The sequence below is a fragment of the Zingiber officinale genome, chromosome 1A (genome assembly GCF_018446385.1).
Source record: "Zingiber officinale cultivar Zhangliang chromosome 1A, Zo_v1.1, whole genome shotgun sequence".
Classification (NCBI taxonomy): Eukaryota; Viridiplantae; Streptophyta; class Magnoliopsida; order Zingiberales; family Zingiberaceae; genus Zingiber; species Zingiber officinale.
In genome coordinates this window covers 127,404,919-127,469,418 of record NC_055987.1, presented here as the reverse complement: position 1 = coordinate 127,469,418, position 64,500 = coordinate 127,404,919, and the positions used below count along the sequence as shown (strand labels likewise).

The following is a 64,500-nucleotide window of genomic DNA, read 5'->3' as shown; positions in this document are numbered from 1 at the left end:
CTCCATTTCAATACTAGCCAAAGTGGAGAAACTGAACGATATGAGAGAATGATCACGGTTCGATTCGTATCTAGCGGGTGAACCAATCCGACGATACAGATCGAGGTGAACGACAACAATTATTGTTGCCGTTGGGAGGCTACAACCTCGTTGTTTTGAACATAAGTGACTATTGTTGTCGTTTGGAGGCTACAACCTCGTTGTTTTGAACATAAGTTACTCACTCAGGAGTTGATGTTCATGTTCACGTTCCAACATGCTTGATCAGCAAGGTGAGCAACTTGTTGTTCAGTCTAGGGACGTAGCCAAGATTTAAAATTAATTAAGGTTGATCGTCGGCATTGGTGTTCCGACGATGATCGTTGAGGTAGAGTCGTGATGATAGGACGGAATCGATGTCGCTTGTGGCAGGGAGAACAGTGATGACAAAACTATCAATTGGGATAGTAATGAATATGATGCCGTGGTGTTCAGGGAGAAAGGTAGCGACAACAGTGTCACGGCTGCGGCTGCAGCAATGTCCCACATATATAGCGTGCTAATAAGGAGAAAGTTTGTCGTGACTATGCTAGTCAAGTCACGATTAGATGCATGAGAGGAGGGACAAGGAAAGCAACGACATGGGCTGCTCGTGTGATAGATATAGTAATACAAGTAGGGAGGTGAAGTAATAAATAAGGGCAAATTTAGATTAAATTAAAATTTTTAACAATTCAATACTAAAAAAAAAATAAGGATTGAAATAAAATTACTATAAATCATATGAGTTAAAATAAAATGAAGATAAGATTTACTTATAAATTTTTAAAAATAGATGGTGGCGTGGAAGTCCATCCTATCCAAGTGTGGCTCCGCCCTTGCTCTTCCCGTTCCAGTTGCTGTACACGTTTTTGATCAAAGCAACGTGATTGACCAAAAGCAATTCAACAATTGAATTGGTTTGGTGACCAGTAACGTGAGTTGCTTTGACCGTGACACTCTTCACATTCCAATTGGTTATCAACAACAAGCAACGTGACTTGCTTTGCTGTTCAACACGTTGGCGTTGGAGCACAGCAACATGAGGCATGGTTCGTTGCATCAACGAGCACAGCAACACGTTGGGGCACAGCAACACGTTGGCGCAACCTGGCCGGAGGAGCAGCAGGGACTGGCGTCATCTGGGCGGCAACGCTGGATCTCCTTCGGCGGCAAAGAAAGAAATAAGAGGGAGCCAAAACTTAATTTTTCTCTCAAATTAAACCCATATCAATCTATAAATCTCTTATAGAGGAACAAGTCTAAAACTCAATCTGTTAATCCACTCTCTATAAATCTCTTATTAGCCTTAAGTACGGTTCAAAACCAAACCCCTTGGTTTATTAACCAAACTCTTTTAATTAAAATCAAATTAATTTGGTTTATAATTAAACCAAAGAGAATCCAACTCATCTTCAAAAGACGTGACTCATCCGCACTTCTATTGCGTCAAACTCTTTCCATATTTATCCTTTGTCGGGTCCAACCAAACTAAATTTCTCTCGATCTGAGAATCTAATTCTCAAACTTGTTTTATGTCTTTCAGATAAACTCGTAGTGTGTGTGACCTTATATTTTCTCAGTTTATGTTGGTCATCCATAATTAACTATTAATTATGGATCGATCATGAGTGACACCTAATAGTACATTATGATCCTCAATTAACTGAAAATTTATAGTTAATTTCAAAACTACTTCTCAACCCTTCAGCAGCTATAGTGAGTTGCATCTCGTTCTTTTCACTCATCTTATACCCACTTGGTTCAGGACAAGGTCTATGTGTTAGTCCGCACGTCACACTTAGCCTAAGTAATACTTCCTCATCTTACGAATTCAAATTACTTCGACATATATCCAAGAATATACTCTTGACATGTATTGCTTTGACAAAAGACTTTGAGTAACAATCCTGATAATTAGTCATACAATAAACATCTTTTTTTACAAGGAGTGGTGAATTCTTTGATGGCTATTTAAATACCTTTGGGTACTTTGACTTATACTCAATCATTCTGGATTCACACTTCCACGGAGATCTTACTTAAAATGTCAAAGTATAAATATTCATGAAAAAGGTAACTTGAATACCTCAAGTCAAAGGAAACTTACACTCGAGCTGTAATGAGATCTTCATTGACATATCTATATATGTAGAGAACCATATGAAATCTCATAATAGGTCACTCCAATAAACTAATTATCATAATTCGTATCCACATTTAACTCTCAAAATCGCAATGTCTCTAACTAGTGAGTAATAGCTGCTTGGATAAATCAAGAAGTATAACACATGCTAGTTTCACAGAATTGATGATGTCCAAACTCATCAATTCAACGGCTAGTGATTATTTCAATAATTCATAATTCTACATATAGAGATGTTCACTAGCTGTGATCTAATCACAAATTCTTTCACGCTATGAATCGTATTACGGATATTCAATAAATAAGTTTAAGATTCAATCATACAAATAGAGATGTGCACTCAAATAGTGAATTTCTATTTATACAATAAATGGTACTGCCATAAGATGATTGTCTTACGACATTTCTCAAATATAACATTGACAACTGTAGCCACCATATCTTATGATCCATAACAAGTCATGACGGGGCAGTTTGTACCAGATGTGATATCTAGCTAATGGGCAGGACAAGCGTATGACTCCACCAGTATCTCCCTTGGCAGCTGACCCTTTTTCGTTGACTTAGTCGTCTCCTGACTCAAGTGGTAGCCCGCTGGACCTCCATCCCTTTCAACTATATAAGGGCGGGTGAAGGTAAATATGTTGAGTTTTGAGTTTAATTCAAATTATTTCATTGCTTTTTATAATGCATAGATGTATGCATTTAGTCCCACATTGCTAAGCAAGGACAGGTTGGAAGGCCTTATATATGGAGCCCTTCCATCCTTGCTTAGCAAAGTTAAGGGGACCTACCTACACACATGCGCGGGCTGAGCCCAAATCAGGTGGTTTCGAGGGGTTCGAGCCGGAAATCTATAAATCGGGTGCGACGCACGCGATCATCGCGCGCAGGGGGGTGCAAATCCCCAGCTCTTGGGCCTCGCGCTTGCAGGCAGACTGGTTTGAGGGAAGCGGCGCATCTACCTGCACGAAAAGAAGCAGCGCCCGCGCGTGAGGAAGCGACGCACCAGCGTGTCAGGAAGCGGAAGTGACACACGCTTTGCTTCGTGCACTGTTTCAGAGTGTATAAATACACTCCCTCTGTTCTTGGTTCAAACACACCAAAGCAATCTGCTTTATTTCCTTCCCTCTCTCTGTACTCTTCCTTTACCTAAAGTTTGTCCTGAGGCTTGACTTATAGCGATTTGAGGTTGAGTCCGAGTGCGCCGTTCGTCTTGGAGTGCACTTACGAACGACGCGAGTGGTTGTCGGATCTTGGGAGAATTTTGCCGGAGAGCCTCTGCATTGTGGGCGGCAATAAATTCTCTAAAGACAGTCGGCACGCCGACGCTTCAACCAGAGATACATTTTCTCGACCTCTCTTTTATTTACCTGTTTACTGTATGCTTGCTGTTTTGGTACAATTTTACTACTGTTAGTGCTCTCATTATAAACAACAATATAAAGGTATAATTTTCTCTCCTATTTGGAGGTCTTCTTCTCCCTCACACAGCCACACTAGCTCTCTCAGTGTTTTGTCTTTTCCTCACATATTCTGCGAGTTCCATTTTCAGCTCAATGTTGACTTGACCATCAAAGGGGTCAGGCCATGCCAATATCCGCCAACAAGTGAACATGTGCAAGATCACGAGATCGACCAAGAGGAGATAGAGCAACAAGAAGTAGAATCGTCGATTTGAGTTGGGCTCATTGGATTGACCTGTCTTGCCAAATAATTTAAGTGGGTTGACTTGAAATTTTATCAACTTATTTAAAGGCGGATGTAGGTGGGCCAACCTACCTGGGCCCACAACCCACTTGGGTCGGTCCGCGATGAGCTTGGATTGACTTGCGAGTTGAGAATTTTTTTTCTTTTCTAAAACTTAAAATTAAAGTGAAAAATTCAATAGACTCATGGATTTGACGTCTAGTAGGTTCGAAGGCAACTTCACCAGCTTATGGTATGACATCTAATATCAAGAATACTATATAATTCATTTAAGAAAACAACCAATATATATATATATATATATATATATATATATTATCCTAAAATGCTGCGTAACTTCCCCTACACGCTCATCCCCGACTGCCATAGTGGCAACAACGAGAGAGTTGGGTAGTGACGACGACGTGGGAAAAACCTAGTATGCTGGTTGCTCCCGATGAAGGACGGTGACAACAACGACGTTTGAGAGGAAAACCTAGTTTGTAACGAGGAGCGTTGGTTGGCTATGGCAGTCCTAGTCACGGTGAGAGTCGGTGTCTGGCGTCGGGTCTCACCCGACAACAGTGACCAATGATGATGATAGCAACGACGGAGGACGGTGGTAGCGGTAACGAAGGGCAGCGACAGCAACGACAGCAAGAGGTGTCTAGTGGCCAAAGCAGTCCTGTCTCGCTCGGCAGCAGCGATAGAGGGTTGGCGGCAAAGGCGAAGATGGAGGCGACAGAGGCGATGAAGGAAAGAAAACCAAAAGAAAATTGAAAAAAAAAACACGATAGGAAAGGAAAGGTGAAGAAAATAAATAAATAAATAAAGTAAAGTAATGAGAAAAAAATTGCTGATTGGGATTGCCACTGTGGCAGTCGGGGATGGGCGTCTCATCTAGGGGTGTAAACGAATTGAATCAAGCCGAATATGTAAAAAAATCTAAAGCTTGAAATAGGTATATTCGAGTTCGAGCTCGATTTGAAGCTCAAAAAATTTATAATTTTTTGTTCGAGTTCAGTTCGAATTAGGGCTCAGGTTCAAGTTCGGCTCGAAAGATTCGAACATGCTCACAAACTATTCGATTATTGCTCGAAAATAGCTACTCGAAAGGCTCAAAATTTATTTATTTAATATATATTTAACTTATATTAATAAAATATTAAGGCTCGCGAGCGGCACGCGAACTATCGAATAATATAATTTAGACTTAAGTTTGGCTCGAAAAAAGTTCGAACATGTTCGAGTTCGGCTCGAATTTGATAAATTTAAATATAAATTAAATATTTTTTGAGCCGACTTGAAAAGCTCACGAGCCGGCTCAATTCGTTTGCACCACGAGCCGGCTCATCCCCGACTGCCCCAACCAACAAACACCCCTCGTCGCAAGCTAGGTTTTCCTCTCAAACACCATCGTTCATCGCTGTTACCACCATCCTTCATTGGGAGCAACCAGAATACTAGGTTTTCCCCACGCCGTCATCGCTGCCCAACTCTTCATCCCTGTGAGATCCGGCAAATTAACTTCCCATACCAATTTCAATTTCTATATGAAATATTTTCTCAAAAGTTCTAGATTTAATTTTAATAGTCCATAGTTTGAATTTTTATAAAATAAGTTTCCAAGTTATTTCAATCGCTTAATCCAATGTTTCACAGAAGACCCGACAATCAACTTCCCATGATTGATAGATATCATTTAGTTATAAACATTTTGCCATTGTTAGCATATTTGATTTGTTTCTCTTATGCTAATGTATACATACACTAGAATCTTTAACAATTCATAGTTATTTTTTCTTCAACTTTTCCTATGTGTTTTTTATTTTCTTTTGGTTTTCTTTCCTCACCATGTTGTTACCGTGCACTGCTGTCGGTCCTTTACAAGGAGCTGCTAGGTTCCATTAGGTGAGACTCGGCGCTAGACGCCAACCCTCGCCGCGACTGGGACTGCCCTCGCTACCAGGTGCCCTTCACCGCCAGACTGTGGGCACTTCCACGACGACACCTGTTGCTTTGTTCAATTTTACTTCTATTTATTCAAAAATATACTTGAAACAACTTGAATACTTGGTGCTGACTATTGTTTTTTTGTTGCAGGTACTTGTATGATGTGATCTACATAACTAGTTTTGTGCAGATAATCTCCATATTATCTGATAAATTTTAATGCACTCACTTAGTCGTAAGATTTGGAGAGACTCATTTTGTTATACAATTTGACATGTTGTTGGAGAAATTGCAATGTGATCTACATAACTACAATATCTGTTTATGACATCTTTGTCCGATTAGTTCAACCCAATCACAATCTTTTCTTTATATTAATTTTTTCACCTTGCCAAAATGCATTAAATTTAGCTTGAATAATTATTACCAACGTATTATTCTTTCTGTATCAATGCACAATACATGGAAAAATCAAACAAAAATCTTTAGTCCTATAATTATCATCAATGTATTATCATAATCTTTGGTCCTATAATTTACAGGAACTTACATAACAATATTTCTAACAACAGAAATATCAAACACCTGCGAGGCTTTGCCAACTATTCCACACTTTACATACATAGCAATAAGTGATGCCTCAGCCTTTAGATGTTTGTCAAAATCTAACTTGTCAACAAAACCATGCAATTGAAGGCCTAATCGGTGACACCGAAGCACGCCACATGATTTCCTGATATATTTGACAAGGAAGGCAAATCTGAGCCTCCAATGAAAATGTTCTTTATGCAAAAAAAAAAAAAAAAAAAAATATCAAGCATATGTTCATATAAAATTATATCAATGAATCATTCAAACGACTTCTTTTATTGTTGTTTGCTCTATAATAAATTTGATTTAAATATGCAAATATTATTTATATTTATCTTATGAATAAATTCGAATCACACACTCACCAAACTCTAAAACAATACTTTAATTTTTAAACTATGCAAATATAATTGAGATGCATGACAAGCCATCTAAAACTTCAAAAGATACATGAAAGAGCATGATGCATCATTCATGGAAGAAAATATTTAATCTAAAAATGTAAACATGAGCATTCATAAATCACTTTTGAGTATGTTTGAGTGATAAATCTAGGCACTAAACATGTTCGCAAAGGAATTCCATATTACAACTGAAAGTGAAGTTGGTGCTTAATCCAAAGAGGGAAAAAATCAAGGATTTCACGTGTAAATCCTTAACCTAAATGCAAATCCTGATTCCTGTGAAATGAAAAAAAAAAGAAGGTAGTTAGGAAGGAACATAAAACACTAGTTTTATAAAAGAAATCGTATTATATAAGCAAGTACAAGGGTTGGGATACTTGGGAACTTCACATGATAGGGTAGAAAAGCATTAGGTGAAGTAATTTTGAAAAACGTAATAATCCAAGCACTTTCTTAGTACAAAATAAAAGCACCTCAAATGTTAAGCATAAGCTACTAGACCGGTTAACAAGCATAAGGTATGGCTTGTAGGATAAATTGCTTACAATGTGATTTGTTGTATACTAATCTTGGTTGTTTTTTAAACATTTATTCATCCTAGCGCATACTATTAGAACTTGCAATAATAAAGGGAATTATTAACTTCAATTTCTCAATCAATCAACTACTATAATTTAATAAAACTTTGATAGTACCATCTATATCTGCCAATTCTTCTTCATATGTGTCATCATCGCTGTTATGATGATTATTTATAGTTGATCTGGAAAGACACATGATTATATATAAATTGCATTAGGGAACTGTTTTGCAAATAAAATTATCATACAAATGTAAAATTAATCGACACATACCCTTGTTGTAAAATTGGATAGTTTCGCTTGTCATGTGACATACCTCGATATCCGCATTCATGACATAGTCAGGAATTTGAGGTTGACTTCTCCTTTGATGTTTTCAATCTCTTCCCACATCCTTTTGTTCTTACTAAAGATGGATCAATAATAACAGGAGCCTCATCCATGGATCTCTTCCTTTGACTTCCATTGACGCATCTTTTTTTACTAATGTTTATCTCTTTAATTCTACTGTAGACAAAATCAAATTGTTCATCCAAAAAGTTTGTCACCTCATCAGTTAAAGATGCATCATTAATTAATACTGAAGCTTTATTGGATAACCTCGAGTGTCTTGACATTAAAATCTTTTCCGAAGCATTGATGAAATTTTGTTTCCCCAAAGAATATCTTGCTCCAACCTTTGTATACTTATCAGGTAGATGAAACACTTAGTTAATACGAAAAAAGCTAACATATGTCTACATGGAATGTCATCGAACTCAAATTTTCTACAACTACAAGATATGCAGTCCCTTTGTTTATCATGTGTGAGGACCCTAGGTTTGGAGAAATAACAACTTTGAAAGTTCATCGCATGATAAACCACTAACTTAACTTCTATAGATTCTTGTTGCACATAGAAACCATGACTCTGGTTATTATAGGTTAATCATGATCGACTGGTTCTTATAGGCACTATTCAGTGATACCTAGGGAATCATGGGGTGGTGCTGCTAGACGCTCTTACCATGATTCATTGGATGTTAATCAGAATTAGTTTTGACGTTCTATAATTAAAGAGTTAATCAGAGAATAAAGCTATTAAGGATATGCCAAATAAAAGATAAGTATAATCTTGAATCGCAAAGAGTTGTGAACCCACTGCTAGCTATATCCCTGAACCATTGAGGGTTACACAAGTATTGATTTCCTTATTTCTCGTTGAGAAAATCAAATTCAAGGAGTTGAATTTGACGAATAAAGTTTGATGTGATCAAACAGTGTACTAATAAATAAAGTTTGATATGATCAAATGTTAGAATGATTTCCAATCAATAGAAATAAGGAGAGTGAAAGAGTTCCCCATAAACTCTATAAATTAGATTTATATTATTGTAATAGCGAGTAAATACGTTTGTCGTGTCAACGATATTAGATTGTTGATATGATTACAATGGACTTGGATTATTAGATTTTAGAAAAATTATAAAAGTCCAATAGAGAAAGATGGATTAGATAATGGACTTTGAAATTTAAAGCCCAAGAGAAAATGCAATTATAATTATATTGCATCATGAGAAGAAAATTTATAAAATAAAAAAAAAAAACAAAAGGAAACTTGGTTTAACGTGTAATGAAAAGGAAAACAAATTCTTTTGTTGTTTTTTATTTCTTTTTCCCTCCACTACGTTATCCATTTTCCCCACTCAACTCTCTACTCACTCCACGTTTTTTTATTTATTTGGCTTGCTCTTTGAGAAATTAAAATTTAAAAAACAAATGGAGCTCTCTTATTCTCTTTTTGGAAAGTTACGTGAGCTACGTTTTTCTTGCTTGAAGAGTTTAGTGCAAGTTTTCTTCCTCTTTTTGTAAAACTTCGGTAGCCGCATTTTTTTCTTCCTCTCTACTTGGAGTTTGAGCAGCCACTTACCTCTCAAGTTCTTTGAAGAAATGATTCGATAGCAAGTTTTTGACAGCCACTTCTAAAAGAAAGAAGATAGAGATATTCTCTCTAGATCTCTTCCATAGAAAAGTCCCATCTTCTTGTTGCTTCTCCTCTTTGAGAAGTATTGTTGCCACTCGCCTTCTTGCAAAATTTTAGAAGGTGTAGTCCCTTGTTGAGGACTATTAGACAACCCCTTGTGAAGGGTATGGGCAGCCCCTTCCTCATCTTTGAGGAAATCGTTTTGACCGTCTCGATGAAAAACAACATTTGATTTCTAATGCAATCAAGTGTTGGAAAGAGAACTCCGGTCGTGGACCGGATTGGACGAAAGAAGTACGAGCTCGTGACAACAACGAAGAGTTATTTCTCTACAACTGGAATAGTTGGAGTCATCCCAAACACAAGCTGTTTGGAAAGTATGTTTATGCTTATACTATTATTCATATGTATGTTAATGTATGTTAATAGTTTTATTTATGTTATGCTTAATTGATCTAATATGTTTATTTTAGATAGTTTAGCATGTATAAATAAAATGATTAAATGAGCATTATATGAATCAATCACATGATAGTTTATCTTTGTTATGCTTTTAGGATCTTACATATACAATTAGATTGTATTGCATGCTTAGATAAAGATCATTCTTATGTTTGTTTTAAAAATCATACGAATACTCCTTTGATTTAATTGTTAAATCATAAATAAAATTTTAAATTTTCACTGTGCATAGGAGTATAGAAACACGATCATTGAATTTCGAATTCAGTCCCAACAGTTGTTATGATCTACCTGCATATGGAAATAAAAAGATTGTAGCTTGGAATGTGTCTTTCATGATAAAGAGGCATGCTAATTATTTTTTTGCATATTTGTTTGATTTTTTTTTTTTTACATTTTTACTATTATTTATTTACACTGTCTACATTTTGGTAGGGTAAACATATACATGAAACAATAAAACATCCAATTATGGAGAGAGTGAAACCCATTCTTAAAGAAAGTCATGTATTTTTATAAAAAATATCATTGTTGTAGAGAATTGAATGAAGTATAAGATAACAACAAACAAATGCAAGATAAATTTTATTGTAAAAAATCACGTATGCGGAATTTTTGATGATACATTCCCATCTATGATGTATGAGTTCACGTCCTTCAGTGAATTGAAGAACATAGATATTGATGAGACCATACTTTTTGTTATATTAATTTTTTTTTTGTGTTTCATGATTAATTGATTATATGAGATGTCATTGGTAAGATGTCATTGGTAAAATGGTTACATGAGACTCACCACAAAGTAGATAATTTGGTTGTCGTCTTACACAGCTTCTTGATTTTGTCTTAGAATATTCAGAATAAGTGTGTTTAACTTTGATTTTGGTTTTTTGATTTGTTGTATTTTAATAATCTTGTATTTTACTATTTTTAGGAACAATAGGTTATCATGTACTTTGTGGGGAGACTTTGTCAATGACATCACGATATACTTGGAAAAAGTGGTTGAAGAACCGGTTGTTATCATTCTTCAAATGTGTCAAGTAAAACGTTTTATGGGTGGAGTACGTCTTTCAAATATTTTCCATGTTACTAAGATTAAAGTAAATTGGAATTTGGATAAAATCATGGAATTTTGTAATAGGTAATTTTAATTATTTGCAAGACCCCAAATTTAATTAACACTATTTCAATGTCATCTGTTCAAACAATCTTGGAAGAACTTTCGATTGCAATTTTTTTAGTTAGCAATCATAGTCAATTATATGTCATTGTTTCTAGAGTTACGAATCCCAGGGGTCTAAAAATTTTGATATGTTATAGTGATAGCAACTAGAAAAATTCAACAACAATGTTGTTTTAAGGAAGTTTTTCAAAATTTGTAAATTTTATTTTATTTTCTAATTGTACATCTATAATCAATTTAGTTTATTTGTATTTTAATTATTTGTTCAAATGCTCATACTTACTAATTTTAATAGTTAATTATATAAAAAAAACGTCTGTCACAATATAATAAACAAGTTGAAAATTTGATAACATGCACATACAAAGTCTGTCACAAACATTGAGCGTACTATGATGCAAATGATGCATCTAAACATGCCTATGGAATGCAATCAAATTGACTAAGATACAAGGAAAGTATTTTTTTTTTTTCTAAGTATGATCAACCCAGCTAATCCGTATTTTTAAACTTAAAAATTTTAATTTTTTCTATATATTTTTAAATTTTTTGATGGGCTCATATTGGTCTGTTTAACCCACAATCTATTTTAGGTTGGAATGAAAAATTTTCAATCTGTCAAAATGATGAATCATCGTGCTCTATTCCGCCTTGCTAAATGACCAACCCACCCATCACAAGTCAATCCCCCTGCCACGTATATATATATATATACACACACACTCACGCGAAAGTGTTCTGTTGCGGATCTTTTGTCATGCATCTATGCACGACACTGGTCCAGATGCTTGGATTCATTCAGTATTTTTTTATATATGTATTTAGGGTTTAATATTTTAAAATTTAGGAGTTGGATTACAATGTGTTTAAGCTAATAAAATTTTTCCTCTAGGGTTCAGGCTTCTCTCTTGAGTTATAGTGTTCAAAATTAAAAATGTTATATACTCATGGGGTATTACAACAACAACCAAGTATTTTCTCACTAAGTAGGGCCGACTATATGAATCCTTTTACACCATTGAACTTGATATCCTATTATATCATTATCTATATTTAAATAAATTTTATCTTATTTTATTGTTGAGAACCAAGTCTTTTTTTGTCTTCCTCTTCCTCGTTTGATATGTATGTTTATCATAGTTTCACATCGCCTAACTGGCGTATTTCTTGGCCATTTAAGTACATGTCCGTACTATCTTAAACGTGTCTCTTGGAGTTTTTCCTCAATAGATGCAACTTTGACTTTCTCTCTAATGCTCTCATTTCTTATTTTGTCCATCCTCGTATGTCCACACATCCACTTTAACATCCTCATCTCTACAACTATCATCTTCTGCTCATGTGCTCGAGTCATAGTCTAACATTCAGCTCCATATAACATAACAGGTCTAACTGCGATTTTATAGAATTTACCTTTAAGTTTAAGAGGTATTTTACGGTCACATAAAACACTTGACGCTCCCCTCCATTTCACCCATCCTACTTGTATTCTATGTAAGACATCTCTCTCAATTCCTCCATCATTTTACAAAAATGATTCTAAATATTTAAATCTCTCGGTTGCGGGCAACTCGTCCTCTCCTATCTTAACAATTGTTTCATTATTTCTAATATTACTAAACTTAAATTCCATATATTCTGTCTTTAATCTACTAATCTTAAAACCTTTCCCTTCTAGTGTTTTCCTCCAAGATTCTAGTTTAGAATTTACTCCTTCATGTGTCTCATCTACCAAAATAATATCATCTACAAACAATATGCACCACGGTACTGTGTCTTGAATATGCGCAGTGAGTTTGTCCATAATTAATGTAAAAAGATAGGGGCATAGAGCTAATCCTTGATGTAACCCTATCTTTATTAAAAATGCTTCAGTTACTCCGTTTGAAGTCTTTACTCTGGTCGTTACATCCTCATACATATCCTTAATTAGTTCAATATATGTTATGCTAACACCTCTCTTTTCTAAAATTCTCCATATAATTTCTCTTGTGACTCTATCATAAGCTTTTTCTAAATCAATGAATATCATGTGTAGATCTTGTTTTTGCTCCCGATATTTTTCAATTAATTGTCTAAGAAGATATATAGCTTCTATTGTCGACCTTCCAGGCATAAACCCAAATTGATTTTCTGTCATTGTGGTCTCCTTTCTTAATCTTTTTTCTATTATTTTTTTCCAAAGTTTCATAGTATGACTCATTAGTTTAATACCCCTATAGTTTGCACAATTTTGTATGTCTCCCTTGTTCTTATATAAGGGAACTAAAGTACTTATCCTACATTGATCAAATATTGTTTTCGTTTTCAATATCATGTTAAATAATTTTGTAAGTCATTCAATATCTTGTTTCCCTAAGCACTTCCATACTTCTATCAGAATATCATCTGGTCCAACGAGTTTTCCATTGTGCATCTCATTTAAAGTTTATTTTACTTCTGAAGTTTGAATTCTACGATAAAAATTAAAATTTTTATGCTCATTTGACCTACTTAAATTACCTAAGTTAAGTTGGTCACCTAAACCTTCATTAAAAAGTTGATGAAAATACCTCTTCCACCGCTCTTTTATTTCTCAATCGTTTACTAATACCCTATTACATTCATCTTTAATACATTTTATTTGACTAAGATCTCTTATTTTCCTTTCTCTCACTTTAGCTATTCTATAAATGTCTCTTTCCCCTTCTTTTGTATCCAATTTTTGATATAACCGTTCAAAAGTTTCATTTGTTGCTTCACTCACTACTTTCTTAGCTTCTTTCTTGGCTATTGTATTTTTTTTTAAGTTTTCCTCATTTTTACAAATATATAATTCCTTATATATGGTAGATGAGACACGTGAAGGAGTAAATGCTAAGCTAGAATCTTGGAGGGAAACACTAGAAGGGAAATGTTTTAACCTTAGTAGATTAAAGACGGAATATATGGAATTTAAGTTTAGCAATATTAGAAGTAATGAAACAATTGTTAAGATAGGAGAGGACGAGTTGCCTGGAACCGAGAGATTTAAATATTTAGGATCATTTTTACAAAATGATGGAGGGATTGAGAGAGATGTCTTATATAGAATACAAGCAGGATGGGTGAAATGGAGGGGAGCGTCGAGTGTTTTATGTGACCGTAAAGTACCTCTTAAATTTAAAGATAAGTTCTATAAAACCACAGTTAGACCTGCTATGTTATATGGAGCTGAATGTTGGGCTATGACTCGAGCACATGAGCAGAAGATGAGAGTTGCAGAGATGAGGATGTTAAGGTGGATGTGTGGACATACGAGGATAGACGAAATAAGAAATGAGAGCATTAGAGAGAAAGTAGGAGTTGCATCTATTGAGGAAAAACTCAGAGAGACACGTTTAAGATGGTATGGACATGTACTTAGACGACCAATAAATGCTCCAGTTAGACGATGTGAAACTATGATAAACATGCATATAAAACGAGGAAGAGGAAGACCAAAAAAGACTTGGTTAGCAACAATAAAACAAGATAAAATTTATTTAAATATAGATGATGATATAATAGGAGATAGAGCTCAATGGCGTAAAAGGATTCACACAGCCGACCCCACCTAGTGGGAAAAGGCTTGGTTGTTGTTGTTGTTGTTGTTGTTGTATAATTCCTTATAAGCTATTCATTTTTTCCTTCACTTTCTCTTGTACTTTCTCATTCCACTACCAAGATTCTTTACTTAGTGGTGCATGTCCCTTTGACTCACCGAGTACACTCTTAGCTACTATTTTTAACTTTGATATCATCTTATCCCATGTTGTATTAGAGTCATTGTATATTTCACCTAATGCTTGTACTTCTACTTTCTCCTTAAATATATTTTGCTTCTCATCCTTTAACTTCCACCACTTAATTTTAGAAATTGTATATATTTTCTTTCTATTGATACTATGTTTGAGGCGTATATCCAACACTACTACCCTATGTTGAGTAATTAAGCTTTTTTCAGGGATGACTTTGCAATCTTTATAAATCTTTCTATCCTTCTTCCTAACCATAAGAAAGTCAATTTACGATTTATTATTCTCACTTTTGAATGTGACTAAGTGTTCTTCTCTTGTCTTGAAAAACGTATTAGCTAATATAAGGGCATATGCTATCGCAAAATCTAATATAGTTTTCCCTTCCTCATTCCTCGTTCCAAACCCATAACTCCCATGTACTCTCTCATATTTCTCATTTTTTCACTCCGACATGCCCATTTAGATCACCTCCTATTAAAATTATTTCATTTGGTGGAATATTTTGTAATATTTCATCTAAGTCCTCCCAAAATCTTGATTTGATAGCTTCATCTAATCCTACTTGTGGTGCATATACGCTAATTATGTTCATAGTTTCTTTCGCCACTATTATCTTAAGGGCTATAATTCTATCCCCTTTTCTAAATACTCCTACAACTTCATCCTTTAACAAACTATCGACAATAATACCCACTCCATTTCTTGTTTTACTCTTTCCAGTGTACCATAACTTAAAACCCGAGTTCTCTATCATCTTTGTCTTCTCGCCTGTCCATTTTGTCTCTTGTACACACAAAATACTAATTCTTCTCTTAATCATCATATCTACTACCTCCATTGATTTACCAGTAAGAGTTCCTATGTTCCATGTTCCAAATCTTAGATTATTAGTTTTCTTATCATATTTGTTCTTATCCAACCTATGGTGTGAGAACTCTTGCCTATTTAACACTACACCCAAGTTTTCATGGAGATGTAGTGGTCCTTGCTTAGATGTTACAGTCGGACCCTGTAACGTAAACTCTTGCATATTTAGCACTACACCCGAGTTCTGGAGATGTAGCGGTCCTTGCCAAGATGTTACAATCGGACCCTGCAACACGTTTCTTCTGGGGATTATACTCACGGGGTATATTATATGTATTTAGAGTTTAACATTTTAGGATTTAGAGATTGTGTTATAATGAGTTTAAGCTAATAAGATTTTTCTCTAGGGTTTAGACTTCCCTCTTGGGTTATAGTGTTCAAGATAAAAAATTATAGATGCTCACGGGATATATAGAGTTCATCTTTAAGGAAATGTTGATTTAAAAAATAAAAAAATTGAATCCAAGTGCATGAATTGAATCCATGCGCTTGGATCACTATGGTGTGCACAGGCGCAAAGTGTTTTGTACGCAATAGAGCATAACTATATATATACACACACATACACACACTGCGACCTTCTGTTGTAGATTCATGCGTGCCCTGACTCAAGGCGACTCCAATGCATTGGAGCCGCATAAGCGCCTCAAGTCAATTTTTTTTATATAGTGTTGAGGCGTTTAGATCAAATGTAAACGCCTCAATTCAATCTCGTATGTTTTTTTTAGATACATTTATTTTATTTATTTTTTTAAGCTCTGGAATTAAGCTAATTAGATTTTGTCTTTAGGGTTTAGGGGTTAGGTTATAGTATTAAAGATAAAAAAATTTAAACTAAAAAAATTTTAGGTGCTATCGGGATATAATATATGTATTTAGGGTTTAAGATTTAGGAAATTTTAATTAAAAAATTTGAATTGAGACGCCTGGATTTGATGCAGGCGCCTCAACTCTATAAAAATATTTGACGAAGGTGCCTCTAATTCATTGGAGATGCCTCGAGTCAGGGCGCACACAAGTCCGTAGCAGGTGGTCTGCAACATATATATATATATATATATATATATATATATATATATATATATATATATATATATATGTTAGCTTGTACACCCGTTCGGTGCACACTCCTGGGTGACCTTCACAACTCTGAGTGCCCCGATTCTCAAAATTGAATCGGGCTGCTTGGGGCACACCTGGGCACCCAGAGTTGTAAGAGTCACCCAGTACTGTGCACCGAATGAGTGTGTATGTTTCAGGGTAGGTCCTAGATTTTAAAGGACCCGTTGAAAAAAAAAACTCCTTTAGTTCAAGTAAGAAATTTTCATTTAAATTGAAGGGTTTATGCACTCAGGGACGGATCCAGGAATTAGAGATGGACTGAGCTAATTCTAAATTGATTAAGTCTACCAAGGATGTCATACAAGAAGTATGAGTTCATTTCGTGCAATCACATTAACATTCATTATTTCCTATATTTCACCAAATTTTATTTTTTTAAAAAATATTTTTTTTATTATTTGTTAAATCGTTAAGTTAATTTATCAGTATTAATATCCAACTCGTAGATATTGAAAATTTGGAGATGATAGTGGTTCAGAGCAATCATGTTGATAATTGTACCTCGGGGGTGAGGGTCTGGCCACAAGCAGTGACAGGGAAAAGACATGAGGACGAGTAAGCGAGACTGAGAAGGCAGACGATGTAGTCAAGAGAGGACGAGTAGAAGATGATGACGAGAGGAGCGGAGCGAGTGACAACTAAAGTTAAAGGAGAATTGGAGCATTGTCTCAAAGTCAAAGACGAAGAGGATAGAAGCAATAGTTACCGTCCACGGCCAGACTTAGCTGATAGCTAAGGAAACAACAAACAAACATATTACAAGTTGGATCGGAAAAATGAGATTCGTATTATAATTATAATAAAAATAATAATTAAATAAATATATAATTGAATTAAAAATAAAATTATAGGGTGCCAAAATTTTTTATAAAAATACAAAGGACTCACAATCGTCATATCTCCAATTTACAAGTAAATTAAAAGATTTTGAATTAATAAAAAAAATAATTGAAAATAAAGTAGCTTATGTTTTTTTTTTCATTGACTTGGTATTTATGATTGAGACTTGAGAATTATGGTGTTTGTTTCTCTCTTACTTGGTGTCATGGATGATGGAGCCACTCAATGGCTGGGCTATAACCCAGGACCACCCTTGAGTGGCTTCGTCCTAGTATGCATTACTATGTAGTATCGGTGGATGAGAGCAGCGATGCGACAACGATGATGCTAGACGATGGCTATCAGTGTCGGCGAAGAGTTTGAGAGTGAACAAAAGTGGATTCCAAAAGCTTAAGGTTTAGGGAAATAGAAATAAGAAAAGATTGATTTACTCTCGTGCAAATTTTTCTCTTTTTTAGGGGGGACATCTTTATAAAAACATTCATAATATTTTAAACTTTATAATTACTTCTTTTAATTTTTTTTTAATGAATATATTTATTAGTTTTTACTTTAAAAAATATACAATTTTTTTTTTTTACAAAAGGGGATTCGTCTGAGGTGAGGCCTTAGGAGGTTCCCTGATCGGTCACCAGACCGATCAGGAAGGCAACCGCACCAAAACCGCAAGAAATACACCGCAGGCTAACATTCCTCATATACAGAAATATATATATATATATATAGAGAGAGAGAGAGAGAGAGAATTCTTATGCTGCGGCTCGTTTGGTGCGGTGTCGTGCGGTGCAGTCCACGTCAGCCGAGCGCGTGAAACAAAAGAAACAAAGGCACGTGAAAAAAACAAAAAAAAATACAGGCAAAACCTAGCAAAAGTCATCTCCCTCGTCGAGCTCGGCGGCTGTCCCTCTTCGAAACCTGCCGCGACCCACTAGCCGCAACCCTTGCCGCCACGAGTTGAGCTCCCTCGCCGAGCTCTGCTCTCTCACTCGCCGATCTCTCTCCCTCGTCGAGCTCTGCTCTCTCCTCTCCGCGAGCCAGCCACCAGCCGCAACCCTCGCCGCCACAAGCAAAGCTCCCTTGCCGAACTAAGGATTACGAAGGGAGCTCTCATTTTCGAAGGTCGAAGGGCCACAACCAAGAGCACGGGGCGTGAGTTCAGGCAGGCATGCACATATATAAATACGACATACGATAGGTTGAGTATACAGTGCTATTACGTTCGTTGATGTCTTTGTTTCTTGCTCATTTCGATCTACTGTGAAGTGGATTTTTAAGGTGTTTTGAAGTAGTAAAACAAAAAAAAAAAAAAAAAAAAAGGAGGAGAACGTGCGATCGAGAGAGGCCATCAGCTTGCAAGAGTTGTTGATGGTTGCTTCTTTCATTTGATTTTTCATGCTTGTTGTCGTCTCTTTCATTCCTTGTACAAATCTAAGTTGAAGGAGCACAAAAGTGTGTTGTTGATCTGTTCGAGTACCTGCTCATTTGTTTGTTTGTTTTGTTTTCCAACAACACACAAGCAGAACAATCATTTTCTCAGTTCTATACACTTTGTTGTTTGAAAATTTAAGAAAGAGTCACTTCAGTCCTTAGTTTTGATGATCGTTATGTTGCCCCTTCGTAATCCTTAGTTCCTCTTCTTCCATTATTCCCTATGAGCTGTTGGCAGGGCGGTGCCATTTGTGAAGGAGCCGGTTGATTGCATAGTTGGTGGTGCTTGGGGTTTGTTCATGGTAATATGAAGTTAAATAGGAAGGGGTTTTCACAGAATGTATCGAAAGAAAAGGCAGCAGCTCCCAAATGCCATCTTATTCTACCCAACTCGCAAGCAAGCATTCAATCGAAACTAGTGTTTTCTAGCATTTTTTTTAGCCTGGCAAAAGAACGATAAAAATAACAGGATTCGACTAAAGAATACATCGACGATAGTAAGACAGAAATTTTAAAATTCACAAATAAGTGGTTCAGTCGTTTCCTTACAATAGTCATGAGGAAATCAGAAGCTATCCCTTGTACAAAGCCATATATATGCTTTTCTTGCAACGATAAACTTCAAGGAGCTTCCTGAAGGCGGTACACACTGATCTCTTGCTGCTTGAAATATCGCCGATCCTCCTCATCCACAAGAACGAGATTCAAGAAATATTTAACGCTGAACTTGTTATTGATGTTGCTATATGTAGGTGTTAACTCATAGGGGCTCAGAAACAATCTTATAGGGATCGATTCTCCTGATGAAAAAAAAGAGTAAAGGTTACAGAAAGATAAATTAAAAACAAACATTTGTAGCAAATATACGTAGTAACACTTTTTTTCTTTAAAACTAGAAGAAAAAAAATCTTCCAGAATAATATATGATTAGTTGACAAAGAAGGTTAGTACAAAACATGCATCTTCGATTAAGTTTGGTGGCGAGGGTTGCGGCTCGGCGAGGGAGTTCTGCTCGTGGCAGCGAGGGTTGCGGTTGGTGGCTGGCTCGCGGAGAGAAGAGAGCAGAGGTCGGCGAGGGAGAGATCTCGCGAGGGAGAGAGCAGAGCTCGACGAGGGAGCTCTGCTTGTGGCGGCGAGGGTTGCGGATGGTGGGTCGAGGCAGGTTTCGAAGAGGGGCAGCCGCCGAGCTCGGCGAGGGAGATGACTTTTGCTAGGTTTTGCCTACGTTTTTTTTGTTTTATTCACACGCCTTTGTTTCTTTTGTTTCACACGCTCGGCTGATGTGGATTTAAATTTATCAAAAGGTGTACACTATTTTGGTATTTATCAAAGTACGCACTTTTTTAAGTGCATTTCCTATTTTACCCTCTTGACAATTTGACTTTTTCTATCATTTTCTTGTCTTCACTATATTTTTCTCTCTTCTCTTTTTTTATTAGCAGAACATATGGATAATATTAGTCAATTTTTTCATAACATTTTAATACATTTAAAGAAGCAAAAATAAACAACGAATAGCATATTTGAACTCCTTGCAATTTTAGAAATCCACTGGAACTAAAATGAGTGTAATCGGAGCTCTTTAGGTCGATCAGTGGGTTTCGGTCAAAATCCACTGATGGACCTAGAGAGCTCCGATTGTACCCATTTCAGTTTCTATGGATTTCTAAAATTGCAAGGAGTTCAAATATGGTGTCCATTATTTATTTTGGCTTTTTATAAATTTTAACATGCAAAATCAAATAATCGACAAAAACGCCTGATATCATTCCATATCAGGCCCAACGTGAGATTTTTTCGCCGATTTTTTGATTTTGCATGTTAACAGCTATGAAAATCCGAAATAAATAATGGACACCATATTTGAACTCCTTGTAATTTTAGAAATCCATAGAAACTGAAATGGGTGCAATCGGAGCTCTCTAGGTCCATCAGTGGTTTTTGACCGAAACCCACTAATCGACCTAGAGAGCTCTGATTGAACCCATTTCAGTTCCTATAGATTTCTAATGTTGCAAGGAGTTCAAATTTGGTGTCTCTTATTTATTTCGACTTTTCATAGCTGTTAACATACAAAATCAAAGAATTGGTAAAAAACTACACGTTGGGCCTGATATTGACTCATATCAGGCCCAACGTGGGCCTGATATGGAATCATATCAGGCCCAACGTGAACCTGATATGATTCCATATCAGGGCCCAATTTCCATGTTGCAAAAATTCAACAACCTTTTCTGATAGTCGTGGTTTACATGTGACCCGGTAATACTCAATGTACCTTTTACCGATTGAGTTTAGAGATTATACATGCTTTGTGTATATGAAAAACAATAAAAAGATTGATTATGAGAAAAGGTTGTCGTTGTGGTAATATCTCCGACTGTGACAGCTGCAAAACAGATAGCTAACTTTGGTTATGACTAGATGATTAATCGTTTAGGTGCAATTTAATCAGTTGTGCTTAATCCAACAAAACAAGAGGATAGTAAATTAGTTTAAACTTGCATGTTAGTCAGATCCTTACATCATTCAAGCAACCACCTTTCACAAATTTTCAAAGCTCTGTTTTATTTTCCCTCTCTTTTTTTGTTACCAAAATTGAAAGTATTTAGAATGGCCAACAAAGTGCATTTTTAAAGTTTAGGATGTAACAAATTTAGTTAATTCTTAACAAGAACTTACTAATTCATTCAGAATGAAACATATGAATCTTACATACCAATATTTTCTTGTGCGGAAGGAAACATACTAGAAACTGAAATCTACAACAATAAAAATATTAAATTTTTGTAACATAGAAGTTGGGCCTGATATGGAATCATATCAAGTCCACGTTGGGCCTGATATGAGTCCTTATCAGACGCAACGTGGGATTTTTTCGCTGATTCTTTGATTTTGCATGTTAATAACTATGAAAATCTGAAATAAATATTAGACACCATATTTGAACTCCTTGCAACATCAGAAATCCATAGGAACTGAAATGAGTTCAATCGGAGCTCTCTAGGTCCATCAGTGAGTTTTGGTCAAAGGAACCCTAGAGAGCTCCGATTGAACTCATTTCAGTTCCTATGGATTTCTGATGTTGCAAGGAGTTCAAATATGATGTCCAATATTTATTTTGGATTTTTATGGCTGTTAACATGTAAAATCCAAGAATCGGCGAAAAACCCCCATGTTGGGCCTGATATGCACTCATATCAGGCCCAACGTGAGCGTTTTTGCCGATTCTTTGATTTTACATGTTAACATATATAAAAAGCCGAAACAAATAATGAACATCATATTTGAACTCCTTGTAATTTTAGAAATCTATAGAAACTGAAATGGTTGTAATCGGAGCTCTCTAGGTCGATCGGTGGGTTTTGACCAAAATCCACTGATCGACCTAGAGAGTTCCGATTACACTCATTTTAGTTCCAGTGGATTTCTGAAATTACAAAAAGTTCAAATATATTATTCGTTATTTATTTTTATTTATGAAAAAATTGACTAATATTATCGATATATTCTTGATAAAAAAAAAAAAAGGGAGAAAAATATAATGAAGAAAAGAAAACGATAAAAAAAATCAAATTATCAAAAAGGATAAAATAGAAAAAACACTTAAAAAATAAGTTCTTCAGTAAATATCAAACTAAAAGTAAATTTAAATCTCAATCTGCGCTTTTTGTAAATTGCCGTTTATTATTTTGCTTTCGATTGTTTCTCAATGGCGAGCATCCAAATTGGCTTCCCATCTTGCCTCTCCCGCCCAACCCCCGCCTCCATGGGCGCGCTACGCTCCGCCCTCCGCTACGCCGCCGTCCACCGTCGAGGCCTCTGCGGCTCCGCCTTCGCTATCACCGGCGCCAACCAGTTATTTCCCAGCGGGAGGCGGAGCACCGTGCTCGCTCACTCCACTAGGGTTAGGACCGGGCCAACTGACGCCGCGCTGCTCAAGGAGGAGTGGCTGGATTCCCTCTCATTCCCGTTCTCGGAGAGGGTCCGGCAGGTCGTCCCTGCCGCCGAGGAGGAGGCTGAGAGCGGCGATCGCGTCGCGGGGTGGACCGTTGGGATCGACCCTGATGGTTCGGGGGCTGTGGCTTTGCTGAAACCCGATGCTTCTGGTTATTCTGCTCAGGTAGTTTCTTAGGGTTGCGGGAAAGTTTATTTTGCATGTTCGTGAAAACCCTTGTGGAAGCTGGGATTTTGGTAAAGTCATTCTTTTGACGTTAATTTCAAGCATGCGATGCAAAAGGGTGAGATGAATAGTCGTTTGTATTTTTCCATCTTGTAAGTTTATGTGGCAGACAATAGATTTGTCATGCCAAGTAATAGAAGATTGTAGGACATTTAACTTGTAGAAGCTGAATAGCTTTCCCTATTTTTCTTATCAGATTATATCTTCTCTTTTTATCTATACCTGTAGGAATACAAGAAGCTAGAAATTATGAAACATGGAGCATGTTGTTTCTCTTCTGCAGTTACTGAAAGCAAATTGTTGGTTGGATGTTCCCATTCAATCTTAAATTTTTAATTAGGTCCATGTGTCTCCAATTACTTTCAACATGTTGCTGGATAGCCTTTATCATGAACAAGGCGAAAAAGGTTACACTATTATCTCTGGTCTTTACCTGACTTAATATACAGCTTCAAGCTCTTTGAAAGAGGTCATCATGCAATGTTTATGGTTTATTGATTTGGCAAAGAACCACTCTTTTAGTCTATTTAGTTGGGACTACATCCACCATTCACTCAAATAGAAAAGCATATTTGGAAGTATTCATTTGAGGACACATCTATTGTGTTCAGATTGAACTTCTATAATCTAAATATGTTTGGGTCTTAGTGTATGATTTTTTGTTTTAAAATCTGCAAAGCTAAGAATTAGCTTGTGAATATGCATCTATGTGCCTGGAGGATAATTCTCAGTTAAACTTAGGCCTGGACAATTTCATATGGCATGACCTAGTAGGAGGAATTTGAAAGAATTTGAGTATTATAAATGCTTTTCTTGATCTATGTTGATACTATGGTTTCCTATAGTTTGCACAGTTCTTTACTGAACGTTGTGTGTTCAAGAACAGTTATATTTGCAATACTGCCATGCTTATGTCCTTCCTAATTGCTCAAACAACTGCTAGCATTTAGCAGGTGTTTGATACTCCAAACATGGAAGTATTGGTCGGAAAAAGAGTTCGAAAGCGCTTGGATGCAAGATCCATGATTCAGTTGCTGCAAACATTTGGCGCACCACTTGGTATGAAGCAGGAAAAAATATCTCTTTAGAAATTCATAATTTTATAAAAACTTTGAATAGCATGATGTCAACAATTTTCATGAAGTCCAATTACTATTTTCTGCTGAACTTCATACCATTCTTCGAGTTTGTTATAACAGTTCTTACCTTCATAAGTCTCAGATCCAAATTTCATAGCAACGAAGTCTGTATTTATAGTACAATTGGCGTCAGTGTGTTAGTCTATCCTAGTTCCTGTTTAGTCAGTTCTTTTGTAGCTACCTGTATAAACTGCATGCTTGTCAATGCAATTTCTGTGCACTCATGATATTGCAAATTAAATTATCTAGCACTAGCTTGATGCTTCTTGAGATTGCTTACTTCCACTTATTAATGTTTGGAATTTATGTTTAAATTGGTTTTTATAAATCATTAATTCACTCTTAAATTTTGATGATTGAACATATTCAGTGAGTTATAAAAACAGAAACTGGATACTGGAATTACTGAATATGTTTGTAGTTTTAATGCTTATGAGTTAATTTTCTTTGGGGTTCTTGCCATGTTAAATAGCATAGAAAATTAGAGTTTTTGTAGTAAAAAAGAAAAAAAAAATATGACCAAATAAATAATTCAGTAAAGATATAAATAGGCTTCATTACTAGTCACATATACTGAAAGGTGAACTGATAAAGCTACACTTTGTTTACATTATAAGTTCCACTTCGTAAACAGGTAGTGTAATTCTTTTCTTACAACAATGACAATATTAGATTATTCTAGTAAAATTTTCTATGGAGTTAATTTTATAAATTGATGTTGACTAATATAAAATTTCTATTTTAGGTACTAAAGCATTTATTGAGCAGTCTATGCCTTACCCGCAAGATGGAAAACAGGTATTCAATATCAATTGATTTGTTCACTTCATATTAGTGGTATCTATACCTTAACTTGCATAATTTCCTGAAGATTGTTGACTCTTTATGTGTTGCGAATGATATTGAAAAAGAAAATAATTCATGGAAAAGCATGCATCTGTATTTACATGGTGACATATGGTCGGTCAATCAACTTTACTATATGTTTCATGTGACTATAGGAGGGATAACTCCATATCAGAGAATGGAAGATAGTATGAGATCATGCTATAGAACTATGGATCTCTATTGTTATAGCAAATTCTATCCTCAATTATTTTACTTAGTTGCTTGCACTAGAGTTTACTTGCATTTTAATTCTTGGTTGAAGCTAGTGTTAAATATTTTTCTGATGCAATGGGGTCTCTAGGCAAATGCATAAAGTCACATTTATGTTCTATCAATAGAGTTAATAACTATATGGTTGCAGCATATATAGGTTTAGTCCACATGGGATACTTGCTAGTTAGTCAATAGTTGGAGTCGTATGCATGGAGTTTATGTTGTTTATAATAGTCCTATTTTAACACTCAATTCTGTATCAGAGCTGGTAAAACTAGTGGTTCTTCTTTTAGATCTCTAATTTGAGGGGATGTGGGTTTGATGTAGCTGCCCCTCTTCCTTCTCTGCTCTACATAATCACTCTTTGATTTCCTAGTGCAGTTTCTGTATCCCATAGTCATAGTTGTTGCAGTGACCTCGCTAAGATCAAAAGCAGACCACTCCATCTCCAATAGCTTCTTAGGGCTCAACTATTGACTATCTACCATCCCATTCCATGCCTTCCCCTTGCTTCCAACCTGCTAATTTATGTTAACATGCTAATTTTTTCATTGTTTATTGAGGGACAAAATTCATGGCCTTACTATTTGAGTTATTTGCTTATTGAGCTACTCCCAATTGAACTGGGCTCCACATTGAATTACTCTGTTTGTCATCGGCATTGGTAAGTTGTGCTACATTTTCATTGTTGTTCAAGATAGTACTAATATGACTAATTAATTTTCATATAACTTACTGACTAGCCCATTATTGTTCTATTCATTTTTTACACTACATTTCAGCTCGATAAAAACAAAACTTTCTTGCTAAAAAGGAAATGCAACATTATATCATACTGTATTCCATCATGTTGGAATTTTTGTTGCTAATACTTGTAGCTTTGATTCTCTTTCATTGCAACAAAGGGGTGGTGGAGTGGAGGGTTCACATATGGATTATGGATAGGGATTTTAGTCGCATCAGGGTTTTCAGTTGTGCCTGTGGTATCTCGCATTTGGAAGGACCATTTTGGTATCCAGCGGAGTTCCTCAACCAAGGTTAGTGTGATACACACTGAATAGCTGCACTACAATGCAGTCAGATGTAGGATTACAAATCTTTCAATCGAAAGTACTTTAGCGAATCTAGAGATAATTAATAGCAAAAATCCTGTTCGAGTTGAATTTAAAATATCACTCATCTATTTCTAAATTCTTAATTCTTTGCCTCACTAATTTGATTGTAGTTTAAATCAACTATAAATTATGGTGTGTTTGGTTTATGGTAATAACTATCCCATTCCCTATGAATTCCATAGAATAAATATTTATATGTTTGGTAACAAAAATGAACTTCAATCATCAATTCCTATGGAATTGAAATGATTTTAAAATACATACCCAAATCATAATGAATGATTTTTCCTTGCTCCATTCTAGAATAGTTATTCCCCATTTATTCCCTTCTCCAAAAATTATAGATTTTTATTCTATTCAACCATCATATATATCTATATTATGAATGAGCAAAGCAAACCTTAATTCTGTGCCAGGTCTCACAATCTGCACAAATTATTTCTACAACCCAAACATGGGAATTCCAAAACATTTATGTTACAGTTCCTAGGAATAATTATTGTATTTGATGAACCAAACACATTCGTTTGGCTTCAACTATGTTTTTGTGATTCTAATCTTAATTCTAGCCTAACATCCTCTGGTCTCTATCTCCATGGTTCTTTTTTAATTATCTGCTATGTTGTTTACACAGGAGGATAGCAGGAGAGTTGCTTCTTCTTTATTCCCCTCTCTGCACTCTTCTCTAACAAGGAAAAAGGATCATGGTACACATTTGTCCATGCTTCAATCGAAGATACATAGTTTTTTTGGCAACTCAAAATCTTGAAACATTGTTTCTGTTTTCGCAGGAAGAGCTGAGGCTCTCCTAATCGCTGCATACGGCAAGGGTTTGAAACTAGAGTAACAAGCAAGCAATGCCATAAATGTGCAATTAAAATGAAACTTGGAAGGCTCATCGCAAGATTGGAAGAGCAAGATCCATATTTTTTTCCCTTGCAGCTTTGTTTCTCTTGTTGAAGTGTCAATTTACGGTAAGCCAAGAATGATAACATCCAGATTGATGATTCTGCATTCAGATTTTCATTTGTTCAACCACATTTAATGTTGTAAGCTTCTATATTTATTCTGTCAACAACTAGCCAACTATTCAATTGTTATTATGCTCCCTTTTTATCCTGCTTTGTTCTCCAATTTTCAAGATGAATATTTTAAAAGTCGACTTTCGAGTGTGTATAAATTATGTTTTAGATATATCCGGTAGACGATTTAGACAAGACTGTCTATTTTAGAATTAGTTGAATAAAATTGATGGCTTTCCTATTGTTACTTTAAAAGTGACTGTTAAATATTTTCTAATATTTTTTCCTTTATTAAAATATCTCATAGTAATTTTGATGTTATTTAAAAATGATAAAATAGATATTTTATTAAGTCATGGTGTAGTGACTAGATGTCCAAGCAATTACTCCAGCTTCACTCGAATTCTAATTATAGCACATTATAGGGTATTTTTATCTAATGAGATGGAAAATTGAAGAGATGCTAGTAGGGTTGTAAACAAGCTAAGTTTTGGGTGTTTAAGTTTGTTTAATAAGGTAATTGAATTAAGTTGAGTTTAAAATGAACAAGTTTTTGATATAATTGTTTAAACTTGGTTTGGTGAACATGGTTTGATTTATTTTTTATAAGTTTGAGTATATTTAAATATAGATCCGCTATATTAACGGTTCTCCTAGTGTTAGTCCTACGAATATGAAGGGAGGTACATACAGGTACATAGACGTCATACATATGATGGGATAAATTTCAGGTCGTCAGTTCCTAAAAATCGACCCTTGGTCAATACACCATAGATGCCATGTGCCCACCATCTGTGCTACATCCTGGAGAGCTTAAGCTTATTTAAAGCTTGGTTTGAATTTGGTTCATTTAGATGTTATCGAGCTCTAGATTTAAGCCTGTCTTATTAAACTAACTTTTAGTTATTTGATTAGTTATTAAGCTTAATAATTTAAATTTATTTATTTATTTTATTATTTATTTAGCATATTAAAAAGAGTCTTATTAATGAATATTGTTCATGAATATTATTCACAAACGTTAACGAGCTAAACACATGTGTATAAGTTTATTTATTAGTTTTACAAATTGTTCAAGTTTATTTATTTAATTAATCTTGTGTATATTGAACAAATATAAATAAATTTTTATCAAACTAAATATCAAACTTATTTATAAATATTTGATTCATTTATAACCCTAGATAGCTTGTGTTCCTGGTGACCCGTAAAGGTCTTCTTAATTGTAAAAGAACATTGGAAGCATTTTGGCATCAAAAAAATTTTTAGAGCCATTTAAATGGGTTTTGATGATTTCTTTTTATATATATATATATACTTGGATGAAATAACAAATCAATAGCAGCCATTTTGGCATAAAAATAATTTCCTATATATATTAGGATTGATATTCTGAGGGACGTGCATGGACACCTCTCACACTGGAAGATATCTCCATTTATTGAAGGTGCCTTTCATATAGAGAGCGTGCGTCGTCTAAAATATAAATTCTTTTATATATATATATATATATATATATATAGCAACAGCCATTTTATTTGATAGGATAAATGCATATGGACATAATGTAAACAACAAACGCACATAAAGGAAACAAAACAAATGGGCAGAGAAACACAAACTTTCCATCCAAAGACCAAAACATGAACACGAGTTGTCTATCTGGGAAACAATATAGCTTATTACTCCAACAGCCACATCCATGCAGGTTTCTGCACTCATTCGAGTGCTTTACAAGAATCTCTGAAAGCACGGTTCATGCGAGATCACTGAAAGTAATTTAATATCCTCGTAAAAGCAGTGAAAATGACGAGAGGCCAGTCCTAGAATGAGCCTAGACTTCAAATTATTGCAAAAAAAAGCTTGAAACACTGGTCGACAATGAAACCAGCTCAACTAGCTCAGCCTGAGTTACTGAGAGGGGGTGGTGCGTGACTTGTCGGGCAAGATGTTGTCAGGAAGAATTAGCTCTGAGGGTGTTTCACGGACGATTCCGAGCATCGAGTCATACTCCTCGTCCTTATGCGCGAACCTCTTGCGCAAAACTTTCTCAAACTCGATCTCATCGAACGACTTGGCGTTCTCAGCCGCATGCACTAGGGCCAAGTTAGCGTAGTTGGTAGCAGACTGAGCGATAAAAGCTATCTCTTCATCGGTGAGCTTTCTCAGCAACTTGGCAGGATTGCCTCCCCATACCTGACACATAACAAATATTCACAAATGTCCATTAATAATAAATATAATGAATACTTACTGTATCACTAATAGTGTTCCATCAGATTCGACATCTGGTGTTGTCGATTGATCCAAGCCATCAGCTCATATTAGTCTTGACTATTTGAAAATGTGCTACATGTATTTCATTCATACATTGAACTAGGCCCGACCCTGGGCCGGGTCCTAACCAGACCCGGCCTGGACCCGTGTCAACGGGCTGGGTATCCATTGACCCAATTCCGATTCAAAAACTGGAACTGGCCTGGCAGGGTGACACCCGGTTCCGGTTCAGCCCCTCTAAAAACCGTCCATCAGCGATTAACCGCCGGTTCAAAATGGCAGTTGAATTTTTTTTATTTTTTTTGGGATTGTTGGAACAGGTAGTTCACGACCGTTGGAACTACCGCCATTGAGATGATTTTTTTTTTAAATATTTTTTCAACGGTTCAGATTATTTGATCATTTTTTTAATCCATAGTTACAATTTAGTATTTGTTACTATCTAAACTCTATAAATAGAAAGCTCATTTTATTATTTTTACCCACATCTTTTCTACTCTCATTCTCAATTCTGCAATCTCTACACGCTTTCGACTGCAATTCTTCACACTTTCGACTTCCTTTTCCAAGTTTCAACTACAATGGAAGGAGACCGAGGACAAGGAGGTTCATCATCTCGATCTCGGAGAGGTAAGAAAATAACGAATCTAAACATTCAATCTACCGATGATGAGACCAAGCAACTTAAGAATCCGACTTCGACATCCAAACACAAGAAAGTACTGATGCAATTACTTCTAAGGTTCGGGAAGTTCCTCCTTTAAAATCTTTTATTTTTATTAAATATTTTGATAAGGTCAGTCTTCTATCGGGAGAATTATATGTAAAATGTAAGCACTGCAATGCTTCATACAAATTCTAAGTCGACGACAACTATGAGTTGTTGAAATGACACGTAGAAGTGAAACACCTGATGGAATTTGGAATTGACCGTGCTCAAGCATAATTATCTAGATTTTCTACTAGCAAAAGTAGTGATTCTAGTTTATTTTATATTCTAATAAGAAATTAAAAGAATCATTAGTTAGATTGATTTCCGTAGAACATCTTTCATTTAGTTTTAGATCTAAATGCACTTTGAAGATTTTGTTAAAAATCTCTTAATCCATCTGCTAAACGTGTTCTTAGAACTACACTTACAAAAACAATTAAAAGATTAATAAAACAAAGGGAAAAATTAATTGAAGAATTTAGTAAATTAAATAATAAAGTTTCTTTATATTCCAATATTTTGAGTGATTATTGGCAAGTACATTCATATATGAGTGTGACTTGCCATTGGATCGATAGCTCCTGAAATATCCAAAAAAATTATTAACTTACAGAGTTTTTGATGAATCACATAATGCTCACAACATCTCACAATTATTATGTTTAATTTTAGAAGAATATGGATTAACTTATCAAATATTTTCAATATCATTAGAAAATGCTAGTTCTAATATTGCTAATATTGAAGAACTTAAATTTATATGTCAATCTATTATTGGTGGTTTATTTTTTCATATTCATTATATTTGTCATGTTTTAAATTTATGTGTTCAAAATGGATTAAGAATTTTAGTAAATCATATTGAACCTATTAGAAATGTTATTTCCTATTATGGTTATCCATCTATAATAAAACAATAGGAAAATTTTTATAAAATTAATGGAATGAAACCTAAAATTTTTTTATATGAAGTACCAACATGTTGGAATTCAATATATCAATTGTTACAAGATTCATTTCAATATAGAGAATTATTATGTTTATTTTTTTACATAAAATATTAATAATGCTAATATATATTGATTTTCACAATAACGAAATATTTATAGTAATATTTGTGAAATTTTCAAGAAATTTAATGATGCAACCGAATAACTTTCGGGTTTTTATTATCCTACTTCTCATTTAGTTTTAGAGAATTTTTGAAATTTATTTAGTTGCATTTGCTTTATACCCTAGATATAAATTAGAAGTTTTACAAGAAATCTATTATCTTTATACCCTAGTGGTACATATTGGATGAATGACGATCGACTTTGTCTCCCAACTCATTAGAAGCCCAAGCATTACTTAACGATTAGACCAGAGCCAAGAAAAGAATTCAAGGAATGCAACTTTCAGATAACAAAGTTAAAGAATTTGATACCGAAGGAACAAATACTACGAGAACATGAAATGAAAGTGAGTAACGCCACTTCATAAGATAAAAGAGTAAAAAGGTAAGAGAACTACGTGAGATTTGATTCCCCTATACCCTAAGAAGATACGTAGACAACTTAAATACGTACATGCTATTTTTTTCCCTTTTTTAATGAATTAACGATTTTTAAATTTTTTTTAATATAATAATCTTGAACCGTGGCGAACCGTGAACCATGCACGAACCATAAACCGATCGTTCCGAACCATAAATCATAACCATCTTAGATGGTTAAGGTTAAGGGTCGACCCCCATGAACCATCGAATCGTCGATTCCGAATCAGTGTCAGGTCAGTGCAAGAGTATATCCCTCGTAATGTTGATATTTTTTAAACTATTTCTAATTATGTTAACTAGTATAAATCCCCGGTACAGTAATTTATTTTCTCGCATCAGATCATCATCTCATATTATCATTGTTTGAAGTTAGACTTAATTTCACCAAATCAACTTACAACGTATCTTTAAAGTTGTTAGACCACATATGTGAATATTAGAGTACGGGTTGGGACCATATGTGAAGTGCTAGATCAAATACGGATAGAAAGTAGGTCAAATAAAGACTTTTTGGAAGAAAGATGAGTTCCTAATTGTTAGATCAAATGTTTATTTCTGATACAGATGAAACTAAATTAACACAATCTTGATGAACCTAGAACTTTGAAACATAAGAGAATTGCTAACAAAATTAGCATTCACACTGAGTATACTCTCATTACATAGAGCAACCGGTTTTAAAGGCATCAGGAGAAGTTAATTTCTGAAAATAAAAACATAACATAAAGGACAATATAGTTGTTACCTCTCCAGCTGGGATCTTTGTATTCTGCCTTACGAGGGATCCTGCAGCAACCATCCCATGCTTTTCCACAAGTACCCCATCAAGCAGTACGGCACCCATTCCGACAAATGATTCATCCTCAATAGTGCATCCATGCAAGACAGCACTATGACCTATATAAAGTTACCAATTCAAGAATGAGCTCTATAAGATGCAATTCATCTGCATCTTGAATCCAAAATCTGAATCTTAATATGGTCATGAATTGACCTAATTTTTTTTAAAGAAAAAACATGCAAGGTTTTTGAACAAAAAACTTTATGGTTGGGATGTAAAGAACTGCCAGCTTGGACACAGATTCATAGTAACGAAAGAAATATGTTGACAATAGAACAATAATTTATAACCCAGTATCTTATGCAAGACATGCTAAGCAATTTATATAAACTATCACCAAGGATGATTAAAATCACTTGCCTACTGTGACATTATCTCCAATAATAGTTGGCAGGACCTTCCCACTCAAATTAGATTTTGCCACATGCACCAGAGAATTATCTTGTATATTAGTGCCAGATCCTACATGGATGCTGTTTACATCACCTGCAAAGGATCAGACGAAAAGGAATCAAAGGTTAAACTAACAATAAGAAATGTCCAGCTGAAAGTTGATTGTCTTCTACTGCAACAAGTATTCACTAGCAGTAGATCTAGCAACAACAAATTTTATAAATTTCTAATGATCAATCTATGTTTAATACAATCCTTGGGCAATTACACATATACCCAAAGAAGAAAAAAATTATCGATTTTCTGCATGCATCATTGGTTGTGTAACATTGTGCAATGTATAAATTCTTCCAATGAATCATACTGAAGTTGTAGGATGATGCAATCAAGAGACTCTTTTGCAATCCTATATAGGAAACATGCTAGACACCATTAGGGCAGACAATCAGTAAATGTTTGACACCACGGGTCTACTCTTGGACCTGAGTGAAAGACTGATTTAAGGAAATTCAAACTCAAAATATGAACAATAAAACGGAAGTGGATGTAATCACCATCTGACATTTTTTGCCAAAAGAAACTTCACTACATGTAATAAAACTATGCTTTATAGATCAAAATGTTGGGTGCTTAAAAAACATGTACAAAATGTTGGGCGCTTAAAAAACATGTACAAAATGTTAGTGTAGTTAATAAGTATTTGTATGAATGAGAAAAAAAAAAGTATAGCTACTATTCATGATAACTAAACTAGAGTGAATAAGTAAATCAAAGAAAAACATCAAAAAAGGCAAGGACATTCTGAAAAAATGACCCTAAGCTTGAATTACAAAGAGTGAGATACTTAACTATTCAAAGTATAGATAAAGGAGTCGAAGAAGAATTTTATGAAAAACTCTAGAAAATATTCTGATAATGTCTTACACAAGCTCAATGGTGCAAAAGGTCCATCTGCCTGACCACAAATATGTGGGTTATTATAGCTTTTGTTATTGTCAAATACAGATTTAAGTCAAATAAATAGAATTCAGTGGGAGACCAAACAAAAGATAAACATGAGCGCTAACAAGTAAAATAATATAGACTAGATTTTTGAGTCAATCCAGTTGCAACCTCCTATTGGTTGGAATGTGATATCAAACTTTCGACATACCAGTCAGCTTCCAAAATCATGATCATTTTTCACCCTTTTCTGCTGGGTTTTGGAGCACATTAGCATAGTATTTCACTAGTGTGATGAGCTGAAGCAGTGCAATAAGTGTATTGCAAGGAGTTGTAGAGGAATTGTTCTGGAAAGACTTGTGTGAGATGAAGGTGAATTTTCTGCGTCTTATCAAAATCCCTCAAAAAAATAACATTTTAAATTCTCAAGCACATGGGGAAAAATATTTTTTATTCCCCTCCAACTATCTCAATTGGAAAACCCAGTTAATCAAGAAATGTCAATGGGTAACATATCTTATGCAATCAATTAGCATACTGGGTGTATGTGTAGCCATACTCATGTGCATTCCAGACTGCAAAGTATCCATCCCACTTGGGTTTAAATAGTTCATATCTGATTGCATATAACTTAAATAATCAATTAGCCACGAACACCATAGATTCAAGCAAACAAAATGAATGAGCTAGTTTAAGGAAAGAAAATAGTCACCTTATATTAAACATCTGCCTTCAGAATATATAATAATATAAAGGAAAACCAGTTACTATTCCTTCCATTTCCATCCTTCCAAGTAAACAAGAAGAGGTTAACCTTCTTTTTTTTTTTCTTTCAATTTGATCGTTCCAGTTCTCCTTTACTTCACATTTCTTAAAATAAGCATAATTATAAAATAAAACAAATCAACTAGCCAGAAGTTATAACAGATTGTAAGATATTTGAATTACTCATTCCTAAAATATGATTCTTATTTGTCAGCCTAAATTACTTACTCAATTGTAATTTAAAAATATGGCATTCTGTATATGCAGAGGACATCAAGACTTAAGTGGGTGAGATTGCCATGTCTCATGTTAAAGTTTTGGGCTAACAAGGAGAATCAATAAGCTTAGACCAGTGAGCAACTACTATATTGGGCTTGAGCATTTGGGTGCTAGTACTTGGATTGAGCCAGATAATGTAATGGGTCCTCTTACCTATGCTAGTCATGATAGCATATTAATTCAGGAATGCAATTTCTTGTTGCCATGTCTTCCTACACCTTTCTAAGTCACAAAATTTCATGCCAATAAAATGAATTTTGCAAGGAAATAAGAAAAGATATGAAAACATCATTACATTCTGGTTGTATATGTACTTGGAAATTAATTGAAATCACAACATACCTCGCAAAACACATCCATACCAAATTGATGATCCTTGGCCTACTTGGACATCACCAATAACAGATGCACTAGGAGCAACAAAAGCATCTTTGTGAACATTAGGTACTTTGTCAAACACGTTCATAAGTGTACGATGCCTTGATACTGAAAATGGCAATAAGAGAGCATTTTAGCAAGTTAAAATACTATGAATTTAAAACATATTTGTTTCTCACAATTACTTAGTATAATTCTAGCAAGAAAAGTTTCTGAGCCAAGGTACAAACTATATCATAGAATGAAATCTGTACTGATTGTCCTAGACAACAAGATATTTCATACTGGGACATAATTTTTTTTTAAATGACTTAAGTTGTCCTGGTTCATTGAAATGTCTAACATAAACTGTATTACCTATGGCAATCAAAACATCTACCCATAATCATTGGTGTTCAATAACATGACTGTAAACTGTAACAAATAGTATCTTTACTAAACATCTACCTTCAGAATAAACAATAATATAAAGAAAAACCAGTTACCAACAAAGAAGCTCAATAAATTTCCTGAATACTAAAAAAAAAGATAAATTCTTATACATAGACTTCAATGATGTCATAAAAATTGGATTTTTCATTGGTATGCTGGATAAGCTATAATCAAGTTTCTTGTTTAAGATAGTAGAGATATATTGTGCACATAGGTAAGAAAATCCATAAACTGCAACAACCAATGTGTTTATGTTTCAGGGTGAATCGAAGTATCAAGTCTCATTTCTTTTAACCTTTGGAGTACTTTTTGATGGCAATTACAGAAACCAATACATCTGAAGTTCCTAACCTGTCTTCGAGTTTTTGGGAAAACATCACTAACATGGATAACATTTGAGCAACTGAAAATTTTTCATTCTAGAACATCGTGAAAAAAAATCTTGAATCTATGGTACAAAAAAGGCAATATTTTACGTGAAAGGGAGAAACTAATCATAATAAAATAAGATCCTCTGATGACCATTTCGATTCAAACCTAAACAATGTCAGTAAAGCCGTGATACAAACAATAAAAAAAATGCAAAGATACTGAAGCAAAATAACCGAACGCAGCAAGATCGCCGGATCGAAACAAGTAGGCGGAGAAAGAAGCAGTCTTACTCTGCTCCTGGAAGAGGTAGTTTCCCTGGAGTCGGGAGCCGAGACGATCGATGGCCTGGCCGGTCTCCCGGATCCAGAATCCGACAGTGTAGATCGCCCTCCCTAGTGTCCCCATCGATCTCGCGCCCTAGCTGACAGACGGATGCAGAAGGTCACGGGATAGATCGCCCCCCTTTGACGCCGGCGACGAAAACGAAAAAGCAGCGAGAAAGCGAGAGGGCAAGGGAGATCCGCGAGAGGGCAGCGGTCTAGGAAGCAGAGCGTCGCAATTGGGGTTTTCGCCGGAGACGGAATTGCCCCTGCTCCTTTGCTTCTATTTCAAAATGCCCTCCGAACGCTTTATAGCTTTCTTATTAAGGTCAAAATTATTTTAAAAAATAAATAAATAATTTTGGAAATGTTAATAAATACAAAATTGAAAGACAGTTCAGAAAAAAGACGAAGAAACCGATCGGCGGCGCTCGCGTCCCCGCTTTCGATTCCTTTCCCTTCCCTTCAAAACCCTACCTTTTCCTCTTCCACCTCTCGATTGCGTCCTCCGTACTCGTACCCGCCGCCGGCGCTGCCTGTGCTATCGCTCACTGCATCCGGTTGGAATCTTACCTATCAGGCAGGTGAGTTCTGCGATTGCTGGTCGTGTTGGTGGGGGAGTTTCCATTGGAAGGATTTCGGTTGGTATTAAGGTTATTGGGATACTCACTTGAGGTCGCAATTTGAAGTTTATCGTTCACCCCTTAAAGAAGTCAGTGGTGATATGATGATATACATGGGCGAAAGTTCTACACTTTTCACAGGTGGAAGATAGACACTACTGAAGAGCTTGCTAAGCTATTTATATGGAGTTGAAGTTCAAGTGCATCAAGAATCCTATCGAGAAATGGATTGTTAAGACTGCAGCAAAAGGGAATCATTCCAGTTCATTCGACAAAGTGATTGATGAGCGTGATTTAATCACTTCATTCCAGAATCCTTTCAGACCTTCCGGTTCTAGATAGATAGCAGTGGATTCCTTTTTGAATCTACTGACGTCTTCATTTGCAACGCCTTCTTCCTAGGACGCTTTGCTGGTCTGCCATCTAAGCCATCTCCTCCATCCTCTGTCGACTGGAGTTGGGTTGAAGAGTTTCGACTTGTATTCCACATGATCCACCATGTTCGTTGGTGGTAAAGTGGTGAGGCTGGCCGTGAATTCAGCAGGCTGTGCCTACACTGCCGAGCTTCAGGACGGTAGTCCCGCGACCAAGGAGTCCTCATATTCATCCGGAGTGCAAGAGTGGGCATCTCCATTTGCAGGAAGGATCTTGATCAAGGTTCTAAAATTCGCTAGGCGCTAGTCGGGCGGCAGACCAGCGCCTGGGTGGGGACTAGGCGCCGCTAGGCAGATTCCTCAGTATCCCTTGTTTCATGTGGACTGTGGACAATGTTATATGCAAATCTAAATGTTGTCTTAAACAATTTCATAGCAATGAAGATCTAACTATGTATGCTGAAATAAATACATACTTTCTAATACCAAAAAATGAAAAACTATAAAAGAAAACTAATAATTTTGTACAAAGGAAATATACTAGGCTCAGTAAATATGAGTAAAAGAAACAGTTAAACAATAGAACATGCAGTAAGTTATCATAATCATATAGTAAACAGTAGAACATTGGAAAATAGTAGCAATAGTTCAATTTAAGATTACAATGCATTGTGAACTAGTAACCACTAAGCAAAATATAATTGTTAAATAACATAAATCATGTCTTAACAAAATGAGTTCAAATTACACAACTAATAATATCTCATAGACTCATATTTATTCTGCTTCTTCTTCTCCATAATTTTCAATAACTTGTTCTTCATCGGACACAAACTCAATATCATTATTGTGATCCTCGTCTTCTTCTTCGGATTCAAAATCATCTTCATGGAATTCTCTCACTCTAGAGCTTCTTCGGGGTTGTAGATTTTCATCTGCTCCACTTGCTTCATCAACTATTTGCCAAGCGAGCTCGGAACCTAGTTCAACTTCATCATCTTCCCCACCATCCACAATCCAACCTTGTGCATTTGAAGCATCTTTTGCAAGAAGGACATCAACATTTCTTTCTTTTTCTCTTTTTTGTTTGTTCAACAATCTAGCATTAAATTAGACAAATACTAGATTGTTCAACCTGTTGGCATCCAACCTATTTCTTTTCTTTGTGTGAATCTAAAAAAACAGAGAAAGTAAATACTATAGTTAGTACCTGAATATAGAGTATAGACGTTAAAAATTATAACTAATTTAATTAAAGAGTAGACTGAAAGTTTAAAACTTACTCCTTGAAATGTACTCCAATTTCTTTTACACCCAGATGAACTTGTAGTTAATGAAAGTATCCTCAATGTCACCCTTAGCAAGTTAGGTGTGTGAGCACCGTATGTACTCCACCTTACACATGGATCAAATGTATCATCATTTTTTTCACATGCTTTTGCTGCCAATGTTTTCCCAAATAACCCAGTCTTATTTCTATATTTTGAAAATTCCTTGTTAATAATTGTATCTTGTAGATCTAACTCATTGGCATGCAAAATTTCCATGCATTCAAAAATCCCCATCGCGACCTCCTCATAAAGAGCAATCGAACTATCTTTGTAGTAAAAATAAGGATTCAACAAAAATACAGTGGTATGCAATGATGTATCAAGTCTATCCTTCATTTTTGACTCAATAATGACTATGATAGGTTGATAATTTGATTCCGCGTTATTCAGAGCCACCTTGATATCTTCTTTAGCTTGAAGAAGCTCCCCATATAGAAACCCCATCGATGGCTTTCTATCTCCACCTACCAATCGAAGAACTCTTACCAAAGGAGCAAATATTTTCAAACAAAGTGTCACACCATTCCAAAAACCCATGCTCATCACTGTACAGTAAGCCAATTTTCCTTTGTTTGTTTTTGACCATTTACATTTCTCCCACATATCACTTGTAAACATGGTCCTTAAACTAACTTTTTTTTCAATCAAACTTTGCAATGTGAGGAAATTTGATGCAAACCTGGTAACTCCTGGTCGGACTATGTCTCTCTTGTTCGTGAAACTTCTCATCAATGATAAAGTCTTATGGTGAGCATAGATGAAAATGATAAAAGCCTTGGACTACTCAATTACCTTTTTATATCGTGGAAGTTTGCCAATACTTTCAAACATGAGATTAATAGTGTGAGTTGCACATGAACTCCAAAAGATCCCGGGTCGTTTTTCTCTCATCAATTTAGCTGCAGCCATATTGTTGGTGGCATTGTCTGTAACAATCTGAACAATATTCTGAGCTCCTACTTGTTCAACACACTTGTTAACATACTCAAAAATAAGTTCAGCTGTATGCGCCTCCTCTGAAGACTCCTTAGACTCTAAAAATATAGTACCCTCCTTGCAATTAACACACAAATTTAAGATGCTTCTTCTTTTTCTATAACTCCATGCATCTGTTATGATCGAGCATCCATTCTTTGCCCATTTTTCTTCATGTTTCTTCAGCAATTGTTTTGTTCTTTCAACTTCTGCTTTCAATAGTGGCTCCCTAAGTTGATATTGAGTTGGAGGCTTGAATCCTGATCCAAATTGACCCACTGATTCCATTAGTTGCTTGAAGCTATCATTATCAATAGCATTAAATGAGATTCCATTTTCATAAACTCATCTCCCAACATATTGTTGAACTTGTTGAGTTCTCTCTTTGAAAAGAGCCTCATTTATATTTTTTTTTGCGAAGCACTTTACTTCCACTGGAGCCTGCATTTTCTGGAGCAATTGCCGATGCATATCTATCCATGGGGCCAAGTGGAAGAGGTTTTTTAACTCCATCCATCCCTTCAATTTCAAGACCTTCTTCTTCATCTACGGAAATAGCCACCTCTGCTCTACAACCTTGTTCTTCCATTATTTTGTTTTTCTTTCTGTTCCTCCCTTCTAAAATAGCCTGTTTGCACTTATTTTTGTCTTCTTGAGACGCTTTTCGACAACCAGATACATTTTCAGGTATATTTCCAATGTGCTCCTTTATCCTATACACTCCTCCTGACATTGCTTTTCCATATAACTTACATTTAATTTTGTCGAGGTTCTTAGGATCAATCAATATCCCAAACTCCCATCCGATGTCATTTGACTTTCTTCTAAGAATCCCGGATTCGGGTTGAGTGACAGATGTTGTCGAAGATGGATTGCTTGCCATTGATAACAGTCTAACAGATAATCTGAAAAAATTATATATAACAAGATATAATCACATAACATATTAACATGATAATAAAATTTAATTATACCATACATACAATACAAAATATTTCAATAACATTAAGTCATTAACAAGTCTGACAATATTTTTATATATATCTTAATCAAATTAATAAAATTTATTCGATATTTGTTTAAATAAATTAAATTTTAAATATATTTTTTATATTTTTAAATCTGTTTTATACTTTTATAAATAAATAATATTTATTGGAATTTTTAAAATTTTAATTTATTTTTCATATTTTTAAAACTGATTTATATAAATTAATAATATTTATTAGAATTTTTAAAATTTTAATTTATTTTTCATATTTTTAAAACTGATTTATATAAATTAATAATATATAAAATTTATAAATATGATTTATATAAAATATGAATTAATAATATGTATTATATTTTTTAAATTTGAAATATTTTTTATATATTTTTTTAAATCTGATAAATGATAATATTTATTATAATTTTTAAATCTGTTAATATATAAATTAATATTTAATATTATTTATTTAAAAAAAGTAAGTATATTATTTATATATTTAAATCTGATTATATAACTTATAAAATTAATAATGGAATTTTATTTTTATATATAATTTTATATATTCAAATTTCTTTTATAAAAATTAATAAAATTTATTATAAAAAAATATATTTAATTGGGATGATAATTTTATTAGGTTTTACGAACCAATCTATTATTGAATTTGAAATTATCCCCGTTAGGAATTGTTTTAATTTAATAAATCTAAAAAAAAGGAAAAAAACAAAAACAAAAAACGTCGTCCCCGTCCCCGTCTCTCTGTCGCGACTCGCACAATGGCGCGGACGCCACCGGCGCCTTGCGGGAGGCCTCCGGCGCCGTCGGAAGCTTCGCCGGACGTGTCCGGCACGTCCGGCGAAGTCCGACGTTGCTTCCAGCGGCGCCGGAAGCGTCGCAGAAAGCTTCCAGTGCCGCTGGAAGCTTCACGAGATGCTGCCAGACGTGTCCTACGACGCTTCCGGCGGCTGCGGACGCGTCTTGCGTCGCCGGAGACTGCGCGACGATGACTCAACAAGAATAAAAAAAGTTAACAGCTTAACTAAACAAGACGTAAAAACTTACCGGAGCCCGGAGTGACGAAGCCTTCGACGAAGTGACGATGAGAGAAGTCAACCGTAAACAACAAATTTGGAAGACGAAGCGGCGCACAGCGAAGACGTAAACAACAAATTTGGAACAAAATATTAAAAGTTTAAAACCTAAAATAACTCGGTCGAGGCCCGCCGAGGCCCGCTGAGTTCCGCCGAGTCCGCCGAGGGCCGCCGAGAGCCGCCTAGGGCACCCGCCTGGGAGGTTTCCGGCGCGGCTTGCTGCCGCGCAGCGCCTAGGCGACCGCCTAGCCCGAGTTTTCGAACATTGATCTTGATCCTGTCCGAAAACGGGAGGATGGAAAGTTGGGGATGTGTCTGCTACATTGATTGGATGTAGACCGCATCCCGCGCTGTCCCGCTCTATAAAACAAGCAAGGTCAGTGCCGAGCCAGGGAAGGGGTCCTTGACGTTGGCTCTCCGACGCTCAAATTAGTAACCAAAAGTATAGAGGAATGTGAAGCAATAGTAACACAGGCGCAAACAGTGAATAACGCGTATCTCCGTCAGTGCTTAGACCCCCTTTTATATAGAGCCCTAGCGGGCGACGTGAATACTCCTCGAGGTATGGACACGTTCTCCAATGTGTCATATTAAAGGATCTGTCAGGAAAGTACCGCTGACATCATACCTTAACAAGGTATGCATATCCCAGACAAGACAGTAGAAACTTCGTCGTACGATCCGCTTATTAATCATGCCTTGTGTCAGCGGCGCTATCTCCCAAAAGTATATCGAGAGATATAACAATGGTCTCGCTGCTTGGCCGAGCGGGGTAGCCGCTTGGCCGAGACTCCTCCGCTCTATCGGCCTCAGCTGCTCTTCCTTGCAGTGACTGGGTGTAGTAGCTTGTCTTGTCCCTCCTGATCGGACAAGTTCTTTGGTCTCCTCAGCGTCCTGTCATCCCGCACTGAGCGTCTGGCGATTTTATCGTATTATCCGAGTTAAATGGATGCCCCGCTCAAACACTGATTACGCGACCGGACATTGTAGTCTCTTGCCGATCGGACACTGATTCCCGACAGACCATTGTAGTCAACCTCCGCTTGGACACTATAGGCAAGCCTTTTGACACCCTAACGTTGACCGCCTTGACTTTGACCTCCACCTCGGCAATTGACTAGTGTCGGGCGAGCCCCCCTTTATCGCCGCATCACAAGCCTCCCTCTCAAATCTAGTCAACGAAGACTACAAGCCCATTGACATGACCAATAGAGTCTTTGATGGCTTCCACGTCTGATCAGACCATCTATGCTCCAAGTTTCTGATCGGAACAAATGTTTATGTCGTTCGGCTTTATTTCACTAGTTGGATTTGTAGCTACCGCTCGGATCATACCGCCTAAGGCAGATGGTGCATCGGCCGCTCGGCTGTGTGATAACGCACTCTTTGTGCCGATCGGGACGATGAGTGACAACACTTAACGAAATTTCTCCTTTCCCTACGCCCCCTCGAATGATCGTCCTTTCATAGTAGCTGACATCATCCAAATTTCTTGAAGACTGTGCAAATTTTTAATCATTATGGCCAAGCACGTGGCAATACCTTTTAATTAAGCCTCATTAATGTTTTCTAGTAGCTGAACACCACGTGTCCCACTTTCTGCCGTCGCACGTTTGACGTGACTGACGGATATCCGCTAGTGATATGATAGACACCTTTTCAAATTCTATGGTCGGATCTTCTCCTAGTTTTTTGAACCCTGGATCGGACAGCTCAGGGCGATCGACCACGAGGTTTATAAGTCTCACTTTGCGTCGCCATCGTCTTCATCCCTTGTGCTTTCATCTTCGAGCCTTCTTTGCGATGCTTCATCTCTTCTTCTTCTCCGGTGATTGTTTTCTGTAAGCTTCTAGGCTTTTTCCTTATCTGAATATGTTCGTTGCTCTTTTTCGAATCCTTTGTTTTCGATGGTCAGTTCTTCGCAACCTCCTGCCCCCATCCCTGGGCTCTGATATACTTCCACAAAGTCCAAGTTCGACAGGGACAACATTGAAAATCTAAAATCTGCCTACCACTTCCCATCTGATTACCAAATTGTCATTCCATCTGTATACGACCGACCACATGAACCACCAGTGGGTTCTTATGATTTTTTAAGGATCAATTTACCATCGGCCTTCGATTCCCCGTTCATCCTTTTTTTCTATTGTTGGTAAATACTTCCATATTTCCCTTAATCAGTTGGTGCCGAACTCCTTTAGACTACTGTGCGGGGTCGTAGTTTTGTTCCGCCTGCACAACATTCCCTTGACTCCTCGGTTCTTCCATTATTTTTGTTACCCCAAATTGTTTGAGCTGGGGGCCTTCTTGTATCAAGCCTGAGTGGGGTTAGTCTTTTTTGATAAAATGTCGTCCTCCAATAAGTATTGGAGGGAACATTACTTCTTTCTTCGTTTTCTAGAGCGGTCAGACTTCCCAACCGGCTTGCAGATGGAAGTGATGAATCCCCCATCGCTCGGGAAGTATAGAAGTCGATCGGACTTTCTCCAGGCAGCTTCCAGTTTGGCCAGTCAGAAATATCATATTCATCGATTGCTGTTGGAGGGCGTCCTTTACGTGTTCGACTTGAGCTCGATCTGCACGTGACTTTCGTCCAGCCTAGGTATGCCCTTTCTTTTATTCATCTTTGAATCTAACTGATTCTGTCTTCTTTTTTACAGCCTGCATCATGTTGAGGGCACGTCTGGCCGGCAAGAGCAGACTTGCAGACGCTGAGATCAACGTCGCAGCAGTAGCCGAACTGGAGAGTCACGACCTATAGCCAGTCGGCTTGCACAAAAATTCGCTTGGCGATGCCGAAGGAGTGGAAGCACCGACCAGTGTGGTGGAAGAAGTCAGACTACAGCAAGTGGGGTAGCGGCTGCTTCAGCAGACCTTCCTCCCAAACGACTCTCGATGCTGCCGATCGCGGTGGCTTTTGAGTCGGTCACTTCCGGTGAACCCCTTCAAAGGCGCAAGAGGCGCCGCACAGAAGGGTCCTCCTGCTTTGCCACTTCCGCTCTACAAACTCCAACCCAAGCCTATTCATGACCATCTTCCGAGCGAGGCGAGACATCCACGTCCAACTCTCCCCGAGCAAGGAGTCGCAGACTCTACACCTCACTGTCATCCGACCTGACATCGTCGTTGTTCGGGCTACCGCTGGGGACTATATATGCACCACTGATCGCCTTCATGCTGCCCCAATCCTTGCCGGCGACCTAAGTGTCTCGCATCCAACCGACCCCAATGCCCTAGTCTACGGGCAGAGCTACCTCGGAACCCTCTGGTCTGAGCGGCCATAGACAAATAACGACAATTATCCATTTGTCAACCGAGAAGTGGCGTAGTTCGGACGACATTACGTCCCGCACCCCCGAGCACCAGATACCGATCCAAGGGCCCGTTGCACAAATATGGGTCGATGCCTAGGCCCGTGCGGCGGTCATCTCTTCAGGGGAGCTCACGGATAGTCATACCCAGATGTCCATTGGGGTATGTACGTTGCCTTTGTACTTATTTATTTTTATTTGCTTAGCCCTTACAATTTCCTTGTTGTTGTAGTACTGGGTCAAAAGTCTGGTCATGTGCTAGAGGCTTGCCTTTTTGGAACATGAAGTCTAGTAGCTGCGCGCTCCGAGCGGTCAGTCAGCGGTTTTTGAGGTGCACTTAGAGCAGCTGACTGCCGAGGCAACCCAACTAAAGGTCGATCTGCAAAAGAGTGTCGAGCTACTGAAGGCAGAGAGGGGCAAGAGCGTCTAGCAGACTTTGCAACTGATGAGGCTCAATAAGCAGGCCAGCTCCTTTGATGCGAAGTGTAGGATCATTGCGCTAGAGGGGGTGAATAGTGCTCGTGACTTTCACTTTAGTTTAGAAACGTTTGAGTAAAATACAGCGGAATAAGAAAGAAAAGACAAAAAGAAAGCAATCGCGAACACCAAGAGTTACTTGGTTCGGAGCCTGTGGCGACTCCTACTCCAAGGCCTGCACTTGAGAGTACTTTCGATGGGCAATCCACTATCAACTCCGAATAAATACAAGTATGGAATTACAATATTAAAACAACTTGTAAAATAAAGAATACCGACAACTACAAATCCAAAATCTTCAGTAGAATCGTTATCGGAGCTTTTGTGCGTCGTAGGATCTTTTCCGGAGCAGCTTACAGAAGCGGAAGTTGTTCAGAATTTTGTTGTTTAGCTCATGGTTGAATGCTGCTTATATAAGCTATTTTGGATGCCTGGAATCCCTCCGGGCGCTTGGACTACGTGGCTCGTTCAATCGACTATTATGGGCGCCTGGAACCCCTCCGAGCGCTTGGACTACGTGACTCGGCCAATCGATGTGCTCCACATCAGCTTATGGATGACTTTTGCGGTCTAGGCACCTGGACAGACTCCGGGTGCCCGAATCGCCAAGGCGCCCCAGGCCCTTCCTAGGCGAGGCTGGTCTGGGTGCTAGGACCAGCTTCGGGCGCCCGGACCACTTTTTTTCAGCACCCTTATTTTCTACAAAACAACGTTAGTTCAAGCAATAAACAATATATAATATGAATTTGACAGCTTCGGATTGTCCTGTTCTGACTTTGAGTTTCACTGAAACTCTAGGTCGAACCAACGCCTATTGTTCCCTCTTCGGGAATACATCCTCACCTACTCCTCTCATGAGAGTTTACCTTTTGTCAGACCGGTCCTCCAGACCGTCTGGATTTTTACTCAGCGTCTGAGACTTCAGGTCTTCATGCTGAACGTTCGCTCCATGACTCATCCAAACTTTCACCTGGTCTGCGACCACCAGGATTTTCACCTAGAGTCACCGACTCTAGGATTTCACTCAAAGTGCTTGACCCATCGAGACTTTGCCTTGCCTAACCGCAGTTAGAACTTTCCTTTATCTAGGGTTACCTCCCTCTAGGACCTAGGGTTACCTTCCTCTAGGGTTTTCCACCTGCCTAGAATCCACTAGGACTTTTACCTAAGAATACTTAGGACTTTTTTGCAAGATTATTTACACTTGTTAGACAATAAGTAATCTTAACTTTAGACCATTTGCTATAATCAAAACTTAGGTTCAATCGTCTGATGCACCTTATACCAACAATCTCCCCTTTTTTATTATGGCAACCTAATTCAAATTTAAGTAAAATATAACAATAATGTAAAGAACTTAAGCATGAGCATGAGTGATAAAATTGAAAGAACTTATGCATAAGTAAAATATTTTGACAAAAAATCTCCCTTATGCTCCCCTTAATCAAAGATTATATGTTTAACTTAATTTTAACCTTTCTCTCCCCTTTTGACATACATCAAAAAGATACTAAGTTTAAAAAAATACTAACCCTTTTTTTTTCAAAATTTTAATTTGAAGCTCCTTTGAATTTATCACTGCAAACACTTAGCTTAAAAGGGATTTAAAATACATAGTTTTGAAAGATTTTCTTTTAAAAAAAAAATTAACTAAATACTTAACTTTTAAAAGATTTTCTTTAAAAAGAATTTAGCTAAACACTTAGTTTTTTCGAAAAAACTCGGATAAATTTAAGTTTTGAAAATTCCTTAGCTTTTTTTTTAGAAAAAAAATCCTTGTAAAAATACTTAGCTAAGAAAATGATTTCAAATATTGAATAATACTTTATCAAATACTTAGCTTTTGAAAGATTTTCTTTAAAAAAGAATTTAACTAAATACTTAGCTTTAGAAAGATTTTTTTAAAAAAAAATTAGCTAAACACTTAGCTTTCTTGAAAAACTTGGATAAATTTAAGTTTTGAAAATTCATTAGCTTTTTTAGAAAAAAAAATCCTTGTAAAAATACTTAGCTAAGAAAATGATTTCAAATACTTAACAATACTTTATTGAATACATAGCTTTATCAAAATTTAGTTAAGTAGTTAGCTTTTTAAAAATATTTTAAAAAACTTAGTTAAGTACATAAAAAACTTAGTTAAATTTTTTTTTCAAAAACTTATTTCTTCAAATAGAAATATTTAAACTTTTTTTTTTAAAAAAATTAAAGTTATTTTTCAAAAATGGTTAGACTTTTTTTTAATAAAATAGTTAGACTAAAAAAACAGCTTCCATTTAAAAATACTTTGAACTTTTTAAAGAACTCTATTTCGAAATTTTGAAAAGAATACTTTAAATTTTGAGAAAATATTTAATTTTTAGAAAAAATATTTAATTTAACTTAATTTCTTTCACTCCCCCTTGATCAATGCTAAAAAAATTATTTAAATTTTAAGGGTCCTAGAGTCCAAGTAAAACAAAAAATAATTATCTCACCCTTTTTAAATTATCAAATATGTTAAACTTATGAGTTTGTACGAGATGGAGAATTCTGAAAGATATTTAAGTCTAAAGAGAATAATTTAATTTTGAATATCAAAATAGATTAAATTTGAATTTTTAAGTTTAAATTTTAATTTAAAGAATAATTGTTTGAATTTTAAAAATTATACTTTGAAAATAATTAACTTAATTAATTTTTTTTTTGAAATTATTAGGATTAATTTTTCTTTTGAAATTGATTAAGAATTTAAAATTAATTAATTAAGAATTTAAAATTAATTATACTTAAGAATTTGAAATTAATTATACTTTTGAAATTAATTAAGAATTTGAAATTAATTATTCTTTTAAAATTAGTTAAGAATTTAAAATTAATTATACTTAAAAATTTGAAATTAATTATACTTTTGAAATTAATTAAGAATTTGAAATTAATTATTCTTTTAAAATTAGTTAAGAATTTAAAATTAATTATACTTAAAAATTTGAATTTAATTATACTTTTGAAATTAATTATACTTAAGAATTTGAAATTAATTATACTTTTGAAATTAATTATACTTAAGAATTTGAAATTAATTATACTTTTGAAATTAATTAAGAATTTAAAATTAATTATACTTTTAAAATTAATTAAAAATTATATTTTGAAATTAATTATACTTTTAAAATTAATTAAAAATTATATTTTGAAATTAATTAAGAATTTAAAATAAATTATTCTTTTGAAATTAATTAAGAATTTAAAATTAATTAACTTGGATTTCGTTAACTACTCTTTATTTTATGCCTAGGTCCATCTTACCATTTTCTAGATTTTCAATGAAGGAAATTTATAAGTTTGTGAGATGTTAATTTAATCTTTAATTTAAATTCAAATCTAAGGTTTGATTTACATTTGAGTTAGATTAATGTTTAACAGTTAGTTAATTAAATTTAAATTATTGAGATTAATGTTTAACAGTTAGTTAATTAAATTTAAATTTTCAATAATTGGCTTCTAGACTGTGGCGAGGCACTATACCTTCTTGGGTATTGAATCATCAACCACTTCTACATACAGCCTTTTAAAGAAATTGAATATTTAATTCCTTTGTGAAAATCCTAGGTTTAACTAGTCAAGTGTAGATCATGTCTAAGTTCTTATTTATCCTAATCTAAGCATGTATAAAGCGAGAGCAGTAAATCAAACATCAATTAAATTTATCTAATAAAAATAGTCTTTCGATTGACTTCCCCTAGATCATAACCTTGATAAGGTCTATCAAGGTAGTGGATTTGATTTTTAGGGATCTAATATTGATCAAATCCAACTTGATTAGTCAAGCTAAACTTGGGGGCCCATGCTTGACTAGGTTCTTAGTTGATCGATACACTAAAGACAAATAAGATTTGAATTGATTTCTAACCTTGTATCCAAGTCCGGTTCGGTTGTATAAGACCCTTTGTTTTCCCAGAATCAGATTAAGGTTCTTTGAACCTAAGGTGAACCGTTCCAACATGTCCTTAAGTTTCTTGACTTAACTTTTCAAATTGGAATTCCTCGTGGAGCTAATCGGCTTGCAATGGGAGTTAGATCATAACAGTCGCGTGTGCTGTGCGTCGTCGACTGATGGAAGGAGCAGAATAGTAGCATCTATGTCTGCCTTTTGCAGCCTTTGGGCGACCGACTGCTACATGCTGCACAACATGTGTCCTCGACTCCTAGTGTTGATGGACTCCTCCCGATCAGGGCCCCTTTGGGGGTTGATGGCTACTCGATGGTCTTCGCTCGGGCGCTGCTATGGACTCAGCATGCACCTCCTTTCTTCTAGCCGCTTAGGCTTCCTTCACGTTTATATATTCCATGGCCCTCCCGAGTAGGTGGTCGAAATTCCTCGGTGGCTTCCGAATGAGTGACAGGAATAACTCTCCTTCTGTGAGACCTTGTGCGAAGGCGTTCACCAATACTTCTGCAGAGATCGAGGGAATATCCATAGCTACCTAGTTGAAGCGTTGGATGTAGACCATTGATGCCTCCCCTGGGCCCTTGCTTCAAGGAGAACAGACTGACGCTTGTCTTCTGGTGGCGGCGACTACTGTCGAAGTGGTGTAAAAATGTCACTCAGAAGTCCTTGAAGCTATGGATTAATCTGTTCGGTAATCTCTTGAACCAACGTTGTGCTTATCCGGAGAGGGTGGTGAGGAAGACCCAACACTTCACTTTGTCGGTGTACTGATGAAGTGTGGTCGCGTTGTCAAACTTGACCAAGTGGTCGTCCAGATCGGTAGTTCTGTTGCATTCTTCGATCGCCAACGGGGTGTAGTGCCTCGGTAGAGGGTCATCAAGAATCCCCTGCAAGAATTGTTGATTGATCCGCTCAGGTGAATCATCATCCCTTGGTACCTTCCCTTGTCGTGCATCCCGAACAGGTGCATCATCCCAGGAAGACCCTCGGTCCTTGTCCGCTTGGTAGAGGAATGAAACAATGCTCGATGAAAGAGGATCACCGCATTGGGTGCCTCCCCATATGTGTCGGTCGGCTTCTTGTTTTGTCCCCGAACGGATACATGATCCGCTCCGTCTCCATATCCTGCTTGATGCCCTGTAAGTGTAGAGGAAAGCGGAGCAACAATAACGCAAGCGCAAACAGTGAATAACGCATACCTCCGTTAGTGCTTGGACCCCCCTTTATATAGAGTCCTGATAGGCGACATGCATGCTCCTTGAGGCATGGATATATTTTCCAATGTGTCCGATGAAAGGACTTGTCAAGAAAGTGTCTCTGACACCATACCTTAATAGGCATGCATATCCCTGATAAGACAATAGAAGCTTTCATCGTACGATTTGCCTATTGACCATGCCTTGTGTCAGCGACACTATCTCTCAAAAGAATATCGAGAGATATAACAATGGTCCCGTTGCGTGGCCGAACAGAATAGTCGCTTGGTCAAGACTCCTCCGCTCTGTCGGCCTCAGTTGCTCTTCTTTGCAATGACTGAGTGTAGTAGCTTGTCTTGTCTCTCCCGATCGGACAAGCTCTTCGGTCTCCTCAGCGTCCTGCCATCCCACACTGAGCATCTAGCGATCTTACCGTATTATCCAAGCTAGACGGATGGCCCACTCGGACACTGATTGTCGGACTGGACGTTGTAGTCTCTTGTTAATCGGACACTGGTTACCCTGACCGGCCGTTATAACTGACCTCCGCTCGGATACTGTAGGCGAGCTTTTGACATCCTGACATTGACCACCTTAACTTTAACCTCTACCTCGATAATTGATTTGTATCGGACAGACCCCTCTTTATCACCGCATTAAATCTGCTTAGCATTTCTAGATGGTACATCACCAATTCTTTATGCGTGAAAAAGTAGTAAGATTAAAAAAGAATGATAATTCGTGAATTGTTGCCTACTTCTCAAAATGCTCATGGTTGAACGTCTCATGCTCTGATTAGAAACTTAGACCAATAGAGTTGGTAGCATTAAAAATGGAGACGATGAAGTAATGTATGGAGATGTCTTGCTTTTCTTTTCTTTCTTGGCATGCAATTCATGTATATATAAAAACCATAGAAAATAACTCAGTCTTTATCTCATCACGTCTCCTCTGTCATAAATCTATTATATTATCATCTATATTTAAATATATTTTATTTTATTTTATTATTAATATTATTTTTTTAATATTTATTTTTCTTTAATAATATTAATATATATATATATATATATATATATATATATATATATATATATATATATATATATATATATATATATATATCTCACATCGTCTAAATAGAGTATTCATTAAACGTCTAAGTACATGTCCATCGCATCTTAAACACATCTCTCATAATTTTCTTTCAATAAACATAATTATATATATATTTTTTAATATTTTTATTTCTTATCATGTTCATCCTGTTGGGATTTTTAATTCAATTCCCTTTAGTCCCACATTGCTAAGATAAAGAAACTTAGAAGTCTTTATATATGGAAGGCTTCCATGCTAGCTTAGTCAAGTTAAGGAGGACCTACACGCATGCGTGGGCTAAGCCCAAATCAGATGGTTTCAGGGGGTTCGAACCGGAAATCTATAAACCGGACGCGACGCACACGATAGAGGTGCAAATCCCCAGCCCGTGGGCCTCGCGCTTACGGGCGGCCCGGTTCGTTTTTGCCAGTCCGGTTTGGTTCACACCTGGTTTGGTCCGCGTCGCGTGAGGATGCGAAGAATGTGCGTCTCTTCCTCTGCACTGCTTCAAGTGTATAAATACACTTCCTTCTCAACACACTCCAGAAAGCAAAGCATTCCTTCTTCCTTGCTTTCTACTTCTTCTTCCTTGGTTCGCGATCTGAGGTTGAGTCCGAGTGCGGTGCTCGTTTTGGAGTGCACCTACGAGCGACGCGAGCGGTTGTCGGATCTTGGGAGGATTTTACCGGAGAGCCTCTGCACCGTGGGCGGTAATAAATTCTCTAAAGACAGTCGGCACGTCCCACGCTTCGACTGGAGATACACAATTTCTTAACCCTTACTGTTATTAACATTTATTACATGCTCGTCATTTATTGGTGTAATTATAGATTACTATATTAACATAATTAATTCTATTACACATCCTTATATATTATTTATTTATTTTAACATCCTCATCTGACCTTTTATCGTGTGCTCACTATGGATAGTCCCAAACTCGAATAAAACAGAATGGGTGTGTTATGTTGTTAACCAACATCAAACAAAAGCAAATGTTATGCAAAGAAAAAGCAGTGAATCAAACTAAAAGGAAAAAAAAATTAGCAAACTGGACCAGGTCTAAACTATAACTTCTCATGAATTATTCAGACACTTGGAGTAATGAAATAGTTGCTATTGATTTGTTGGGGCGTGATCATATCTATTAACCAAGTCAGATTTACATGGTCAATCCTCCCTGCTGTAGGGATACTTTAAGAACCCATTAAAGTAATGTCATAATTGGTTAAGTTAACCTTGCCACCCAAACATGTGCAGGCATCAATTCAATAATCTCTGCCACCTACAGAATGGAGTGGAGGCCCTGCTTTCTCCAGGCAGCTGGATCAAACAAGATAAGGTTCTCAAATTACTATTCGCACATGCGTCATTCCATTATTTTATGCAATTTTTTTTTTTGAATTTCTCATAATTGAAAACGACATAACTATTTGGCTGGTATTAGGGTTGGCAAACTATGTGATCTTGTCTAAAAGTCGAGCAGAAGGATACTGGGGATGTGGCATTTTTGTTGATCTTCTTTGGACCTCGCTCTGACCTACAACACAGCTGATATCAGTGCCGAGCCAGGGAAGGGGTCCCGGCGATGACCCTCCGCTCAAGTCAGTTTTCGACGAAACAAGAAGAAGAAGCAACGAGAACTGTAGCGCAACAATAAATATCACATGTAACGCATACCTCCGTCGATGCTTGGACCCCCTTTATATAGGCTCATGTAGCGTGTTTACCCGTTTCCCAAGACGGGCACACATCTCAAAGCTTTCCTTGAAAAGACGTGCCAGTAAAGTGTTCCTAACACAGTACTTTAATAAGTTGAGCATATCTCTGAAGTGACAGCGGACATTTCTGCCGTACGAGCTTCTATCTGACCATACTGCATGTCAACGACATTAGCTCCCAAAAGGATGTCGAAAGATAGTGTGCTGTGTCCGTTAGTAGGCCGAACGGGATAGTAGCTCGGCCAGACTTCCACTGTCCATGTGCTCTGTTGTCAAGCCAGGCGGGATGGTCGTTCGGTCAGAAGTTCATTGTCCGAATGCTATGCCGCTCGGCCGGAAGTCCACTGTCCAAGTGTTGTCTGTTGCTGAGCCGAGCGGGATAGCCGCTCGGTCGGAAGTCCACTGTCTGTGTGCTCGGCTGATGTCAAATCTGCTGCTAGGCCGAGCGACTCTCTCGGCTGATGTCAAATCTGCTGCTAGGCCGAGCGAAAGAGTCGCTCGGCCCGGTTCTCTTTGTCCTCTTATTTGAGCGTCGGGTGCTCGGCTCATGACCGAGTCAAAGGTGATCTCGGCTCGGGTGAATCAGGTCTTTGCTAGTCCGATCGACAGATGACTTTTAAGAGGTGGCCGTCTTGACTTTGATCTCCTTTGACCTTCACCGTGACAATTGGATGGACCCTTCATCATCACCGTATCACTGTGTTTTGAATTTCTTTGAATTTTAGTTTATCTATAATGTAAGTTTCTGATCATCAGATGTTTTGCTTGTTCTTGTTTTCCCGTCTGTATTGCATATTACATGACCAAGAATATAGGAACCAAATCAAACTGTGTTGGATTATTAGCTGTGAGGATAAGATTGCTTGTCCCCATCCAATTAATTATTGTATAAAACACAAATAATTTTTTTAATAAAAAAAACATTACATAATTATATCTATATTCCACTTGCAGCAACAAGAATCCATTGGAATGTTCAGGCAACAAGAAATTTCATAGAGAGAAATGGCAGCTTAGTTTATCCCTATGACTTATCAAGAACCCTATCCCCAACTATCCAGACACACGGCAGAAAGATCCATTGGGAACTGAGAAACAACAAGAAATTTCTTGGGAAAACATGGAAGGGATTTGTTCTCTGAATTTAAACACGAATATATTATTGAGGTCTCCTCGCCACGAATGCCTTCTCAATCAAGGTGAATCGAAAAACATTTTTCATTTGCTCTGTCGTGATAAGAGTTCATTAAAATAATCATAGTATAATAAATAAATGCAAATATATTTTGGTGGATGATGAGGTGGAACTTCTAGAATTCTATGATTACTGAATTTAATGCAAAGTTGTCATTTTGAAAATTTTCTTTTAAAAAAAAAGGGAAAGGGAGAAAGAGGACTGAGTTGTTGATTCAAGACTTGTACTATAAATGGCAGGAAAAGTATAATCGGAAGAAGATAAGGCTGGAGGAGGTGGTCTTTAGAGCCTTCTTCCATTTATCCTCTCTTCCTCTTCTTGTTCTTCATCATTCACCATTTGAATTTTGAATCCAGAAGAGGAAGAGGAAGAGGAAGAGGCGGCAGAAGAACCAACAGAAAAAGCGCATTTTTTTGGTTCTTTTCGGGGGCAGAAATGGCGAGGCTGTCGATCGGGATCCTGGGGTTGACGGAGCTCTTCGTCAGCGCGGCGGTACACCTGCTTTTCGGGCTGTACATCTTCAGCTCCGCGCTGGCTTCCGACATTTCCCAGGCGGTAACCGACTGCTTTCGGCCCAATGTCTTCAACCTCGGCGCCGGGAAGAGGGTTACGGAAGGAAAGACGCAGCCTCCGGTGGTGCTCGAGGGCTCGCCGCCTCCGATCGTGTTGGTGCACGGTATCTTTGGATTCGGAAAAGGGGTATACACTGCGAGCTGTGCTGTCTCGCTTGGCGACGGTGCTGTTGCCTCTTCGGCGATTAATATCGTGCTAAATCAGGCTTTTGTTTGGGATGCAGCGGCTTGGCGGCTTGTCCTACTTCGCCGGGGCGGAGAAGAAGGATGAGCGTGTTCTGGTCCCGGATTTGGGATCCCTAACCAGCATCCATGACAGGTACTTCTTCTCAAATCAATTGATTCCATTTCTTCCCTTCTTTTCGGAGAAAATATCAGAAAAAAATGAATTTTTTTTCCCTCTTTTTTTTTTCCCTCTATTTGTGATATCTTCGAGCACAGGGCAAGGGAACTGTTCTACTACTTGAAGGGAGGGCAAGTTGACTACGGGGAGGAGCATAGCAGGATCTGTGGACATTCACAACTTGGGAAGATTTATGAACAAGGTACACTAAAAACTGAAATCAAATGGAAGGTAATTAGTGTTATCAACGTAATTGGAGAGGACATGAAGCTTAAACTGTTCTAGTTGACATTAAAGTATTGGAAAGGAATTCCTTAGAGTTCTTGCATTTGGATATCATAAAATGATAATTAATGTTTGGTTTTCTATATTTGAATTATGGATATATTTGATCATAGAGCTCTTTGGTAAAATCCTTGAGAATTCTCAAACACAAATGATAGATTTGATTGGATTTCTTAGTCTGAAATTGTTGAAATAATAGAATCCTAATTCCCACTTATTCCTTCACCAACCATAGAAAAATCTGTTGATCCTATAAACTGGATGGTCCAACAGAAGCTGTTAGGCTTACTCCATTTGCTTGGATTGCAGGGCACTATCCTTCATGGGATGAACACCATCCTCTCCATTTTGTTGGCCATTCAGCAGGTGTTCAGGTCGTTAGGGTCATGCAGCAGATGCTTGCTGACAAGGTGTTTTTACTTTCTCCATTGATGTATTATTTCTATTTCTTGCTCTCATTTTTTCTTCGCAAGGTTTGTGAATCACACATTCTTTGTGCTGCAACAGGCATTCAGTGGCTATGACACTTCCGAGGACTGGGTTTTGAGTCTCACTTCTTTATCCGGCGCACTGAATGGAACGACTAGAGCCTACTTCGATGGAATGCAGTGAGTAACTTGTTCGTTCTTTAAGAAGTAATAATGTACTTGTTCGTTCTTTGAGTTCTTTAAGAAGTATCTTGTTTACCAGGCCAGAGGATGGGAGGTCTATGAGACCCATATCACTGCTCCAGATTTGTCGCCTGGGTATTATCATCTACGATTGGCTGGAAATTTCATGGCTTAAGAACTACTACAACTTTGGATTCGATCATTTTCGTATGGGATGGAGGAATACCGGCATCTCAGGTCTTGTTGATCTGCTTTTAGGAAACACTGGGCCTTTTGCTTCAGGCGATTGGATCCTACCCGACCTCACAATTCAAGGCTCTATCCAGCTTAATTCAGGACTTCAAACCTTCCCCAACACGTTCTACTTCAGCTATGCGACTAAGAGAACAAGAAGGGTGTTTGGGTTCACAATTCCCTCCAGTGTTTTGGGTATCCACCCGATGTTATTTCTTCGAGTCTTGCAGATGTGCCAATACCAATTCCCTCGCAATGCTCTTCTACCTTACAAAGGCTACCGGTGAGTCAGACAAGCTATATGTAGATTGGTTCATGTATAGTTCAGACTACAGATGAGATTTACGGACTGAAACTAATTTGTGATTCTTTGGATTACTGGAGCAGGGATGAAGATTGGGAAGACAATGATGGAGCTATAAATACGATATCCATGACTCATCCTCGCATGCCTATTGAACACCCGAACAAATTTGTTGCAGACGACTCAAAATGCCATCCTCTACAACCAGGAATATGGTTTGTTCTCCTGCACTTCATCATCATCTTTCATTTTTGTATTCAATCTTAGCATGAATGCAATTTGAAAAGCTTTATGTATGTTGTATTGCTATCTATATGTTCCATCAAGCGGGCATGATTAGTGTGACCTAAACAATTAGTGTTGCCGATGAGATTCATCAGAGCGATCATAGAATTCAGCTTAGTTCACAATCTTTCTACTCACATTACCCAAATTAACACAATCATTCTTCAAATCGTTGCAGGTACTACAGGATGCTCGAAGCCGATCACATCTTTTTCATTGTGAATCGGGACCGAGCAGGGGTACAGTTTGATCTGTTATATGATGGCATATTTCAAAGATGCAGAAAACACATCATTCGAAACAGCACACCAGTTTTACCCAACGATAAAGGCCAATGATCGAGTAGGCGCAGTTAGCGGCAGTAAATAGAAGCAGCTACCGCACCTCAATGTTATTCAATTTTACTAGACATGTACTTGAGCTTGGCCACTTTGGGCCATTTCTAGACGAATCTAGCAAAATCAGTTGCATTCAAACATATGTCTAATAGATTCAGTTGAATCTAGCAAGTCAACTTTTCTCATTTTTTAGAATTTAGTAAACAGACCGAATTGATTGAGATTCTAATGTTATTTCTTTTTTCAATCTGAGGTAGCAATGCAAATATTTTATTTTTGTAGAAAATACAGAAATTGTACCAAGAATTTGAGTAAAATCACTCAAAAGCATTACAAGATATCTTCCTTCCAGCTGTTTCCGCAGCAAATAGAAAAAAAAAATCTAAAACTATCATTAAAATGCATAACCACGACTCAGAAAAGACAGAATGTAAAGAAAAACATAAATCACACACAAATCAGCAACATAATTGTGTTAACGAGTCTGTTCACGACTCTGAACAAAAAGGTCTCAAAAAACATCTACTACAGGGAGTCAAGAAAACCCACTAGAGCAGAGGCCACAAAAACATCTACTTCAGACCCACCAGAACAGAGGCTCCATATACCAAGTACAAAGTCACATCTAGAACCTTCGCCAAACTAAGTTTTGCTAATAGATTTGAAGGAATACCAGAAAATTGGAGGCAAGTGTGTTCAGAGCAGCTGGTTTCCCTATTCTGGACTCATTTAAAAATGTTGCCAGTCAGCACTCACTTGGGACTGCAATGTTTTAGTCACTAGTGAGATTGATGAGCACATAAAAATAAACATGATAGAACTGAGACTGACCTGTAGGATCGTGACCTTGACGGGCTCTGTTCATTAACCTCAGGACCTGGAGATTGACGTTCAGACCTCTTAGACCTGTGATCCCTATCATCAGGTGACCCATAATCCCTACCATTCAGAGGAGATGGAGAAACTGATCTCGGCGGAGAGTAGTAATCACGGCCACCCCTTCCATTGTCCCTGCATATGACCATATATGAATAATTATTCAGAAGTGTGGTATGCTATGTGAGAGAGCATTTACTAATCTGAAGGGGGAGTGGCATTGGATATGAGGTCAACAATTTGCAAATGCTATCAGAAAGTAAAAGAACAACTATCTGATACTCTCTGTGACGAACATTATACATTATCTGCCCCACAGGTTCTTAAGCATCATCTCCAACTTGATATGTTGGAAGAATTAATCTTTACCTGGAACATATCACAACTCCTGAATATATATGGAAGTTTGATCCAAGCGTGTTTTATTCTCTTATTGGTGTACTTGATTATTGAACAGCATCGACAGCTCTTTGCGTCAACTTTCTTAGGCCAAAATTATCTTACTTTCATCACATGCATGACAACCATCAAGAAGATCATGCTCTCTTCACAGGAGATCATGGTATTTTCGCTTTGAGCTCTTTTCATGAATCTTTCTTTTGACTTTGTAAGCTCTAATTTCTTTTTCTAACTGGATAGTATAAAACAATCAAACAGACAATTAAGAAAGCAAAATATGAATGGAAAGTTTTTTCTATTGAGGTAACAGAAAGTTAAAATGGACTTGTATCTCTACCAAGCCATGTAATCAGTGATCTACAGCTGTTGAAGATGAAGACTAACTGAAACTTCCTCATAGCTTTCAAATTAGGTGATCAATATGTGAACAACTTTACTGTCACTTCCTCTTTACTTTTTTTTACTAAAGCTTTGGTTCTTTACATACTCGTTTCACTTTTACAATCTGCATGAACATGGAAAAGGCTATAAAAATCAATAGAAGTTCATCCAAAAAAGCAAGACATTTGTACGAGATTGGCCAATTTTCGAATGGTTACACCTTTATCCAAGTTGGATAAAAAAGAAACCCAAATCTAATTTTTTTTAATTGACTAAATATTTAACACTAAATCCAATTATTAATTGTGCTATTATGACTGGTTCTATTTTTGTAAAATAGACTATTGGTGAGCTATGAGCCTCTTAGAGGAATACAGGAGGCTGCTGAACTTAAGTCAATGAAGCCACTAAAATCTCAAATTGTAATATTGCAGTTTGGATGATTGAGGCCTCCATGGATGTAACCAATCCCTGGGCTAGCAAACTCTGTAGATATTTAGAGAAACGTTTTAAGGTCTATTGGGTCTTGAAAGAAGGGTTAAAATGAAACCATCCAGTCTAAGGGAGATAGTATAAGTTATGTATATAATGATGTTATTTATTTACAATCATGAACAAATGATTTATGTTACAAATCAATTTAAAACTCTACTCTGTGGTCGAAGGAATTTCCATCCAACTACAAAAAATTTGGAAAATCAATATATGCAAAACCATGATCTTCAAATAGAATATTATAGGGTGTATTACCATGTTAGTATTATTATTTACTAGGATACAAATTAAGGTTAACAACACATCCTCCTATGTCTATGGAAACAATTAATAAAATAAATATCATTGCTCAGATTTTCTTGGTATGTCAGATATTCAAATAGTGATGTCTAATAAAATAATCCATACAGACAGAGGAGGAATTCTACACCTAACCCAACCCAATAGGGGCTAGCAGCTTTGTTTAAACAACATGCAAGATCACAAATCTGTATATTGTGACAAACCTTGAATCGTGCCTGGGAGTGGGAGAATGTGAATATGCTGCCACAGACAAAGATCCATTATAAGTATATTTAAGCAGACATAGAAACTGGATGACTTATGAATACCATGCAATGATACTACAGAATACTAACAGCGATGTCGTTGTCTGGGAGATCTGGACAGAGACCGCCGGTGTCGTCCTCCCATATGTCTTTCACTGCAGAAGTATAATTTCATTATTATGCAAATAATTGAGGCAACTAAAATTAATCAAAAGGTATGAAAAGTGATAGTAGCAGAAAGCATAAATGAGCACACCTAATGCGTGTCATCTTGCGCATTTCTTGAGGAGTTTTCCTATTTTCTTCAGCATAGACAATTGAAATTTCACGGCCGCCGATAATCTGACGATTCATATGCTGCTTAGCTACTGCAGCATCTTCTGCATAGCGGAATTTGACGAATCCAAAACCTCGTGGCTCGCTACAATAACAGAATAACAAGATCAGAGTACATTACTGCAGTAAAGGACAACCCAAAAGAGGACCAAATCTGCTTTCTCTTTATAGTCAACATAAAGTTGTTTGTTTGTGGTCCTAGAATATCCTTTTAACTATATAGGATGACAATTATCCACAACAATAGGACAAAAAGAGTAGCCTTCAACCGCATGGAAAAGAATCCCTATCCACCAGGTGAGGTGAGTGAGAAGACAACCATTCTAGCTTATCCTTTTATTTCTCTTTTGGAATAGTATCTTCTAACCTTTACCATTTGCTTTTCTTGTTTTTATCAATTTCAAAGTGGGAAAGAGTATTTAAAGTTCAAATTATGCTCTTGAGATGAACTGAAATTTGCTTCTTTACTTTCCTGACTCTTGCTCAAAAAGAGGAACCCGACAAGGAAAGAGTAATTCGTAATGGTGCATAAGTCAAGCTGCTAGATCTTAATGCTTGTTAATGAGAATAGGAACAATAAGTTCACTGCAGTCAGAAAAAGGAAGTACCCTGTATAGTAGTTCTTCGGAAGATAGACATCCTTCACTGGACCAAAACGCTCGAACGGTATACGTAGATCTTCAGGCCTATAAATGGCAGAAAGGCATTTTATTATTTAATTCATGTTTGTTGAACATATATTGAAGAGCATATGGAGAGAAAAAACTATCTGCCAATACATGAAAAAACTAAACAGAGAGGAAAAGTAGAGCAACATATAATCAATTCTCATTGATGCATTTGCCTAGATCTTGGGGCAACAAAAACAGCCCATTCTTCAGAGAAAGTTATGAACTAATAAATTTCCAATCTACATAACAGATTTTAGAGACAGTTTAATGCTGGGTTTGCTTTTGCCAAAGAGACTTACAGCCTTGGTAATCAGATGAGTTAGACAATAGTTTTAAAAGAAAAGTGTTTACAATCACAAATATACAACTACAACTCAATGAATACAGATAATTTAACAACATATAAATATATATGAATGTGTGACTAAGAGAGTGTCTTAAAATATATATTATTTGATGAAGAACATGTTATTCAATTCATGGCGCAAACAAAAATAGGTATCCTAATATGCCATTGCGAGGAGAGCAAACAACATTCTAAAGTTCAGGTATGTGAACAACGAAGCATCAACTTCAGAGCTTAAATGTTTCATTTTGTCAAACGTCAATTACATCTTTCAAATATTTTTCTTTGGACCAGGGGATGAAGTGACATGCATCACCAAAGGCAATTCACATGGCATACTTCATTCTCACATCCACACAATCATTCTTATCCCATATGCCTTTAGTTGTTCAATTATTTGATCTAGAACCTAGTAAATTCCTATTTCAAATCATAACTATTATTATCTAAACATACAAAAAAGATACACAATATTATCAAAGAATTCTTCTTGCAAATATAGTAATTATGGCATGTTTTTATCAATTTCGCAAACCAATTTTTTTTAGAACACATCCGCTTTTTTCTTGAACATGTAGTCACTAATATGGCACAAAAATCAGAACAAATTGCATGATTTTTGGCATTATTAGACACAAATATAAGAAACTAGTATAGAATGTCTACCATTTCATTGAGCAACCAACAAAGATTTAGGATCTCAAACACAAGTAATAGAAATCCAGCAGTGTAACAGTTGAAATATTAGATTCAACTGTTGATTTAGAGCTATATCAGTTATAATACCAGAGTTAGTTGACTTGATTTGCATTTGCATCTCATCTATTACCGATAAAGAACCATATGACCAAAACAATTGTAAAATATTTGTGGAAGTCAACTATGATTGTCATTCTGGATAAACACCCACATATTCATTCAGTATCATACAGGCGACTGTACAATTTTAAGCTCGTTTCTTTAACCATTTGGATCCTGCATATCAATTTCTCATGCATGGGATTGAGAAATAGCTGTTACACAATTCAATTAATCATTCCTACTCGGTTAGATATCATGCAAACAGAGAGAGAAGTGGATGTTAAAATTTCACAAGTAGTACCTTAAAATTCGGAAGAAACATTGGCTTATAAGAGTGGAATGTAGATCATACTTTTCTAACAATGCAGTAAAATGCAGAATGTCATGATGTAGAATGAGAATTCCATGAATATACAATATGAAATCACAAGTTGAGACGACAAAAATACAGTTTTGCAAGAAAATAGAGTATGTTCATTTCAGTTGTCAATCATATTCATATCAATACATTAATTTGTACGACACATACTTAACCAAATATGAATTTTAAGAACGTGGAAGAAAACTACGAGAGACTATCAAAAGAAAGCGGAGTTATCAAGAGGAGGCCAGAGGGAGACGAAGAAGAACGAAGACGAAGAAAGGACCTTGCGTCGAGAGAGATGTTGCGAATGAGCAGGCCAGAGGGGGCGGAGCGGTAGTCCCTTCCTCCTCCTCTTCCGCCGCCGCCGCCGCCTCCATGGTACCGGTCGCGAGGGTCGTCGTAGTGCTTCCGGCGAGGAGGACTCCGGCTGTACCGCCGAGGGCTGTAGCTTCTGCTGCGGCTGCGATATCGCCCCATGTCAGGAAGATGAAAGGAGGAACCCTAGGCGCCGTAGGACCGTAGAAGAAAGGAGAGCAGAAAAGAAAACCTAGCAACGCGACCGGCAAAGCGAGGCCTTTTGTAGCGGCTGCTGCGGGCGTTATATGCTCGTACCAGTTTCGGGAAGAATTCCGATATATAGATAAGTCGGACGATAGTTAATTAATTATGTGGGTTTTGCACTTTTCCACACGGTACGTTATAAAGAAAAAATATATTCAATAATAATCAACAAGATAAAAAAAATCAGAGTGGATAAAATGAAAATTATATTTAAATAGTTTTATATCCTTCACACCCCTTTTTCTAAACTCAAACTGTTGCAAGATAAAAAAAAAATAATTTACCTATAAATTTTTAAATTACAGCCTTGAAAGATCTTTATAGTTAAAGCTAAAGTTGATGCTTAAAAAGGATAAATTAAATTATTATTATTATTTTTAATAATTCAAGTGTCTAGATTTTATGGTAAAACTAATCCGGGAAGTAAATCTTTTCAAGTGTCTAGATTTTATGGTAAAACTAATCCGGAAAGTAAATCTTTTCAAGTGTCTAGATTTTAATAATTCAAGTGTTTGATTTTTTTTAATAATTCAAACTTCTTTCAAGTGTTTGATTTTATGGTGTTGTTCATAGAATCAGCCTTGAGGTATGATACCGAGAGCAATGATTTAGACCCTCGATTT

At 36.6% G+C, this 64,500-nt stretch overlaps 4 protein-coding genes and 1 long non-coding RNA gene across 7 annotated transcripts; 2 read left to right on the top strand and 3 right to left on the bottom strand.

Moving 5' to 3' along the window:
- Nucleotides 1-19,556: 19,556 nt before the first annotated feature.
- Nucleotides 19,557-20,290, bottom strand: LOC122009748. The gene is made up of 2 exons (XR_006119647.1): nucleotides 19,960-20,290; nucleotides 19,557-19,808 (listed from the first exon to the last, which is right to left on the bottom strand). It is a non-coding gene; the product is annotated as an uncharacterized LOC122009748 (long non-coding RNA).
- A 2,413-nt stretch (nucleotides 20,291-22,703) lies between these two features.
- On the top strand, nucleotides 22,704-27,665 carry LOC122031819 (Holliday junction resolvase MOC1, chloroplastic-like). Of its 2 annotated transcripts, none has more exons than XM_042590993.1 (6): nucleotides 22,704-23,131; nucleotides 24,145-24,250; nucleotides 25,076-25,128; nucleotides 26,337-26,468; nucleotides 27,181-27,253; nucleotides 27,338-27,665. In XM_042590993.1, the coding sequence occupies exons 1-6, from the start codon at nucleotides 22,721-22,723 to the stop codon at nucleotides 27,391-27,393; spliced, it is 831 nt and encodes a 276-aa protein (XP_042446927.1). In that variant the 5' UTR covers nucleotides 22,704-22,720; the 3' UTR covers nucleotides 27,394-27,665. The 2 variants fall into 2 exon arrangements, with proteins under 2 accessions (XP_042446927.1, XP_042446917.1); XM_042590983.1 differs by having other exon boundaries at nucleotides 24,142-24,250.
- A 1,562-nt stretch (nucleotides 27,666-29,227) lies between these two features.
- Nucleotides 29,228-37,105, bottom strand: LOC122031815 (gamma carbonic anhydrase 1, mitochondrial-like). The gene is made up of 5 exons (XM_042590969.1): nucleotides 36,787-37,105; nucleotides 35,657-35,800; nucleotides 33,296-33,421; nucleotides 32,840-32,991; nucleotides 29,228-29,764 (listed from the first exon to the last, which is right to left on the bottom strand). The coding sequence occupies exons 1-5, from the start codon at nucleotides 36,899-36,901 to the stop codon at nucleotides 29,480-29,482; spliced, it is 822 nt and encodes a 273-aa protein (XP_042446903.1). The 5' UTR covers nucleotides 36,902-37,105; the 3' UTR covers nucleotides 29,228-29,479.
- A 17,810-nt stretch (nucleotides 37,106-54,915) lies between these two features.
- On the top strand, nucleotides 54,916-58,346 carry LOC122031792 (lipase-like). The gene is made up of 9 exons (XM_042590939.1): nucleotides 54,916-55,131; nucleotides 55,367-55,826; nucleotides 55,924-56,018; nucleotides 56,141-56,244; nucleotides 56,637-56,737; nucleotides 56,835-56,935; nucleotides 57,018-57,455; nucleotides 57,560-57,691; nucleotides 57,940-58,346. Exons 2-9 carry the CDS (start codon nucleotides 55,563-55,565, stop codon nucleotides 58,097-58,099), a joined length of 1,395 nt encoding a protein of 464 aa, XP_042446873.1. The 5' UTR covers nucleotides 54,916-55,131; nucleotides 55,367-55,562; the 3' UTR covers nucleotides 58,100-58,346.
- Nucleotides 58,347-58,530: 184 nt separating this feature from the next.
- Nucleotides 58,531-63,882, bottom strand: LOC122031798 (serine/arginine-rich SC35-like splicing factor SCL28). Of its 2 annotated transcripts, XM_042590952.1 has the most exons (7): nucleotides 63,600-63,882; nucleotides 61,743-61,820; nucleotides 61,055-61,219; nucleotides 60,889-60,953; nucleotides 60,757-60,793; nucleotides 58,931-59,110; nucleotides 58,531-58,861 (listed from the first exon to the last, which is right to left on the bottom strand). In XM_042590952.1, exons 1-7 carry the CDS (start codon nucleotides 63,791-63,793, stop codon nucleotides 58,852-58,854), a joined length of 729 nt encoding a protein of 242 aa, XP_042446886.1. In that variant the 5' UTR covers nucleotides 63,794-63,882; the 3' UTR covers nucleotides 58,531-58,851. The 2 variants fall into 2 exon arrangements, with proteins under 2 accessions (XP_042446886.1, XP_042446893.1); XM_042590959.1 differs by lacking the exons at nucleotides 58,531-58,861; nucleotides 58,931-59,110 and adding an exon at nucleotides 59,707-59,879.
- Nucleotides 63,883-64,500: the final 618 nt, after the last annotated feature.

What these genes read in the sequence shown, in the direction of transcription:
- LOC122031792 (XM_042590939.1), top strand. Translation starts at nt 55,563, where the DNA reads ATGGCGAGGCTGTCGATCGGGATCCTGGGGTTGACGGAGCTCTTCGTC. An exon ending in AGCAGATGCTTGCTGACAAG is followed by an intron (nt 56,738 to 56,834) that starts GTGTTTTTACTT and finishes GTGCTGCAACAG; the next exon opens with GCATTCAGTGGCTATGACAC. An exon ending in CCTCTACAACCAGGAATATG is followed by an intron (nt 57,692 to 57,939) that starts GTTTGTTCTCCT and finishes AAATCGTTGCAG; the next exon opens with GTACTACAGGATGCTCGAAG.
- LOC122031819 (XM_042590983.1), top strand. Translation starts at nt 22,721, where the DNA reads ATGGCGAGCATCCAAATTGGCTTCCCATCTTGCCTCTCCCGCCCAACC. An exon ending in AACATTTGGCGCACCACTTG is followed by an intron (nt 24,251 to 25,075) that starts GTATGAAGCAGG and finishes TTTCTATTTTAG; the next exon opens with GTACTAAAGCATTTATTGAG. An exon ending in AACAAGGAAAAAGGATCATG is followed by an intron (nt 27,254 to 27,337) that starts GTACACATTTGT and finishes CTGTTTTCGCAG; the next exon opens with GAAGAGCTGAGGCTCTCCTA.
- LOC122031798 (XM_042590952.1), bottom strand. Translation starts at nt 63,793, where the DNA reads ATGGGGCGATATCGCAGCCGCAGCAGAAGCTACAGCCCTCGGCGGTAC. An exon ending in AACATCTCTCTCGACGCAAG is followed by an intron (nt 61,821 to 63,599) that starts GTCCTTTCTTCG and finishes TGCCATTTATAG; the next exon opens with GCCTGAAGATCTACGTATAC. An exon ending in ACTCCCAGGCACGATTCAAG is followed by an intron (nt 59,111 to 60,756) that starts GTTTGTCACAAT and finishes GGTCATATGCAG; the next exon opens with GGACAATGGAAGGGGTGGCC.
- LOC122031815 (XM_042590969.1), bottom strand. Translation starts at nt 36,901, where the DNA reads ATGGGGACACTAGGGAGGGCGATCTACACTGTCGGATTCTGGATCCGG. An exon ending in CTACCTCTTCCAGGAGCAGA is followed by an intron (nt 35,801 to 36,786) that starts GTAAGACTGCTT and finishes TGCCATTTTCAG; the next exon opens with TATCAAGGCATCGTACACTT. An exon ending in CAAAGATCCCAGCTGGAGAG is followed by an intron (nt 29,765 to 32,839) that starts GTAACAACTATA and finishes GTTATGTGTCAG; the next exon opens with GTATGGGGAGGCAATCCTGC.